At 44.3% G+C, this 63,423-nt stretch overlaps 1 protein-coding gene across 1 annotated transcript; it reads left to right on the top strand.

Moving 5' to 3' along the window:
- The first annotated feature begins 2,840 nt into the window (after positions 1-2,840).
- MSH2 (mutS homolog 2) lies at positions 2,841-53,756 on the top strand. Its single transcript, XM_083432852.1, has 16 exons — positions 2,841-3,264; positions 6,942-7,096; positions 8,218-8,496; positions 8,587-8,733; positions 13,789-13,938; positions 16,174-16,307; positions 30,616-30,812; positions 32,131-32,240; positions 40,161-40,284; positions 41,464-41,614; positions 41,759-41,856; positions 48,298-48,543; positions 49,720-49,924; positions 50,555-50,802; positions 51,807-51,979; positions 53,296-53,756. The coding sequence occupies exons 1-16, from the start codon at positions 2,994-2,996 to the stop codon at positions 53,464-53,466; spliced, it is 2,859 nt and encodes a 952-aa protein (XP_083288978.1). The 5' UTR covers positions 2,841-2,993; the 3' UTR covers positions 53,467-53,756.
- The last annotated feature ends 9,667 nt before the right edge of the window (positions 53,757-63,423 follow it).

The raw sequence follows: 63,423 nt of genomic DNA, 5'->3' as shown, positions 1-63,423 counted from the left end.
TGCTAAACTAGCTTGATGAAGGTACATGCATACAAAGGCCGTAAAAAAGACACATTCCATGCTAGGGATCATTAGGAAAGGAGCTGAAAATAAAAGTGCCAGTATCGCAATGCCATTATATAAATCTATGGTGCAATCACATTTGGAGTACTGTGTATGGTTCTGGTGACCTCGCCTCAAAAATAATATTGTAGAGTTGGAAAGGGGGCAGAAACTGAAAATGGAATTGCTGGACTGTGGAAAACATCAGGGAAAAATATTTCATACAGAACTAAGAAAGCAAAAGTTGAACAGACCAGTGGTTGTGAAAGTAAATGAAAATTATGTGAAGGATTAACATTGGAATGGCTTATTGATTAAGAAATGTAATGTGATATTAGATGATCAGCACTTTGCGAAATTCAGAACATGGGAAGTCACCCAAAGATTAAAAAATTGGCATTTATATTTGGCTTTTTTATTGTATTGCAATTTGGAATGTTTTAATGTGGTTCATTGGATTATTAAATTGGAAAACTTAATAAATATTATATGTTTAAAAAAAAAACAGAAAAAGGGCAGTGGTGGGCAGATTCAAGGAGAAAGAAGAAAATAATTCAGTGTGGTATAGTATAAAAACATTTGTGAAATACAGATGGGTATCTTCAAAATGAGAAGAGGAACATCAGGTGATACTGAGGACAATCCCAGTTGTGTTTTTCAGTGCATTTTTTTCCTGAAAGTACAGCCTGGAGAAAAAAAAGTTTGAGAACCATTGGTATAAACATGACATGGAAAAAGTGGATACTTTTATGCTTATTCTCCCTATCTCATTCCCCCTGGAAATCCAGTGCAGCTGAATGTTGGAAGATTCAATGTAAAAGAAAGTCAAGACTGTTATGGTAAAATCTGGGTGTGAGGCTGCTCTGTCACCCAGCTCGTCGGACTACGTCCGCAGGTCCCTGCGGAGGAAAATGAGCTCAGCCGGAGACAGGAGCAAACTGCAGAAGATCCAAGTTTATTACACAACAGGTTCAAGGCGAGATTGAACAGCGAGAAAGGGGTGACATGAACTTTTGAAACTTCCCTCCATGTCCCAGAATACAGTGCAAAATACATCCCAGTTACATCATGAATACATTAAGAAGAGGTTGGGTTACACAGGATTAACATAAGGAGGAGGGAGGGGGGAATATGCAGAGCTGGAGATATGCGCAGATAAGCACATCCTGAGTACAGGTGATGAGAAGACAATGGTCCATGTATGCATAGTCTGCCACCTGGCATTGCCAGGAGGAAAGGCTTGGCAGAGTGATTTGACAGGATTAGGGTCTTGACACCTTTCTTGAGGGATTATGGAGGACAGGGGAAGTGTCATGGAGTCCTAGAGAAATTGAGCAAATTGGCATGCTGATTTTCTATGAATTTTATAGATTTTAGTCCCTTTTGACATTGACAATTGGAAATAAATGGATATATTGTAGCGAAGAAGGTGAAGAAGACATGCCCCCCCCTTCCGTATCAAGACTATGGAACTTCCTCCCACAAGAACCATGAACTTGGATGGCTTTAAAATAGCATAATGCAAACTCAAGGAGGAGGGGGCTACCAAAAGCTACTAGCCATAACGCCTATATGCTCTGCCTCCACAAGCAGCAACACTTCTGAGCACCAGCTGCTAAATGCCACAGGAGGGGGGAGGGTGCTCTTGGGCTCATGCTCTGCTCCCTGGTTTTCCCCACAGGTATCTGGCTGCCCCTTTGAGAGCGGGATGCTGGACTATCTGGGTCATTGTTTTGATCCAGCAGGGCACTTCTTTTTATATTTTTAACTAAGCACATTTAGCAGCGCAGTCCTATGCCTGTCTGCTCAGAAGCCAGTCCCACGAAGTTCAGCGGGGATTGCTGGAGGTACGATAGACAAGGACCACTAAGCAGTGATGCCCACAGAGCTCAGCAGGGCTGGACTTCCGAGTAAACACAGCAGGTGGGGGCAGAGCATGGCTAAGACCAGGGGTAGGCAACCTAAGGGCCGGGGATCGGATGCAGCCCAATCGCCTTCTCATTCTGGCCTGTGGACGGTCCAGGAATCAACGTGTTTTTGTTGTTGTTTAGTCGTGTCCGACTCTTCGTGACCCCATGGACCAGAGCACGCCAGGCACTCCTGTCTTCCACTGCCTCCCGCAGTTTGGTCAAACTCATGCTGGTAGCTTCAAGAACACTATCCAACCATCTCGTCCTCTGTCGTCCCCTTCTCCTTGTGCCCTCCATCTTTCCCAACATCAGGGTCTTTTCCAGTGAGTCTTCTCTTCTCATGAGGTGGCCGAAGTATTGGAGCCTCAGCTTCAGGATCTGTCCTTCCAGTGAGCACTCAGGGCTGATTTCCTTCAGAATGGAGAGGTTTGATCTTCTTGCAGTCCATGGGACTCTCCAGAGTCTCCTCCAGCACCATAATTCAAAAGTATCAATTCTTTGGCGATCAGCCTTCTTTATGGTCCAGCTCTCACTTTTATACATCACTACTGGGAAAACCATAGCTTTTTACATGAGTAGATTGTGTGCTTTTATTTAAAATGCATCTCTGGGTTATTTGTGGGGCTCATAAATTCTTTCACCCCCACCCAAAAAAAAAATAGTCCAGCCCACCACATGGTCTGAGGGACGGTGGACCGGACCACGGCTGACAAAGGTTGCTGACTCCTGGCTAAGACCCTCATTCATTCATTCATTCATTCATTCATGAGAGAGAGAGAGAGAGAGAGAGAGAGAGAGGTAGGAAGGCGAGCCCAAAAGCCTGCCCACCATTTCCAGAGCATGCGCAAAACGGGCCCTGAAAATCTCACTGGCCGCGGCGCGCATCCGTTGCCATGACATCCGGCAAGAGCTCGGGCGGGCTCCGAGGAGCACGTGACTCGCTACGGCGGCCGAGAGGGCGGCGTGGCAGTCGGCGTCTGAGGAGGCGCGACCAGTAAGCGGGGCGGTTTTTTTTTTCGGTTGGCGGGAGATTCCGGCAGCATGGCGTCCGACTTCAACGCGGCCTTGGCGGTCTCGGTGGACATCGCCGTCGGCGGCTCCCCCTCGACTTCGGCGCGCGAGGCGTGCTGGCCCGACGGGGCGAATGCCGAGAGCAACTTCGTGCGCGCCATCCTGGCGCTGCCGGAGAAGCCGGACACCACCGTGCGCTTCTTCGAGCGCGGCGACTACTATACGGTGCATGGAAGGGACGCGCTGCTGGCCGCCGCCGACGTCTTCAAGACGCGGACGGTCATTCGGACGCTGGCGCAAGGTAAGGGCGCCGGGGGGGGGGGGCTGGGTCCGGAGGCTGCCGGCTCTCGGAAGGGAAATATAAATTACATTTATATTCTTTCCTTCGAGAAGCTCAAAGTAGCATTCGTGATTTTTCCACCTCCTTTTACCCTCCCAACAGCCCAGTGAAGTAGCTTAGGCTCAGAGACAGTGACTGGCCCAAAGTCACTGAGCTTCAAGGCTGAAGGTAAAGTTAAACCCAAGTACCGCCCCCACCCCCCGCTCAGCTTAGCCCAATGCTCTAACCATTATACCACATACTTGCTCTTTCAAAGAAAAGATGTGGTTAAAAAAAACAGCTTTAGGGACGGGTCCAGAGAATATAAAACACATCTATTTTTGATGCAATAGCCAGCAGCTAGGCTGTTAGTTACATGGGCAGACTAAACAGACCTTGTGAAAAAGGCAGATTCCTTTCTCTCTAGGAGCTTCTTAGTCCAAGGAAAACAATTCAAGAACTACCCAAGAGCCATAATTTTTATGTTAGATTTGTAAATTTTATAATGAAATGATTTTAGAATGTTGTATCATTTTACTGTTGTTAGCCGCTCTGAGCCCAGGTTTGGCTGAGGTGGGCGGGATATAAATAAAATTTTATTACTATTATTATATTATAAAGGGGGTCGCCCCCCCCCAGGTTTCCGTCAGACGCCGGCTCCGTCATCACCTGCTTTTTTTTGCCGTTCTTCCAATCATCATTATTAAGTAAATTCACACGCCACCCTCCAGCCGAAGGACCCAGGACGGTTCATAACATGCTTTCATAACAACAGCTTTCCTAGGAAGCTTTCTTGCTTGGTTTCTGGACCGCAGGAAGCTTTACAGTATAAAATGGGAACAAACAGTAACCCCTTCTCCAACAGGCGCATTTTGTTCTTTTTGTTTGGAAGCAGGAAAATCATTCTTTTTCTAACGCAAAGTTGCAGCAAGTCTTGAACAACAGGAGCTGAAATGAATTGGGGTGGGGGTGGGGGAAGGGCGGGGGAGAAGTGGGAGTCAGCCACCTGCAGCCGACGTGGGGGGGGGGAGGCTTCATGTGGTCAAGTTAAATACAGTATCAAGTTTTGGTTGTGCGCTCCCGGGTTTCAGAATTGGCAAGAGTCAGGGTTTGCTTTAGTTGAGATTCCGAAAAATAACACTCACCTATACAGTGGTCCGTTCTTAACCTGAAACTGTTCTTAACCTGAAGCACCACTTTAGCTAATGGGGCCTCCCACTGCCGCTGCACCGCAGGAACACAATTTTTGTTCTCATCCTGAAGCAAAGTTTTTAACCTGAGGTACTATTTCTGGCTTAGCAGAGTTTTAACTTGAAGCGTATGTAACCCAAGGTACCAGTGTACAACTAATAGAGATGCGGGTGGTGCTGTGGTCTAAACCACAGAGCCTAGGGCTTGCCGATCAGAAGATCGGGTGAGCTCCCGTTGTTCGGTCCCAGCTCCTGCCCACCTAGCAGTTTGAAAGCATGTCAAAGTGCAAGTAGATAAATAGGTACCGCTCCGGCGGGAAGGTAAACGGCGTTTCCGTGTGCTGCTCTGGTTCGCCAGAAGCGGCTGTCATGCTGGCCACATGACCTGGAAGCTGTACGCTGGCTCCCTCGGCCAATAAAGCGAGATGAGCACCGCAACCCCAGAGTCGTCTGCAACTGGACCTAACTGTCAGGGGTCCCTTTACCTTTACCTTTATACAACTAATGCTATTCAAACAGTACTGCCAGATAAACAGCTAATTAAGTTATAAAAAGCAAGCAGAGCCTGTAATTAGAACACAGAAGTAAAGACAGGAGATTATGTTAACTTCTGAGCTTAAAGCATTAAAAAAAAAATGTTATACGTGTATCATTTATTTATTTATTGTATGCATTTATATCTCAGCGTTTTCTCCAAGGAACTCAAGGTGGCATATATAGTCCTCCCTCTTCCTTATTTAATCCTCACAACAACCCTGTGAAGTAGGTTATGCCGGCAGTGAGCTTTGTGGCAAATTTGGAATTTGAACCCTGTTCTCCAGTGTCCTAGTCCGACACGCTAACCATCACATTGCAGTAAATATATACACAAAAGCAAAAAACAAAAATGGACTTTTGCTTCAAAAGTCTTGATCACCAGTGGCTCTCTGGTGCCTGAGAACCTGGGAAAGGGCAGTAGTTCAATGCTAGAGCACTCTGATTTGCATACAAAAAGGTCAGTTTCCAAATCCTGGCATTTCCAAGTACAGCTGGGAGAGAGCTCAGTCAAAAATCCTGGAGAGCTTGCTGCCAGTTCGCGTAAATGGTACTGAGCTGTCTGGATGGACCAAGTGGCGTGACTTGGTATAAAGCAGCTTCCTGTGCTTGTGTGGTGTCCCGTGCAGCACCTTAGTTTTCTCTTTTAGGTTTGGGAAGAGCTGTAAGTTCAGTGGTTGAGCATATGCCTTGCCTGGAGAAGGTGTTGGGTTCAACCCTTGGGCATCTCTAGGTAGTGCTGGGTTAGTCCCACTGAGCTGAGCAGGGTTTAATCCCAACTGTATGGTTTCAGTAATTTTGCAGGTGGATTAGGATGCGGCCACCATTAATGGGAACATTCTCCACATGGAAGATGTGTATACTATTTCACCGTGCGTATAAGTTGGTTGGCACCGTGTGTGTGTGTGTGTGTGTGTGTGTATGTGTGTGTGTGTGTGTGTGTGTATATATATATATATAAATAAATAAATACACACACCTGTGGTGCAGCTGCTGTTGTAAATGAGTCTGTCATGAGACTGTCAATATGTGAGACTGGGCATGACTTGCAGTGATTTTGATGGTATTTTGGCTGTCTCTAAGTGTAGATCCAGGTCACTGAGCTTGAGCCACTACCCAGTAGATGTGTTCCATGTTTATGATAATATTTTATTCTCTTGCTAACTATGCTGTTTTAAATGTGCATTTTATCCTTTACTTCCTTTAGTAATGTTTTCTTTTGATTTTTTGTTTTAACTTTGCTGTGCTAAATGTGCATTCTGTAGTTGACTTCCTTTGCAGTGTTTTATTTTGAAATCTTTAAGATAATATTTTAGTTTCCTGTTAATTATGTTGCCTTGAATGTATACAGTGGTACCTCGGTTTAAGAACAGTCGGATTTAAGAACGATTCGGTTTACAAACTCTGCAAAACCGGAAATAGTGTCTCCGTTTGAGAACTTTACCTCGGTCTAAGAACGGAATCCGAATGGTGGAAGGGCACTGGCGGCGGGAGGCCTCATGAGGAAAGTGTGCCTCGGTTTAAGAACGGTTTCGGTATAAGAACGGAGGTGACCCCCGGGGGAATCAAGCCCCCCTTCAATTTTACACCTGTGGTTTGGAGATTTATTTTACAGCTCTCATTTTACTGTCTTGATTCAGTATGTAAGCCCTTTGTCTATATGCAACAGGAAAGGTATACTTCATGTGATTTCTTGTTTGCCTTTTGCTTTGTCACGTTTACTTTCTAAGCTGTTTAATCTTTTTTAAAAAATTTATTTTCACAGTAAGTGTGGGAGCGATCATGAACGTAATCTACACCAATTTGAGCATGTTTGATTTCAACAGGAGCAAATTAACTTTCCCATCAAAATCAAATGTCTTGCACTTCAGTGGATCAAATTTTCTCTGTGTGGTATGTCAGCCACTTTACTTACGCTGCTTTCTCATCTCTTAGGAAACCGGAAAGTTGAAAGTGTTGCGCTTAGCAAGATGAACTTTGAATCTTTTTTGAGGAATCTGCTTTTGATTCGTCGCTACAGGGCTGAGGTGTATAAGAATAAGGCGGGAAATAAATCCACCAAGGAGGGAGAGTGGTATTTGGCATATAAGGTAAGTCTTCATCACAAACAGTTGCAGTAAATAAAATACTTACTGCTCTGATTGCAGATCTGTGTGTGCTTTTCATCTGATATCTAGTAAGATGCATTTTCTACTGCCTTTCTGCTATCCGTTAGGATTTTGGGTACTATTCTTTAGCAGTTGGAGGCACCTCGCAGCACTCAAAAAGCACCACAAAGCACCAGTTGTGTTGAGAGCTGAATAATTATTTGGGTGAATAAGAGACCAGTACCTAGATCCTGAGATAATAAATCTGTGTATGCAATTCTGTACCTCACATTTTTAAATTGGCATTGTTATTACATGCAGTTACTGATTCACACTTGCATGCACAAAAGGGTTAATCTGAGCCCAGAGCTCAAGTTGCCAGAGTGGGTGTTGCTTAGCAGGCTTGCCGCAATCTCTGCTCCCCCTCTTTCTCTCCTCGAGTACGAATCTCTTCCAAACCTCTCTCTCCAACATTGGTTTATGGGCTCAGACAGCACCTAAATTGTTGAGAAAAGTTTTTGCTTTTTGAATTTTGAGCCTTTCATTTTTTTTTTTTTGCTCTTTTGTTTTTGCTAATGGGGGTAGCAAACCCCCTGCCAATGTTCTCTTTTCTTTTCCCCACCCACCAGTTTTGTTTCTCTGCTTAGGCTAATCTAGTCTTGGCTAATCTAATCACTTTTTGAGTGATTTTTTGTTGTTGCAATTTTGGTAGTTTTGCTTTTGTGCATTTTGGGGAAACTTACTTTTTAACCTTGGCAGCCCAGGATCCAGTGAGTGGCCATAGCTTTACCTTTGCAAAGCTTACTGACTCCACATTTGCTCGGTGAAAATGATATTGGAGATCCTTTTAAGGGCATAAGGGGCATTAAATTGCATTAAGAATCTTAGACCCACAGACAACGATGGGGAAGCTGATCCATGTTAAGCCTTGTGAATCTGCAGTCTTTAGAGTTTGCATTTGGATCTGTCAGCAAGAGGCCTCAGGTGAGATGAAGAAACTATTCAGGCTAAGACTACCTAAATAGGTGTTTCAAAAGGTCTGTCTAATGCAGGGAGAGGGAGGCAGGTGGACCAGATACATAGGTGAAGAAACTCTCAAACTGTGATTTTTCTTTCTTAAATAGGGCTCTCCAGGGAACCTTGCCCATTTTGAAGACGTTCTGTTTTCTAACCACGATATGTCATCTTCGGTTGGTGTTGTGGGCATTCGGGTATCCTCAGCTGATGGGCAAAAACTTGTTGGAGTTGGGTTTGTGGATACATTAGTGAGGAAGCTGGAAGTATGTGAGTTTCCAGATAATGACCAGTTTTCAAACCTTGAAGCTCTGCTAGTTCAGATGGGCCCCAAGGAATGTATTCTACCTACTGGAGAGGCTTCTGGAGAGATGGAAAAGCTGAAAGAGGTAAGCCATGGAAATGTTATGGGCTGTTCTTTGCTCTAATGGAAGAGAACATTCTCAATTTTTATATCTAAATATATATATATTTTGCAGGTTGTTCAGAGAGGAGGGATTCTGATTACAGAGAGGAAAAAGACCGAGTTTGTAACAAAGGACATTGTTCAAGATCTCAACCGCTTGCTGAGATCGAAAGGGAAAGAGAAGATGTCTAGTGCAACATTACCCGAAATGGACCAACAGGTGGGTAACCAGGCTTGAGGGTGGGGGGATATATATCAGAAAAGTGTCCTAGCCTGGTAACTTGTGGATTCACTGGCATTTTGCACCAGCGCCTCCTCTTTGGCCACTTTCATGTAAATTCTTTTTGAAAGGGAGAAGAAATGGCTCAACCTGTTTGACAGCTTTCTTCTTTGTACAGGTTCAGAGTGGTGTTTTGAACCTGTATACCAGAATCCAATGCTTCCCAGAGCTTTGTGCCCTATAGAGCAATCCACTGGTATGAGTGGAATTTGGAATAGACTGATCTCCAGCTGAGCCTGGGCTCTGCCGGCTGAAGCCCCTCATCCCAGCACAGCCAAAGATACACTGGCAGAAGTCATCCATCGTGGCTATGCCAGGGCTTAGCTGGCTGATCTGAGTTCCTAAAAAGAGGCATTCCAGGGGGGTGCTGCATGACAGGGCGGGGAGAGGTTTATGCCCATCCAAACTGGCTTGTGCTATTCTTCCTGATGAATTGGAATGGTGTCTCAATGAGGGTCTGAACCAGGCCAAATTGCAGTGGCTGGTATTTTGATTTAGTTTGGTAATTTTGTTTATACATGTTTGTGTTCATACATGTTTGTATTTTATACTCAAATTGCAAAGGCCAGTGGTTGATGCAGATATCTATCTATCTATCATCTATATCTATCTATCTATCTATCTATCTATCTATCTATCTATCTATCCAGACCATAGTATGATGGTACACTGGTTTGTTTCTAGGGGCTGGTGCTTGATTAAAGGAATGCCAGTTGGCTTAGCATGTCCATTAAGTGTGCATGTGGGTAAAACAGTAGTTCCAAAACAAGAAGCATATTTTGTTTTCTCAGTTGGTTAAAGTGTGATGCTGATAATGCCAAGGTTGCAGATTCGAGTCACGTATGGGACAGCTGTATATTTTTGCATTGCAACTGTACAATTCTTTGATGCAAGCATGTCATGATGGGAATCATTTTAGAAGAGGTGTTCCCTGTTGTGTGAAGGAGAGGAGAGAAATGCCCTTTATGATGCCTGCAGATTCCATTTTTTTAATAATAAAAAATGAGCTTCTAAATATATCTATAACATGTGTAAATAAATTGCTATCTGATTAGTTGGGTGCCCATTTTTAGTCAACTAAAAAGTTTTTCATTGATCTTACTGCAGCTCATTTGCTGGCAGCCTAGATTGGACAGTTGTCTTTTGCTGGCTGCTATGATGTATGATTGCCGCCAGGGGTCAGCCTAGCATAAGGGCCTGCAAACAAAAGGTTAATTTGGATGATACTGAAGGAATCGGTATCATCCAGATTAGCCATTTTATTTGCAGGCCCTTGTGCTAGACTGTCCCGCCCCCGCCACAAATGCCGTTCCATGCTTACAGCAGCTTCTACAATCCTGATTCTGTTAGAGCAAAAAACTTAAACCACTCTTGAGCATTATTTTTTTTTAAAGTTTCCTGAGCATGTTAGGTTTTGCATTTTAAACTCAACTTGTAACACTGCCAATGCCACAGAAATAAAATGGGTGTTTGCTACTGTTATCCTGCTGTTGAACACCTTGACCTGGGAATAAGTACCATTTTGTTGCAGAAAACAATAATACATAAAATGAGCACCTGTAACCATGTACCTGCCTGGCTATCTGCTCCTGGACTATAATATTAAGGGGAAGAGCCTTAGCTCAGTGGTAGAGCATCTGCCTTGCATACAGGAGATCCCAGGTTCAATACCTGGCAGCTCCAAGTAGGGCTGTTCCTATGTCCCAAAAATATGTTTTAGGAGAAGAAAGGAAGGATGCTGCAATGACCCAGGCATTCTCATACCAATTCAGATGCTGATACTGGGCCTGTTTGCCACTTCACTGACATCTACTGCTCCCTGGGTGGTCATTTGGTGGCTCTAGACTTCAGTCCTGAGGTCTAGTCCTAAGCTGCAACATGGAATGGGATGCACGGTGAAAATGGACATGGTCAAAACAAATACTTTATTGCTACTTCTCATTGAAGTTAAATATCAAGCAATTTACACGAATGCTTTTGAAGTATTACTATTTTATTATTTGCTGGAGAGACTTCCAAATACATGTTGCCGTCTAACACATAGTGGTATATACATTTTTCTACACGGGTCATACCTCTGTTTAGACAAAAAGGCACATGTAAACTAGCCTTCGTTGGCTGCTCTTTTTTGTTTGTTATTTTGCATCATCTGTAAAATTGGAATGATGTAACTCACAGGGTTTTTTTTTGCAGATAGACGAGATAAAGCCCTCTTTAAATATTTACGTTGCTACAAAAAGCAATGCAACCGTTAGAGCATGGATGTGTGAAGAATATTTTAAAAGTGATATTCAGCATTGCTGCCTAGTCTAGTTAGTGTATAAAGCTACTGTACCCACCCCATCTTAATCCATATTTTCAAGAAAGTTGTTGTAACCTTTATTTATTTATTTATTTATTTACGTACGTAATTCATATTCTATACCCTCAATATATACTCGTGTTCCCAGGGTAACTAACAGTAAGAAAAGATGATTTAAGATGGCAGTGATAATTAATAATTGTAATAATAATAATAATAATAATAATAATACAAGGAATGAAAACTCATGCAGCAGCAGCCAATTTAAATATACAGTGGTACCTCCGTTTACGAACTTAATTCGTTCTGGAAGTCCGTTCTTACACCAAAAACGTTCTTAAACTGAGGCGTGCTTTCCCCAATGAGGCTTGCCGCTGCTGGTGGCCTTCCACTGGTCAGCTTCTGTTTGTTTTCCGGGGCAAAGTTTGCTAGCTGGAACACCTACTTCCAGTTTGGCGGAGTGCGTTGCCTGAACCGTTCCTTAACAGGACTGTTCTTAGACCGAGGTACGACTATATGGTAAAATCAAGCCGTTATATCAGAGCAATCCAAACTGCCATGGTAGAAAGCGTTTGTGGGGACTGGAGCCACCTTTCCATTCAACTACCACTCTCCGCCAGCTGGGGAACTACACTGGCGAGGATCATCCCCATACAATTCCTTAAATGGCGAATGGGCAGAAGCCGCTACTGCTGGTATTCATACCAGTGGTAGCCATCAGAAAAACCCAGAGCAGGGCTTTTGTGGGGAGGGCTGGACTGGCACAGGGTTCACTTGATTCTGGGCACCCCCTGCTGCCATCATGAAGACAGGCCCAATCTGGGCTTCTTCTCCAAGATGAGCTGTGAGCTGGTGCAGCAGAGATGATTTGTGGATGCTGTGCTTGCCTGCATTGCTCCAGCAAGCCCTGAAGCTGCTGTCTAGGGGTTAGAATTCCACCCTAAATTAAAGAATGCTGACATTCTTAAAGTACTGTAAACAGGTGACTGGGAGAGGGAAAACCCATCAGTAATTACTATTTTTCAGGGAAGCTCTTCTGGAATCTTTAGGATGGATGCTTAGAAAGTTGAGGAATTGTTGATCCGTTTTAGTATTTTAACTTTTGTATGTTTTTTAAGTAGGGCTGTAAACAATTCTTGATTTTACTGTTTTACCTTCTGTAATCCACTTTGAGGTATTTTTTACAATTAAACGGTGTATAAATTTTATGGAATAATAATAATAATAATAACTGTAGCAAAAAATCTGTGAGAGATCGGTTAGACCTCTTGCATTCGTTCTACACAAGATAAGTGACTGGCATCTTTTAAAATTACCATTTTTTTTAACGCTCTCCTCCCTCACCCACTTAAAATTACACACAGCCAACTCAGTGCGTGGGCAATTTTAAATTAACACACATAAGCTATGGCTAGCACTTCCTCCTCCTGCTGGGGAGACTGCCTGCAACTTTTAATAACATTCTGAAAACATGTATAAGGCTTGCTTTTAAACTAATGCTCTCCCAAAGGTTTTCTTTGAACCACACCTGTGGTTTTGTTCTTTATGACAACCTTTATTTGAGTAGTGGAAGGCTTGTACAGTTGCTAAGTGTGAGTTAAAAGTGCTTGGTTCAATTCTCATCTCTGCCACAAACTTGAATGTAGCCTTAGTCTCTCTTCCTCTCTGTCTGCACTTGAACTACACTTTGCAAATGTTTATTGGTGATGTTTAACATGCAGTTTCAAGTGAGAGAAGCAGCACTATGACCTGCTAAAAAGAAAAAGGAGGAGTTTTGCAGAAGAAAATGGGCATCAATGTCACTTTTAAACAGAAGATCTGTTTGTAGCTAGCTTTTCAAACAACTGCAGTTTACGTTTGCATTTCAACACTAAAGTACTTTTGTTATATTTGCATAGTCCTTTCAGTGTGGAATAAATGGCTGCTTCTGTTCTTTCTTTGCTCTCCTGCTGCAGATAGTGGCTATTGCAGTTCTCTGAACACTAATTTAAAGGTGTGTGAAGGATGAAGCCTTTGACTGGGACAGTCCAGGATAGGGCTCTTAATGCTTCCCGCCCTACTTGACTGTTCACCTTATCTCTTTCTAGCACAGAGATACAGACCTAGTTCACATATAACTTAGAGTCAGCCATGGCTTCGTGCAAACACATGGGTTCATTGAATGAAGATTGCAACTCCTCTTGTTGCTTTGCTACCTGGGGGGCTAAACCATGGTTGGGCTAAGTTTTGCATCTAACCTGGGCTGATAGTTTTCCAGACAAAACACAAGCTATAACCATGGTTTGTTCTGTGGCTTACCATGGTTTGTTTGGAGCCAGACAAGTCATTATCCCAGCTTTGGATATATTGCTATGCCAAACCATTGCTTAAGTCTGGGTAGCATGGCAGCAGTAGGACAGGGGGGCAGGGGGAGATACAGTGGCTTTGCAGTCTTTGCTCCCAGAAACCATGTGTTAACTCATTTTTGCTAAACCACGGTTTGGCTTATTGTTACATCTTTGGAACTAGATTGCTATCAAATTTCTAGCAATAATTTCACGTGGAATTATTTAACTGCCGATTCTACTGTTCATTTGGGAACTCTTCCTTAGTTGGATGGCATCCAGCTCTGTACCTAACAGTACACCAGTGACAAGCTGCCTGTCTTACTGCATGTAGAGTAATCCCCCCTTTTTTTCCACACACCCCCCCAGATCGCCATCACTTCCTTGGCTGCAGTGATTAAGTATTTAGAACTCTTAACTGACGAGTCTAATTTTGGGCAGTTCGAACTCTCCACCATGAACCTCCATCAATATGTCACACTGGATCATTCCGCTGTCAGGGCACTTAATCTTTTCCAGGTAAGCCGGGGCATTGCTATGTACATAAGACTCTGGGCACAGACCTGCAACACAAACCTGCCTAAAATAGGGACACATGCCCTTTTTATGCACATCTGTTTTAAGTTGGACACAGTTTTTGGGTGGGAAAGTGGCATCCAGATAAGCATGTAAATGAAATGTGAACACAAGCTCATTCCAGAAACAAATCTTAGTTGAATTAAGAGAACTGTATTCTCAGGAGTTAGCCCAGGTTAAGGATTTTCGAATCAGAACTTATTTTGATCAAGGCATACTCAAAGTAGACCCACTGATACCAGTAGATTGCATCCAACGTTGTGTGAGAGGACTTCTGCTTGCACAAATAATTCCTCTCCTCCCTCCTGCAGCTCCCTGCGCACTCCTCAGATCTGCTCCAGAGGGTCCCCGAAACCTCTGGAGCAGATTTTGATGGCCTAATGCAGTGGTTCCCAACCTTTTTTTGGCCATATCCAACCTAAGCATCTTTATAACTCTTATTATTCAAAAAGTGAACTATTCACATGGAAGAAGCCTAAAAGGCCATTAATTTTGTCTAACTCATTCTTGAATTGCCCCCCCCCCTTCAAAATCAAATTGGCTGGGTTGGTCATGTCCATCAATTCCAGTTGGTCTGTTCTGAGCATGACTTAAATGGATGTACCGTATTTTTTGCTCTATAAGACTCACTTTTTCCCTCCTAATAAGTAAGGGGAAATGTGTGTGCGTCTTATGGAGTGAATGCAGGCTGCGTAGCTATCACAGAAGCCAGAACAGCAAGAGGGATTGCTGCTTTCACTGCGCAGCGATTCCTCTTGCTGTTCTGGCTTCTGAGATTCAGATTTTTTTTCTCTTGTTTTCCTCCTCCAAAAACTAGGTGCTTCTTGTGGTCTGGTGCGTCTTATAGAGTGAAAAATACAGTAATCAACTTATTAAATAAATCATAATAAACTATGCATCTTAATTGATTAACATCTGCACACAAATAAAACAGTAAATTGGAAGAGAGAAGGCGCACATACATCTCAAAGGAGGCTCAGGGTCAAGGCTCAGGGACAATAGGCGTTATAGTCCAGTAAGTCCTGGAGGGCTACTACTTCCTCATCCCTGATCTAATAGATTAGATAGACTACATGTTGCAGCCCTTGTTTTGACAGGTGTGCGCATGCAAATATATGCAGATGCCCTGCAGCTAGTATTCCCCACTCCTGCATAGCGTATTAGGCTGGCAAAGCTTAGATAAATAAAATATGTGCCGAAAGCTTTAAGAGAATGTATTTTGTGTTGCATCGATGGATCAGGCAGCATTTGGGAAGGAAAACGTTGGAGAAGTAAACCTTTAATCCACACAATGTGGCAGAATCTGCCTTGACATAAGGAAAGACATAAGCCACGTTGTGAAGCTAGCCAGGGACGCTATAAAGTTGTATTGATCTTGGTATATAGCCCTGTAAAGCCCGTTATTTTATTTCGGCGCTCTCCATCGCTTTATTGTTTTTAAAAACGGGCTGTGCTCTGATACCGCTCCACAGCTAAGCTCCTGGTTCCTCATCTTCACTGATCTAGTACATTTGTGTACATCCACATAGAAGGGAAAGACCCTTGCCCCCATTTTTTTCTCTTCATCTCTCAATTCAGCTAGTTTGTCTTCCCTATGAGCCGCCTCCTTTGTTCCTGGAAGGATGGGCTTGAACTCTGTTGCAGAATGCCAAATAAACTCAAGCATAAAGGAAATAATTTTATTTATCTATTATTACATTTACACCCCGCATAAATCAAGTTGGTTTATGTCGCTAGAGCGCCCTGGAGAAGAAGGGGGTGCCTTTTCCAGAGCTATGCTCACCGGAGGATGCTTGGAAACCCAGGGGGGCTGCAGATAGCCCAGAGCGCTCTCCCTACACTGCCTCCAAAGAGCTCACACACTCATACATGGCTCTCTGCATCCCATGCTCAAAATAACCCTGCAAGGTTGAGAAACAGTGATTGGCCTAAAGTGACCTAGTGAGCTCCATGAACGGGTGGGGATTTGAACTCTGGCCTTCCAGGTCATAGTCCAACACTCTAGCCACTATGGAGCACCACCTCTTGATTCAGAAGAAAAGTACTAAAATGCAAAACGCATACATGTTCTCACTTGCCACTGTTCCGCTTTTAGAGAGGTTTCACTCACTTTTGCACAAATGTTTGTTGTTTGTTTGTTTAATTGACTTTCTACCACAATGTGTTGTATCCCCTCAGCGTTCTTCAGAAAATGCTCAAGGTACGCACTGTTTGGCTGGCCTGTTAAACAAGTGCAGAACTGCCCAAGGACAGAGGCTGGTGAACCAGTGGATCAAACAGCCCCTGGTGGATAGGAACAAAATAGAAGAAAGGTAAATATTCTCTCCTTCAGCGCGGATGCTTGGAACTGCCTAGATTAGAAAACGCACCACTACTTTCCTACAATTTTGGATCACAATTTTTGTGTATATTGAGTTGTTTGCTTTTCGGAGGATGGTTGTTTAGATTGCTCCAAAAAGGCAGGGTTTTTTTTCCCCAGTAGCTGGAAGGAAACTAGTCCAGGGAGTTCTGATAGGCTAGAAAACTTCCTGAGTATACGTAAGCAGTGGTAGTTCTAGTGTTTAGAACCACCCTTAATAGGTTTTCTCTGCTGCAAGTCATGAGTTTGTTTATGATAAGAGGAATTGGGCTTCAATTACTTGGACTTAGGAGCCATTGAAATCAGTGGGAACCAAGTGCAGCTAATTTAGTCTTGAGTCCAACTCTCTGAGTTTTCTGCTGCTTCTGTTAACAGTGAAACACCAGTACTGTGCTAGGCATGCCATTTCCTTGTTTTATCTTAAGGTTTGTATTAGCTGTTGCTCTCATACTTCCGATTCTGTTTGTCTTAAGCCAGTAAAATGATTATTTGCTTCATGGCACCAGACTTGGTATTACGTTGGTCATGAAATCTGGGGAAGCTGAGTGCAGCTAAAGCTGAGCATCTGACCTTTTAAAGAAGTAATGTTGATTTGCATCCTTGATCTTGCAAACAACAAAAGCTCCCAATTCAGCTCGGGGCTGTGTGATTCACTTGTGGGTCAACAGAGAAGGAAAAGAGGATTGCAAATGACAGTCGGTGCCCCTGCTGTGCTTGCATGGCAAAGGGGCTTCAGCTTGGTCTTACAGCTCCAAAAATACCTGTCACAGGTTGCCTGGTGAAGGTCTGGAAGGCTGATTTGTAGTGTATGTTAGTGGACTATCTGAATTTAACTAGGATAGGCTTAATGGATTTGTATGATTAAAGTGGAGTCTCAGGCTTAATGAATCCAATTCATTGAATAGTTTGGCACCAGTATCTTCTGGCTTTAATACTGGCTTTAATACTAAAGGACTAAAGTTTTAGTCCTTTAGTTCTGAAAGGGAAGAAGCTGGATAATGAATAGACATGGAAAAAATAGCCGGGGCAGCATCAACAAAGTAGTTTTTTCATCACAAGGGCTTCTGGCTGAACTAAACCTCCCTCTCCTCTCCCTGCACCCTGCCCAGATATGCTCTGCAGGATTGGAGGAACCCCCCAGAACAGATTTAGTGGGCACCTGAGGAGGGGTTCCCTTGCGTAGCCAGAAATCCTTGTGCTGTCACAGTACTTCTTAATCTTGGGATCCCAGCTGCTGTTGGACTATGACTCCCATCATCCTTGACCACTGGCCCTGCTGACTTGGGATGATGAGAGTTGTAGTCCATCAACAATCCAAGGTTGAGAGACACTGCTAACAGAACTGCTTCAAGCGATACCGCCCCAGGATACAGCATGGCCAAAGCAGAAAGTGCTTCCAAGTACGTGCCTGTCTGGGGTGGGTTTAGGTGTCACCCAGTTTTCACAATGACCGCGCACGTCAGTGCACTGCATGCAACCCCAGGAAGTTTGCCGGGCATTCAGGAGCAGCTTTTGGGAGGTGGGAAAGGGTTGCAGCAGAAAATTCCATAAAGACTCTTTGTGCATGTGGGTGACAGCACTGTTAGGATATAGTTCCGTTCCATCTTAAAAGGGAACAGGTATGACTCTTGTGTGTCACATGCCTGTTTACTTCCAGCACTTGCTGGGAACTTCCATTTGTATATAGCTTTTGTTTTACTGCTTTTTTGCTGGAGACGAAGGGAAGCAGACATGTTTTCCTCGGTTCCTGAACGATGCTGAATAAAATGCTGTGCGTTATGCTTACACATTTCTCTGTCCACCTCTTCTGCTGTGAGAAGATTTACACTCTCTGCTGACAGAGTGTGCACGGGTCTCTAAACGTATCTGAGGCTCGTGTCGCTGATTGATGCTGTTCCAAGGGAGACCGGCTGCCGTCCGGTGGCTGGAGCCAGCTGGGGGCCTGCCTGATGCCCCCGTCTCCCCGCCAGTATCCTAACAAGCACAGCCTTAACCAGGCAGCATTCACTGTCTATTCTGCACCCATCTCAAGTTTGCTACATAAGGAGCTGGCTGGCCGGACAATCCAGTCCAGCCTCCTGTTCAGTCGCCAACCAGATGCCTGCAGGAAACTCCTCAAAGCAGGATCTGAGGATGAGCAGCCTCCCATTCTGTGGTTTCCAACTTTGGAGGCAGAGCATAACCAGAGAATCATAGAACTGTAGAGTTGAAAGGGACCACGCAGGTCATCTGACTCACTGCAATGCAGGACTTTTTTGCCCAAGGTGGGGCTCAAATCCACAGCCCTGAGATCAAGAGTTTCACGCTCCACCAACGGAGCTATCACACATCGTGGCTACCAGGCATTGATAACGCTCCATGAGAATCTCCTCCATTGCAGATCTATAGAAGTTGGGATGGTAGTAGTGCCATCCTCCTAAAAAAGAAGCAGCTCTTACTCAGAAGAAATCTTTCTTTAGGCTTGTCAGCAGCGACCAATGACTTCAGCAGACAGCATGTGGGCTTATAAGAAGACTTTGTGTGGGAAGAACTATGAATGTCTTCTAAAGCCTGAGGGGAAAACACATCAAGTTCTGTTCAACAAAGCCTGACAGACTCCCTGTGGAGGATTGACTTAGACCAGAACCTTGTATGAAAACCTTTTCGTGGTGTTTGTTGGCACAGGTGCCTAGATCCTTGCTCAGCTACGGTGGGGCAAAAACTTAAGGAGCTTCTTTCTCGGGGCTCTTGCAAATGTTGTAAAGCAAGCAAAGTGCTTGCGGTGGTATATAAATTACTTAACGTAACACACCCCCCCCCGGATGGTTATTACAGTAGCAGTAGTAATATTTCTTTATTATAAAAAGTTGTATCATGCTTTCCCAAAGGAAATACCCAAGGCAGCTAAAAAATAAAACCACAAGTTTACATTAAAACAATATACCAAAAAAATACAAAAGAGAAGATGAAACCAGCTGCCAGCTAAACATTAACACTTTCAGTGGATCATATGATTTAGAATATGAGTTGTAGAGTTGGAAGGCAGCATGATGGTAATCTAGTCCAACCCTTGCAATGCAGGAATCTTTTGCCCAACGTGGGGCTCAAATCCACAGCCCTGAAATTAAGAGTCTCATGCTCTGCCGACTGAGCAACTCTTCCTTCCCCTCTCCTGTACCCCCCAAAAAACTCTCCAGAGAATTGGGGGCCCCTCTTGAACAGTTGAAACTGTGGGTCCCATGGGGCTTGGTGCAAGGGGGGAATTTCCCAAAATCAGGTGGGGGGAAATCTCCCCTTGCACTTCAGCCCTCTGTGATACAGACCCCACCGACAGGTGCCCATCACTGTCCACATCTTCTTAGTGAAACAGTTTTTATATTTGTATAAACCTATTTTGGCATTGAGTGGCATATAACTTTTAAGAAATATTAATTGCATTAATAAGTAGTATTAGTAATAATACCAGTAATATCATTATCTTCTTCCTTCCTAATGTGATGCGCTGACAGAATGTTGCTTGCCTAAGACTACAGAATTCATGGTAGACATGAGTCCTGGTCCATAGGCTTCTGTCTGTTCTTCTGAGGAGCAGCTGCCGAGGTGTTTGTGGCAATGTAGGTCGGAGCCTTCTCTGAGATAGCACTGACATTAAGGCATTCCTTCCCTTGGGAATCTCCATTCCTTGTAGGGAAGCTCCGTAACTCAGCGGTAGACCGTCCGTTTTGCATGCGGAAATTCCCAGATTTGGTTCCCAGCATCTCCAGGGAGGACTGGGAGAGACCCTCTCTTCGGAATCCCAGGCATGCTGCCAGCCAGTGAGTTAGGTTGGCCAATGTTCTGACTTGCCGCAAGGTAGCTTCCCACTTTCCTATGTTTGGTGGCTTTCAGACGTCAAGCAAAGGCAATCTTTTCCCACAAGGACCTATTTTTAAAAAATATAAAAGCTGTTGATTGTAATCTCAGGTATGGCTTTCTGTTGATTTACGTTCTGTTTATACAGTGCGCTAATTGCTTTTAGTTCTTTTTGCAAGCTGCTTTGGTTTTCTTTTTTAAATGAACCTGTGTTATAAACATTTTAATGAATGAAGAAACGTAAAAATGCTGTATCTGGCCAGTGCCGCTTCAGACTGCAGGTGTGTGTATTTGTGTATGCGTGTGTGTGATGTGATCAAATGTTTCTTCGTGCATCCCCCACCATACTTTTTTTTATAAAAAAACCCCAAACACCTTAGATGCTCCATTGGATATTTTGTGAGAACAAAGCTTTCTCTGCTTCTCATCCGTAAAATCACAGTTGTGGGCTAATGACCAATTTCTTCAGGCAATTCAGCTCTGTGGTGCCCAGATCCAAAGTCTGAGGAGCATACTGTAAATCCGTTGATGTTGGATTAAGGCTGCCAAGTGATACTTCAGCACTCCCAGAAGCAGCAACTTTTTAAGTACAGTACAGTGGATGCTCGGGTTGCGAATGTGACCTGTGCGGGATGCACATTCACAACCCGCAGTGTCCGCAGCCTGCAGTGGCGCATCTGTGCACATGCGGGTTGTGATTTGGCACTTATGTGCAATTTAGCGCTTCTGCGCTTGCGCAACTGCTGAAACCCGGAAGAAACCTATTCCGGTACTTCCGGGTTTCGGCGGTCCGTAACCCGAAAAAACACAACCTGAACTGTCTGTAACCCGAGGTATGACTGTGCACAGATGCAGTTTCTAGCTGGCTCTTAACTACCCGCTCCCAGTTGCTAAAACTCACCAACTTAAAATGAATGCGAAATGGCAGTCTTGCCCCCTGAAGTGTCTTGCAAGTTAATGAACACCAGGTCAGTTGTGTGATCTTCTCTTTCCCTTTTTCTTTCCTGTTTTGGCAGAATAGCAGCACAGTTGAAGCTTAATCAGAAGAAAGGCCCATAACACTAACTTGTCTCCTGCCAAATTAGAACAATGGAGTGGTATGCAACTGCTCTTTACTCAGAAGGAGACCCATTGAAATGAACGTATGTGACTAAGCCGGGTCAATTAATTTCAGTGGGTCTACTCTGAAGAAAACTTGGTTAAATATCACCCATAGACTTCCATAGAGAGGGGTGTATGTGCAGAAACCAGCCTACTGCACAAATGTACAGTTTTGCCTCTGGCTCCAGCAGCCTGTGGCATGTGGCTCCTGGAAGGCTGCTCAGCAGGGAATGCGGCCCTCGAGCTGATAAAGCCCCCCCCCCCCCCCGGTTTAGCAGATACCAGTGAGCCTATCTTCATCCTGGGTTTGCTCATTCCCCTCCTCCCCTTTCCTCCATCCAGGTGTCTGGGAGGCAGCTTTCGGAAGCTTCTGCTGTGAGTTAGCACCTGCCTCCTGTGCTGTCAGCACTGTGGTTAACACTTTACTATGGATGCTTTCAACAAGCGAGTGTCAAAAACCTTAATACGATGATGACAGGTTTGAAATGAACCATAATTCATGTCTGTTGTTTCCAGGCATCTGCATGTGTCTTCCAGGGAAACCTACCCAATACCCAGTTGAGTATAAAGGTCTTTAAGGGCTTGTTTAAATGCTAGGCATGTCTTTTAAAGGGGTGGCTTCCATTCAGCGACAAGCGTAAGCCACTTTTGCTGCTCGGAAACTTGATTTCTCCATTGTATTTCAAATGGCACCCGTTAAAGCCCTGATGGGAGTTGTTGTTCAAAACATCTGGAGGGCAGCAGGTTGTGAAAGGATGGTTCGTGCTGTTGAGTTACATTTTTATTTCTCTCTTAATGCTGTAAAGGTCTGGCCAAGCTCAAAGTGAGGAATTATTTGATTGAACAACATGAAATTGTTCTGGGACTGAGTGGAATTGTGCCAGAATAACAAAATAAGCGTTGAAAAGGCATTTAAACTGGTAGTGGTCATTCTGGCTGTGATCAGATAACAGGCATGATCGTTGATTGCGAGACCTCTTGTCTTGCTGCTATAGATAAAACACTATTAGAATTCTCCAGAGTTTAGAGATGGGCCACTAATTTTGGATGGCCTTGGTAGCCTGCCAGGATTTGGGAACATCAGTGATCTACCTCTCTCTCTCTCCCTCCCACCACCCCCTCAACCAAATAACAATCCTTTGGCAGGTGCTTTGGAAACATTCTGACTTTCAGGGCCCTTCCAGAGTGCAGCGCAGGTTCAGAGACATCTTATCTCGCCTGAATTCCAGTCCTGAGGAAGAGTTAGGATTGACAGCTGATTTTTTTACTCGCTCTTTGGAGGCATTCTGAGTGCATCTTAAATGCTGCATAAAGTCAGAGGCAAGGGAGAGAGGTGACATGAGAGGGCAGTGACTGTGACGATTTTAAAATAGTCGTCCAGAAGTAGCCTTCTTTCAAAAGCCCATCCATTCATTCATTGCATTCATATTCCACCTTTTCTTGCAAAGAGCTCAAGGTGGCGGTACTCTCCTCATCATCATTTAATCCCCACAACATTCCTGTGAGAATAGGCTAGACTGAGAGACAGGGACTGGCCCAAGGTCACTCAGTGTGCTTCATGACCGAGTGGGGATTTGAACCCTGGTCTCCCAGGTTCTAGTCTAACACTCTAACCACTACACCAGCCCTGCAGAAAGTGAACTAGAGACATTTTGCATGCAAAGTGTGTCCTTTACCACTGAGCTATAGCCTTTCCCGTTCCGGCAGAAATATCAAGTCACACACGATAGCGTGCAGAAGTACGACCAGTGCTGCTGTAGCCTCAGCTATAAATTTCAGTACTCCTTCATCCTCAAAATGCCAGATCTATTATCCGAGGTGATCAATCTCAACCCTGGCTTGTGATTTCTTCTTCAGTCATAGCCGAGTTATGGAAGATTGTCTTCCATAAACACGGTTTTAACAATGAGTCCGTAAGTGACCTTGGAGGCCAATTTTGGATCCTCATGTCCTTCCACAGTGGGGACATTGGTTCCCGGGCGGGAGTTGATCACTGTGTGGATTTGCCAAGTGTGCCTTCCTCTTAGCACGTTTCTCCCTTGCATCCTGAGTTTGAGTGTCTTCAAAGTCCATGACACCTTTGGTAAAGGCTGTTCTCCAATCGAAGCGCTCGCAGGCCAGTGTTTCCCAGTTGTCAGTGTTTATACTACATTTTTTTGGATTTGCCTTGAGACAGTCTTTAAACCTCTTTTGTTGACCACTGGCATTGCACTTTCCATTTTTAAGTTTGGAATAGAGTAGTTGCTTTGGAAGACGATAATCAGGCATCTGCACAACATGACCAGTCCAACGAAGTTGATGTTGAATAATCATTGCTTCAACACTGGTGATCTTTACTTCATCCAGTACACGGATATTAGTTCGCCTGTCTTTCCAAGTGATATGTAAGATTTTTCGGAGACACCTTTGATGGAATTTTTCGAGAAGTTGGAGATGGCGTTTCTAAGTGGGCCATATTTCACAAGCATACAGTAAGGTTGTTAGTACAACAGCTTTGTAAACAAGCATCTTGGTTTCCCTGCTGTCAGTGCTGGCTCCTGGTCCCAGCTCACAAAGGACCAACGCTAGCCGGTAGTAAAGTATCAAAGTCTTTATTGAAGAATAGTTTCCATTTCCAAGCCTCAGCGCCCCAGCTCTACGTCTAGAGTCTAGACCGGCGAAGCTCCGTCTGAATCTCCGCCCCCTGTACACCAGTTTAAGACTCTAATCTTACTCCACCTCTCCCTTCTCTCCTTTCTCCTCTGGGTCCTGCTGCCCCCCGGGGTCTCCTCCCTCCTGGACTCCTCTGACGCAGACGTTGACCCTCCTGACTCCTCCCGCTCTCTTCGGCGGGCTTTAGGACTTGGCTCCCTACCCGGGCTGCCAACTGTGCCGCCTTCCTGTACATTTGAACTTGGCGCGCGCGCGCGTTTAACCTTCCTCTTAACCGTTTCCTCGCTCCCTGACGGAGGCGTGGTCAATCCTGCCTCATGTTCTCCCGCTGGTAGCGCGCTGCCTGATCCCGATGCCTGGGACTCCTCCCCCCTACTTCCCTCTGGTGTGGACGCTGGTCCAGATTTCCAGCTGCTGCTCTCTGAGTCCCCTCTGGCCCCTTCTCCCTGAAGTGCCCCCCTGGGTACTCCCCTTGCCCTGACCATGGGAGCCCCTTTTTGTGAATCCTCTGATTCACTGGACAGACTCAGAGACCTCGGATTGCTGTCATCGCTGACATTTCCTTCGGACTCCTCCCCTTCGCTCTCCATTTCCTCCCTCTCCTGTGCCTCTGCTCCTGAACCCCTGACACCTGCGAATGTCCAGGTCCTCAAACACTCTGCACTTCAATCGGGAGAAAGCCGCACTTGTAGAGCTCAGGCGATGCTGGATTTTGGTATCAGTGCTGACCCTTGTGAAAAGATAACTGCCTAGGTAGGAGAAATGACCCTGACCCAGGCACATCAAAACCTTGGCGGGGCAAGATAAAGGTCAGGGAACAGTCATGCCAACATGCTTATTATAGCACATCATCCCTGGAATTGTTGGAAACCAGGGGTCTCTCAACATGAAGTCGCTTCTAATGGCTTGTGAAAAGGCTGTCAAGTGGGCTGCAGTGTAATCTATTGCTGAATTTTATTAGGCAGCAGGGACAACTGAACCTGATCCGATGCTCCCAAGTGCCATGGACTCCCCTGTGCATCTGATATACCTGTTGTTTGCAGGAACGCCAACCCCATCTGTCAAGTTTCCTTGTTAATTTCTCCAGAGCCCTGCATTATTATGCATACCAACCACCTGCCTTTAGCAGGTGCAAAGGTGCAAAATTACAGCAAGGGGAATCGTGTGCATTCAATTCCCAAACATCTTGGTGGGACGTGGGTGGCGCTGTGGGTTAAACCACAGAGCCTAGGACTTGCCGATCAGAAGGTCGGCGCTTCGAATCCCCGCGACGGGGTGAGCTCCCGTTGCTCAGTCTCTGCTCCTGCCAACATAGCAGTTCGAAAGCACATCAAAGTGCAAGTAGATAAATAGGTACCACTCTGGCGGGAAGGTAAACGGCGTTTCCGTGCGCTGCTCTGGTTCGCCAGAAGCGGCTTAGTCCTGCTGGCCACATGACCCGGAAGCTGTACGCCGACTCCCTCGGCCATTAAAGCGAGATGAGCGCCGCAACCCCAGAGTCGGCCACGACTGGACCTAATGGTCAGTTCCCAAACATCTCCGGTACATCTGCGCTGGCATGAACCACAGTTGGGTCTCCATTTGTAGTTGATCTAGATTCCTTTCCCCTCCCTTGCCCTGCTCTTCCACCTGCGGCTATCTTCAGAGGCTTACATTGTTTTCTGGTGGTACTGAGGACCACATTGGCTGCTGAGCAGGAGCTAAAAGCGTTGTAGCCAGCTACTCAAGAGTTGACATATTAAAAAGAATAGTTGTGCCTGTGAACATCAGTGGGTCTACTCTGAGTAGGACTAGCACTGGATACAGTCCAATGTCTGTACCTCTTTATAAATAAGCTACATTTGCGTTGCTGTACTTTGAGTCTTACACATCCCCAATAAATTTTGAGGACTTGTAACTTGAAAATTTATTCTGTTCAAAAGTCTTTGCGCACCATGAGAGGAAAGCATTCTCTGAGTGGAGACATGCTGTTTATACTTATAACAGAAAGAACCAACACTTCACATAGGTTTTTTAATGTTCCTAGTGGCACATTTTAAGTGGTCTCGATTTTGGATTATCACCAAAGATAAAATTTATGCACCTCTGCAATTTCAGAGCCTTAAGTCTGTTAAGGGAAAACCGCAACATTCCTTAGTTGTTCTGGATACAGCTTCAGGGCAGCATCATTCTGACTAGATAAGCCAGACATATATACAGTATTTATAAATATTCAGCTCTCCAAAACAAAATTGTTAGGTAGAAAGCAGACCTGCCCTGCCCCTGGGACAGAAAAGTAATACATATGAACGTTTGGATAATCTGAAGCACCACGTAGAAATAAATACAGATCCATCAGATTTGCTCTGCTCTAGCAGAAAGGATTCACGTGAAATAATAGCCATGGGAAAATATTTATTACCAGTTTAATAACTTGTAAGTATTTAAGAATAGGACTTGGGGCTCAAATCTGACATAAAAATTAGTAGGCACCTTGGAAGCTGTACAGAGGTACCTCGGGTTACAGACGCTTCAGGTTACGTGTTTTCGGGTTGCGCACCGCGCTGAACCCAGAAGTACCGGAAAAGGTTACTTCCGGATTTCGGCGCTTGCGCATCTGCAGAAACACTAAATCTCAGGTTGTGACTGCTGTGAGTTGCGAAAGTGCCTCCAGCATGGATCACATTCACAACCCGAGGTTCCACTGTAATGCATTACAGAGCATTCTGCAGCTGACTTCAAAGTCACTATACTTTCAACAAGAAGACCTCACAGGAAGCTCTAGCATAAAACTACAAATTCTGTTGCGCTCAGTTTGGACTAAATCAGGACTCTGTTTTGCTCTTTCTCTGTAGGTGTTAACAGAATCTTAATGTGACGCTTCCCCACCCCCCAACTATAATTGCTCTTTTGAATGGGCTCCTCTGTTCTGCTCCTGCATATATTTGTGACTTGCCGAGAAATGCCACAGACCCACTGCCACCCTTTTAATCTGTGACCCTCTGTTTGCAATTTCTCCCTCTTGTGAATGAGTATCTTATCTGCCCCGTCATCTGGGGATGACACTTGCAATGAAGGAAGTGGACTTTCCCACTTGGGGGCCTTGTTTTGTAAGATGCTACAGGACTACCTGTTGTGTTTGCTGCAACACGCTGCTACCTCTCTGGCAAGCCTCAAAATTGCAGTAGTGGATTCTGCTGAGCACTAGAAAAAGATATGTAGTCCGCACTTTCGCTTGATAACTTCAGCATCTAATTTCAAAGCCTCCCTTCATGCAGTTCTTACAGTTTTGTTATTTAGTAATAACAAGCGGGGAGCACTCTGCCCCAAAGAACTGCAGAACGAGAGGCATATAAGAGATCTATGACTCTGAAGTGTGAGCAAGAGAGAGGTGTGTGAATTATATGAAACCCTGGCTTTGGTGCACATTAAGGAGTACTATATATCTTAGTGCTATATCGTGTTTCTGTTTTATATCTTATCCATGAGTGTTTGGGGTTGTTTAACTCTTTTTTAAAACTAGTCTTTAATGTGTGCCTTGCTTGGTGTCATGCTGAATGCTGAAAGTAACTATTGGAGGAAATGTGTGTTGTTCATTTATTATATGAAATACTCTTGGTGGTTAATTGTTTTACAAAATAAAAAGCTTCCTATTCATCACAGTTGCATAAAACAATATGGAAATGGCTACCAGTTCCTTTAGCCTGCCTCTACATTTCTTTCTAATGCCAAATCATGGAAGCAGAATAAATTTAGTGCCAAGCAGTTCTCTGCAAACAGACCAGGTTTGCCTAATCTTCATTGTAAAATTTGATAATATTTGCATGGGTGCGTTTTCGTTGAACATACAGTACTTCATGTATTGCTTGTTTGTTAATTTCTTCCAGGAGTCACGTTCAGCATTAACACGTTTCAGAGAAGCATTGTTTGGTACTAAGACATATAACAGTCATTCACACACCAAAACCAGTACCGCTTGCTGGTGGCATCTGTATGCAAACAAACAAACAAACAAACAAACAAATATGACACATTATTTGCTGCACATTTTTAGATTTTATTTGCTTCTAAAAGACCCTCATTCCACTCTAAGGCAAATTCTCCCATTCCTTCCTTTTATTTTAGAGTCTTGCTTATTTCCCTTTGTGCCTTTGTGCTACAGTTTGAATTCTCCAAAAGAGCATGGTACCTATAGTTTCTTCAGCCAAAGCCTGACGGTTGCTCAACAACTGCTGGATACGTCATGCAATAAGATGCTTCAGCTCATGAATCTGAAATGTCATTTTCCTTTTTTAGCACCATCATGATGTTTGTGCCACATTTAGTTGTGATTCACAATCGCCTCCTGGATCTTCTTCCTCGTTCTCAGCAGTGCTGCTGTCTAGCCAGTGTCCCTTGATTTGAGTTCATACGTTTTAGTCCCCCTTCTTTATTCTGGACTTATTTTTTCAGCAAGAAACTGCTTTGCAAATAAAGTGACCCATCAGCTACTTTCTAGTGATAGGGAAGGAAGGCAGAGCCTTCATTTCTGACATTCCTTTCTCCCTCCTCCCTTTCATTTCCAAACTTCCAGGAAGCGTAGGGCATAAGGGGTGGTGATGAGCTACTTGGAAACTGGCAGATACATTTGTCAGGACCAGATCTGCCTGTGGCTCCACCAGCTTCTGATATCTAACCTAATTTCCCCCAAAGCCACAGTTGTGTGTACGAAGAAGAAAAGCGTAACGCTGGTTATTCTAGCGAGGCTCTTAGCAAGATGTCACTGAAGAGTTTCTACTTAATTCCAGAAGCATTTAACGGAGAGTTAGCCGGCCTGCTTATATGTGAGCATAAATTAACAAGTCAGCTGTGCACTGAACTGACGGCAGATCTCAGCCCTCTGTGCTTTGATGGCTATCAAAGCTTGCATTAATTTGTTCTTCCTAGTACAATAATGCTGGAGTGTGGGAAGGTAAGGGATCGTCCCCTTTATGGAGAAAGAAGCAATAAAAATATCCCGAGCGCTCTGCTTTGCTGCAGAAACAGAAAGAGATAGAATTCTAATGCCATGGAATTATTGCAGGAGTAGAAGAAAAATCATCCTTCAGAGGGTGCATTGTGCTTGGAGAAAATAAAGCGCACTACTTGCAGGTCTCATTTGTCATACGACTGTGGGAAAGTCTCCTTGCTTTATGACCCTTTTTAAAAGTGGGTTTCCCCCCCCCCCCATATAACCTCAACAATAAAAAAAATGGGAAGAAAAGAGAATTAAGCGGGTAATGTTCTCTAGAATTCATTCTTTCCTATCCCTGCTTTGGATTTAACGGAGGAGGATGGGTCATATACTTTGACTCAAGGCGTTTCTCTGGAGGTGGCATTTTGGCACCTGAACTGAAAAACCAGAAGCGTTCTCCCAATCTCTCCTCCTGCACATGTACCCGTCTCCCCCTTGCTGACTGTACTGCCTCTTGAGAAGCCTTCTGCAAAATTAAAAAAGGAGAGAAAGTTGATTGTCTTAGTGGTACTTGTTTGTGGTGGATGGAAGTACTAATTAAAAGACAAAGCTGGTAAGCTTATTTAGCTTACAATATTTGGAACCTCAGACTGCATTTCTGCTAGTGAGCCTGCGTCCTCTCCTGTCCCCCCATCGGGTTTTGCTTTGTGATGAGGATGGGAAGCAATTTTGTCCTTTGAACCGACTAGGTGGGGCCAGAGAGTGCAATATCTTGTAGATCCCCAATGTGCTTCTGTAGAGAAGCACGTTGGGGCATACACGTCAATGTTTGGCCCCCAAAGAATGAAACTTAGTCAGGGAAGCGGGTAGGTGCTGTTATGACTTCTCCTTGCATACGTTCTTCCTTGGAGAAGGAGAGAGTGCTGTATAGGCTGCATGCAAAAGTCCTGTGGGCCAGTTTGAACCACCAGTGGTCCACCCCATTCCATCTGGGTGGTCCATGGCTTGTCTATAAAAATGGAACGCAAAGTCATGGCTGCAGGACACTTGCTTTCCATCTCTGTTTTAAAGATTTGTCTTTTAAGCATTACTCTGTGTGTGTTTGTGTTTGTGGGTATGCTTTGAACATCCTAGGCCTAGCCTACCTTACAGGGTTGTTGAGAGGATAAAATGCAGGTGGGAGAACCATCTACACCACCTTGAGCTCCTTGGAAAAAAGGAGGGATAGAAATGTCATGATGTTGATGATGAAGTTTTTAATGTTTGAAGTTTTATTCTGTTTTTAGTCCTCTGTTGGGAGCCTCCCAAAGTGGCTGGGGAAACCCAGCCAGATGGGCGGGGTATAATTATTATTATTATTATTATTATTATTATTATTATTATTATTATTATTAAATTTAGTGTTCTGTTTCAAGGGAGGGTGTTGCTGAACTTTTTAAAGATAACAGTTTCCCGTTTAATTCTCGTTGAAACCTTTGACCAGACATTTATCATGAACATTATTGATGGCAGCAAAGCAAACTGCCAAGGGACTGGCTCCAAGCTGTCAAGATTTTCAGTTGTTTGGCTCTTCTCACTATGATTTTCAGCCACCGTTGGGGAGTGGGCTGTTGGTGCAAGCTGAATCTTCTGTGCTTCCATTAATAAATAAAAGAAGAAGCGTGGGGGCAGAGAGCGATTGTTGTTGCCTCCGGAGGCTACGAAAGCCCTGTGTGCATGAACTGATTTTTTGGTCTCTTTTTGTTTCATCTTGTCCCACCCTCAGGCTAAACTTGGTGGAGGCCTTTGTGGAAGATGCAGAGCTGAGGCAGTCTCTTCAAGAAGACGTGCTCCGTCGCTTTCCGGACTTCAACCGGATAGCGAAAAAATTCCCCAAGAAAGCCACACTCCAGGACTGTTACAAAATATACCAGGCTGTTAATCAGATACCGAATGTGATAGAAGCACTGGAGAAAGTTGACGGTGATGCATTTTCACTGTTGTGCTATATCTATATCTTAAGCCGGCGAGAGGCAGCGAGGACCTGAACACAGTTGCTTGCTTCGTAATATGGATTCCATTGGGACAAGGGGGGTGGGGTGGCTTTAGCCCTCCAGATATTGCTGACCTGCAACTCCCACTGTTCCTGGCTGTGCTTGCTGGGATAATGGGAGTTGTAGCTCCACCAATACCTAGAGGGCCAAAGCCTCTCCTTGCTTTCAGAGCATGGGCTGCAGGGTTTGTGTGTGGGCTGCCCATCTAGGCTAGGAGCGCTAGAGGAGGAAATTGCCCCCAGCATCATTCTGCTTGAGTGGGCCTGCGATCAGGTTCCTGCCGCCCAGGGCTGCAGCCCACAACTCTCAGGCGCTGTCATAAAAGAGGAGGCATAAAGCCATCAAGCACAAAGCAAGAAAAACAGTAGAGGCAATAAAAGCTCCATATAAAACTAGCTGTAAAAGCTATAAAAACAGTGCAAGGGCTGGAAAAAACACTGGCAATTAAAAGCAGCTAGTTTACATGCTGAGAAGCCTTGGCAAATGAAAACGTCTTTATGTCTGTGTTTTTTTTTAAAAAGGACAACACATTCTTTCCTTCCTTTTTCACATAGAAAGTGTTGCTTTTGCAGGACTAATTTGTGAAGTGCATGGCTAATTATTCCTCCAGTTTTTTAAAATGTTAGAGCAGCGTTTGCCAAGCCAGTGCCCTCCAGAGCTGGTTGGGGGTTGTTGGGAATTGTAGTCCAAAATCCTCTGGAGGGCAGGGGCTTAGCAGAACAACCAGGCTGTTTCCACCTCTCTCCCCACCCCACTACTCCTGGTTTCAATATTAATAAGTGTATCTTCTCAGGGCAATTTAAAGTAGAAAGTTGGATTTTTTTTAAAAAAAAAAGCAAAATGGTGAACTTAAGAGAACTGCCTTGCTCATTAAGAGAAGAAAAAGGATGGACTATTTTGACCTCTGCAGTTGTACTTTTCTGATTTGAATGTGCCAGTAGCTAAGAAAATGAAATGGGAATGTCTGAAATATATATTAAAAGCACTCTTTAATTTGGCAGCCTGAGGAATACATTGTGTCTGTTGTCTTTTAAAAAATTAAAATTGTCTCTGCAGTGTTTGCCACCTTTCCCTGAAATTGGCTTCTGTATTGTTCTTTAGAGAGCAATTCTTGCTTTAAACATATTTGCCGTTTTGAACTGTTTTTAATTATCTTATACGTAGATTGCCTTGAGATGGCAGTTTACAAGGCAAGGAATAAATTGATGGTGATTATGATACATGTTTGTGTTTTTCCTTTTTTTCAGAAAACAGCAAGACATTAGTACAAGCAGTGTTCACAGGACCTCTGAGGGAGCTGCTGTCTGACTTCGCCAATTTCCAAAATATGATTGATGAAACTTTGGACATGAACACGGTAATCTAAAGGAAGCAGAACAATATGGCTTGGTTCTGTCAAAGATGTGCTGGGTAGATGATGACCCGGTAGTATTAGCAGCATGCACAACTTTTCTACATTTAAACTTTTCAGCCTGCCTTTCTAAAAACTTATTCAAGGCTGTTCCACCAAAATGACTAAAAACAGCCATAGGGCAAGAAAAGAAACCAAGTGTCAGCACAATTTAAAAAATCACCAAGGACTGGCATTAATCAGATTATAACATAAATCTGTCCCGTCAGTACTGTATGGCACGTGTTGAAGCTAACTGTATGATGTGCTTCAGAAACGTAGGGAGTAACGGACACAGAGTTTCTTAGGGAGGGAGGTCCAGAGACTTTATGCCACCACAGAGAAGGCCCTGCTACAGACAGCCATAGGGCTCTTCCCTTATATATTAGATGTGGTGGGTCCTCTTCTGAAGATCTGAATGGCCAGGATGGGGGCGACTTCCAGTGGGCAGAGACATTCCTTCAGTGAATGTGCTGTGATCATTTCATCTTATTGACACGGCAGATACCTATTTACATCTCTTGAACACCGGTTTGAAGGCCGGCAAGCCTATGCAGCTGCTTAAACTTTCTAGATTAGCCCATCATTTAAACGATTATTTTATACTGGTTTTATGGTGTGCTCGGTTTTATTATACGCGTATATATTGTTGTACGTTGACTTGATATATTTTGAGTTGTCGGTATATAAATAGCTTAATAAATAAATAAAATCATAGGGCTGGGACGAAAGGCCAACCAGTCAGAAGGCTGTCAACACGAAACTTGCCTCTCCAAGGTGAGAGCATCAACATCCAGGAATCGCATCCCATAACCCACGCAGCTGAGCGCCTCTAACACAGAATGACGTGCACAGCACCATGATGCTGGCATATCCAAGTAGCTACACATGGGTCTTAACTAATTCTTGAAATGCAGTTACATGCTACAGGAACTCTGTGTGTGTGTGTGTGTGTGTGTGTGTGTGTGTGTGTGTGTAAAATAGCAGTGCTAGTGGGGAATCCTTTTGAATAGGAGTTGTCCCTACCACAAAGAGTTGCTTTGATTTTTCATGTGTGTTAATTAAAGTTTGTTGGGCTGCCTGGGTCAAGTTGCGACTGGAGGGTTGTAGGTCAGTGTTAGAGCATGTTCCCACTTCAAAAGGCACCCCTTAGTGCCTCCAGGTAAGGCTAGGAAAGACTCCCTTCCTGAAATCCCAGAGGGCTGCTGCCAGTCAGTGTCTGCATTACTGAGATAAATGGACCGTTGGTCTGGCTTGGTTATAAAGCTTCGGATATTCCTAGATATTCAGCCGACTTGAAATCTGGATGAGGAGAAAATAGGAAGTTAACTTAAGTGCTGTACATATAGAGTCTGGCTCTACCCCCCATCAGAAGTTCACACAAAGAAAAATGGATTCTGCAACCTGTAGGACACAGAAATTAAAAAAAAATGTGCATTTGCTTGTTTTGCCAGCCTGACGTTCCTGCAGGTACATCCGTGCAGCCTGATCTTGCCGCTCTCTTCGCAGCAAGTAAGACAGTTCTGCCGCCGCTAGGGACCTGTTGCCGTGAGCCACTCCTCTTGAGTGTCTCTCTGCTGTCGAGGATTCCCTTAGGTTTTACCCACCTGCTTTCAAAAACAAAAGGACGAGAAATTCTCCATATATTAAAGTAGATAAGTTTAAATGAAGCCAAGTAAGACACATGACTCCAAGTTGTGTTTGCATTTCCAAAATCCATGGAAGTTAATTAAGGCCGATGTTGGAGGGGCAGCTGCGGTTGCTGGAACAGCAAACTGTCCGCAGTGGGCGAGAAAGCGGGATCTCGCAGGTTCTGATTTTACGGCCTTGTGTTTCGCATTAAGACCTGTAAGAATCTATCATTCTCTTTAATAGGGTACGGTAAAGCTGCAGGTTGGCATAGCAACCAAATTATATTGCTCGGCCTGCGCTGAGTAAACTTCCAGCTTCACGGACTTAGGTTTATAGAGCCACAGATACATTGCGTGAGGTAGCGTGTATATATTATGGCAGTTTATATAGTGGCACTCGTGTACATTGCACTTCACAGAACAGTGTCACAAGCCTCCTGTGACAAGGAGCTTATAGTCTCTTCCAAGCCTTGGTGGGTCTCCAGGGGGAGATATTTTCAAGGTTGAGATTTTATTTATTATTTGAGAAATTTTTACAAACTGCTCAACTAATAAGCTCTCCAAGTGGTGTGCAAAATAAAATTACAGCTGGGGCAAAGGAAGCTGCATTATACTGAGCCAGGCTGTTGGTCTATTTAGCTCACATTGTCTGCCAGAGACCTTCTGCATGCATAGTAGCTGGTCTGCCACTGTGCCGCAGCCCCTGAACAGAACTAAAACCCACAAACCAGTTAAAAGCAAATGGCTTGCCCAAACAGGAAAGCTTTCAGCTAGTGTCAAGGACCAGTGAAGGAACATTTCCTTGCGAATGCAGATTGGGCATTATGGGGCACTTGGAAAAGTAGGAATTGGGAGTCCAGACACATCTGGAGGGCCATAGGTTGCCTACCCCAGTTTACTAGATAAAATCCTGGAATTGGTCGCACCATCTATGTGTTTTGGATGTTACACTTGGAAGTCAGAGGTGAAGTTGTCTCTTGGTTGATGTCAGCGGTAGAATGGTGGGATCCCATCCCATACAATTTTGCATGTGGACCAGGTCATAGGCAGCTGAATTTGGTTGGCCCAGAGTGGCCCCATCCTTGATCTGCTCCATATGTGCTTTGGAGTAATTCTGACTGGCTTATAATACCAGTATTATCTCTCGGCTGGGCTCCAGTTTATTTTATGTATTTTATTTACATGCCTACCTTAACTGCTTAACTTTTAAAACTCTTAAGCAGTGTACACTGTGTACAGGGTAAAAACAATATCCCTTTATTGTTTTGTATGTGTGTATAATAAAACAGATTCAGGGAAAATCGTATAAAGCAGGATTCAGTCTTATGACTCATGGAAAGTGTATATTTTTACAAGACGTGTGAAACAACTGATGGCAGAAGGAAGGGTATTATTCCGCAGGGTATTCTGTAGGGTACAGTGCCGCAAGTAGAATTTACCCATCTGATCCAAGCGAACTTACTAGTCCATAGAGGGGCAGGTGGTCTTTCAGGTTTGGCCCTCATCCGCTCCATTAACCGAACCCAAGCACTGATTCAGCACTTCTACCCCTTGCCAGAATCTAATGGAAAGGAGAAATATTGCGTGGTGCTGCCAGCATACTGATGGTCACCTTGCTCTTGATCTCGAGCTGAGGGATCGCAAGTTACTCAGGCCCTAGGCTTTGGGTTAAGTTTGTAAAGGCCAAGTGAATGCAGTGGTTCAGACCTGCAAAAAAAGGGGGGGGAGTTCAGCTGGGGATGCGTAGCACTGGAGTGGTAGAAAGATGCCGTTTACAGTTGAGCTAACACGTTCTCTGGCAGGGCATTGCAAGGTAGCATCCTCTGGCATGTCAGCAGCATGAGCTGGGAGATACTCCCTGGCTGAAACCCTGGAGAGCTACTGCCAGACAGTACTAAGCTAGATGGACCCCGAGGGTCTGGCTTGGTTCAAAGCTAGCTTCCTGCGTCCCTAACATTTTAGCTGGCAGCGGTAGAGACTGAGCCAGGAGTGCCTGTATGCAGTGAAAGTGCTTTGCCATTGAGCTGTAGCGCAGAAGAGGGACGGAGAGAAATAATTGGTGTGCCCCTGAATGTAGTCCAGGTAGCTGCCGGGAGATGTAGGGAAAGATAATTTCACTTCCCCTGTTTTCTCTTTGGGGAGGTCTGCTATTCACTTTTCTGGGAATATTTTGACTTCCTCGGTGGTGGCATTCAGCTGTTCCTGGTCCGCAAGCAAGCAAAGGGCTTCTTTGTAGTTGCTGATAGTACAGTGTGATCGCAAAGCTCTGTCCCTCCTCCCATTCCCTGCAGGCTCTAGATAGCTTTTCTTTGCTGCAATGCAGGTTACAATGTGATGTGCAGAAAGCACACAAGTCCTTTCCAGCATTTTTGTAATGAATTTTTCATCATCCTTACAAGTTTGGGAGTGAAGGGGATAGAAGGCTTTCACCTCTTTTGTTATTTCCCCCAAAGCTTCTGGTAAAAGTGAAGTTCCCTCGTCCCATTTTGAGTAGTGTGACCTATGAGAAACCCGTTTTTCCCCTGATGAAATGACTGTTTTGAAAATAGCTTTTTAACAGAAAACGTGTGAGCAGCGTAAGGTCGTGGCAGCTTGAAGTTAAAAGGATTTTTTTCTCCTAAAAATGCTAGGGATAGATTTAATAGAAGATGGCTTTTGAATTTTGCTTTCAGAAACCCATTATATGGATTTCTCAAATGGGCAGAAAAGTGCAGAGTTGATAATTTGAAGTTAACATGCGAGGGCAAATGAATGGGAGGGACCAGTCTCTGGATATTGAAAACCATCTTGTTTGTTAACTGATGAATCAAAGTGCGAAAAAGCTTTAGTAACATATTATGAGGAAAAAACAAAAAACAAAGCAACTTGCATTTCTGAGGATGCTCTGGTACAAAGTGAAAAGTAGTTTTGAGAGAGGCAGTGACTCACCTTGAGGATTAGAATGTGGTTTTGGGGGAAAAAAGCATAGATCTTGAGGAATTTTATCTTAAAGCTAACATGAGATGAGTTTTCAAAAATCAATTCCTGGTAAGTTAGGAAGTGTTTTTTGATATAGCTGAACCTTCAGTGCACAAAATCCTTCCCCCATCCCTTAACAACCAGAAGTTAAAAGCAGCAACAGTAGAGCTTCTGTCCTCAAAGTTAAAATATTAGCATAGCAATCATGAGATCTAGTAGCACAACATATTGGTGGATCATTTTGCTTGCCTTTTGGGTTTTCATCCCGCTGTGTGTGGCTGCTAGAAGTTTGTAGACCTTGAACCCAGAGTTTCATAGCCCTGTTTCAGATATTTCTGCATGCTGCTATATATCTAATACTTAGTCAGACCTTGTGGTCTTACTGTCCTTTTTGCCATTGATGACTTGCTGCTATTTGAGATTTGTTCAGCAATTTGGAGAAGAAACCCACTTCTCCAAGGAATTTCATCAGCTGGCTGCCTGCCTGCCTGCCTGTATCTAGCTACCTTTTGACCCTTGCTCTAGGTCTAGGTACGGTCAGGCAGCCGGCTGATGAACTTTTCAATTGATTGATTTGACTTCCGTACTTATCTGGAAGGCTGGGCTGATGTTTCAGGAATGCAGTAGACCACCTCATCCTCTGTTTTGCTAATGTGTCCCTGCTGGGTTAAATGTTAGAGCATCTCTCTGACAAAACGATCACAGTAGCAGCTGCATCTTTTCACAAAAACCCTTCCAAGCAGAAGTGAGCCCCCCAGGAGGACACCCGTTTTGTTTTGAATATGCTCCAGCAATCTGCTATTAGAAGTGGCAGCGCAGTTGTTTCCACATGGAAAGTTTACCAAGAAGAGGTCTGCTTTGTCAGATCAGTGGTCCATCTAGTTTTCCACAGTGGCCCATGGGAAAGTCCTCAAGCAGGGTAATTAGGGCAATAGCTGTCCCATTCTGCTGCCACTTAGCTTTCTCTATCGTTGGAGGGCCATTCATAAAGGTATTATGTGCCACTTTTGGACCCAAAGGCCCACAAAGCAGTGAACAGATTAATACAAAAGAAGAATAAAAGCACAATAAATACAAGAGTAAATCAGTAAAAATGTGAAGCCGCACAATTACCTCCTTAATATACATGTGTGAGCTGTGCTCATGGTCTCAGCAGACATGCAGTGCCCCAGAATTCTACCTATCACTTAGAACAGGGGTCAGCAAACTTTTTCAGCAGGGGGCTGGTCCACTGTCCCTCAGACCTTGGGGGGGGGGGGCTGGACTATATTTTGAAAAGAAAAAAGAACGAATTCCTATGCCCCACAAATAACCCAGAGATGCATTTTAAATAAAAGGACACATTCTACTCATGTAAAAACACGCTGATTCCCGGACCGTCTGCAGGCTGGATTTAGAAGGTGATTGGGCCGAATGCGGCCCCCGGGCCTTAGTTTGCCTACCCATGACTTAGAAGCAAGGCTGGCTCACCTCCCCTTCCTCCCAACCCAGCTGTCCCAGTTTCCCAAACCCAAAAGGGAGTGTCTTAACGCTCATCACCTGCAAAGAAACAGCCCAGAGACGTCGCCGTGAAGTCATCTAGTCTAGTGGCCCTCAAAACACCTGGTGGCCACAGATTCCATACATAAATGGTGCATTGTATGAACTGGTGGCATCTCTTGAGTCTGTTCTTCCTACCGCATCTGCATTATTTAGCATTAACACCGTTCTTGACACACTGTGCACTAATTGTTCCTTTGGACATGGCCCTACGTGAGCCAAGGCTGCAGTAATTCAAACCTGATTACAAGAAAATATGTGAGAAGTAGTTTGACATCGCAATATATTATTGCCGAAGATCTGTTCACTGGATTTCTGCAGTGTTCATAGAAGTATTATTCTGGCGTTCTGTTTTGGGGATCTCGAAAGCAGGCTGACTAAACTCTCATTCTTTCTTTAAAATTCATACTGTGCTTTGTAGCCCCAAAAGATCATTGCTCCTGAGGAGCTCGTGGAGAAGATTTAGATTTAAGTGTGACCGGAGTGTGAAGTTCATCTGCATTCCAGATGATCTGCCATTTTGGGCGGGTGGAAAAGACAGCGTTATGCCTCTGAATACCAGTTGCTGGGAATCTCAGGTTGGCAGAGTACTGTTGTGCTCATGTCCAGCTTGCAGGCTTCACCTGGTCCTTTAGGCTCTCATCTTACATTTTTATGTTCTTTTTCAATCTGAGCTTATCTGTTCAACAGGATCTCAGTGTAGAGTATTCCGGCGCCCTTCAGGTGTTTTGTATGGAAGCTCCCAGCAGCTTCAGCTGACATTTGCTGGCCAGGAGATTCAGTCTAAAACACCTGGAGGCACCGGATTGGCAAAGGTTTGTGTCTTTCCTGAGCTAGGCAGTTTCAGGCTGCAGGTGAGGAATTGTCACACTGGTGGAGAGTTTCTAGCCTAGCCTGCTGATGTGCTACTCTTTTTTTAAAAAAGTTTTGTATTTTCAAAACTCAGTAATAAAAGATGAGCAATAAAAACAGCTAACATGTTTCTCAAGAAAGATCAGAGAGTGACTGCACCGCCTGATCTTTCTGGAGAAATGCTTGTTAGCTGCTTTTGAATTTCATTGCAGACATATAGAATATATAAGAAGGTACATGAAAACCAACCAAAATCTCTCCTCAGATTGCCATGTGTCTTGGGTGGTATTCTTGTATGGTCCTCACATCGCATATATGAAGTAAATGGTTGCTAAGTTACGTGAAAAGACAATGGGATCGTTTTACCCCTGGCCACTCGGATTTGGCATGTCAGTTGCCTGAGCAACTGCCCAAAATCAAGTACACCAAATCAAGGGACAAATCTGTTACAGAATGCAGACATCTAGCTATCTCTAAATGAGGAGCTACTCTTGAAAAGTTTAGTATCTCTCTGTGACATAAATGTTTATTAGAATCATCCCAAATCCATATCATTTTTGATATGCATTGTGTTCACATGACTGAACTTTTTTTTTAATAAAGGTAAAAGTCCTCACCATGTGATTCATTTATTTTTATTTTATGTAAGGTGTTGATCAGCCCTTAGGCCGCAAACCCCAGAATGTTCTGTGAACTTAACATATCTTTTGATAAATACTTGTTTTGACACTTAGACTGATCTAATAGAGAGTTTTAATCTCCCACATTTGTTACTTAGTTTATGTGGTCTCAGAAGTTGCTTTAGAATTGTTGAACTGGTGGGTTTTAAATGCTTCGTAATACGACTGAAGGGTCTTAGCGGCTGCTTTTAACTCTTCTGTGGACAATTTCTCTCTCCATATCCCAGGTGGAGAGCCACGAATACCTCTTGAAACCCTCCATTGAGCCGAGCCTCATTGAGCTGAGAGAGAATATGGATAAGCTAGAGGAAAAAATGCAGGGTGTGCTGAAGGCGGCAGCAAGGGAACTAAGTATGTTGGCATGACCTTCACTTTATCCACACAGTCCGTGTTCTGATGCTGAAAAATGCTTCACATTCTCATTGTTTAAAATACAGTTGTGCACTTGCTTTTTTAAAAAACCGAACCTGTTGTTGGAAACTTCCCCCACAGTACATGGTCAAAGGAGGAGAACTGGATATCTTCTAAGGTCAACTCTTAGTCAGTTCATGCCTGCATGAAGCACAGCAAACTTGACCAGCGCCTTGTCTCTGTTCAGTGAACACCTCTTCTCCTGCACCCAGAATCCCCCGCAGTCCACAGGTTTTCTTTGGCACACAGAGATCCGCCGGCAAACGAGGCAATGTGGAATGAGTGCTTTAAAGCTGCCAGCAAATGCTGTCATTGCAACTATGCACTGTGTGAAGAAGGGCTCTTTCTTTGTATGTCCTGAATCTCTCACCATTCAGCTTTTGTTGGATAACGTTGGAGTCAAGTACTATATTGCAAGGGATCACGAGGGTCATCTAGTCCAACCCCTTGCAATGCAGGAATCTTTTGCTCAGCATGGGACTCAAACCCATGACCCTGAGTCTCGTGAGAAAGAGAGAAACTTCTACCTATATACCTTCTCCACACCATGCACAACAGTGGAAATCTCAGTCATTCTCCCCACTTGCCCTTTTTCTAAACTAAATAGTCCCAACCCATGTAAGTTTTCCTAGTAGGGGAAGTATTTCAGACCCTTGATAACTTCTGGTTGCTCTTTTCTGCACCTTTTTGAGCTCTACAATATCCTTTTGGAGGTGTAGCAGCCAGAACGGTTGAAGTACAGGCATGCGTTTATCCTTTGTAATGATCTTGTCAATCCAGTGTCAATAAATAAAGCATTCCTATAAGAGCTTCTCCCTCTCCTTTGGGTAATCTTAGGTTTCCGTGGCATTACAGTAGAGGGATTTCTAAAGTGGTGAGTGGAACCGCAGTTTGAAAGTCCTCTAACTCTTAGCGAGCTAGGTGTTAGGACTTGTTCCAAGCCCTGTGACTATGAGTTAATTTCTCGGCAGGTGGCCTGGTACAATATCAAGCAGCAAAACCCAGCCAAGAGAGAAATTTGACTCACCGAGTGGGGATAACGAAAATGTGATTTGTGTGTTTATAATGCCACAATCAGTCATGGATTTTATTCTCCCCCAATCCCTTCCCATGAAACAGGTCTGGAAGCCGGCAAGAGCATCAAATTAGAATGCAACTCCCAGTTTGGGCATTTTTTCCGAATCACCTACAAGGAAGAGAAGGTTCTGCGAAACAACCTGAAGTATAAGGTCTTGGAAACCCAGAAGAACGGGGTGAAGTTCTCGAACATGTGCGTGAAACACATATCCCTGCCTTTGCCTCGGAACGCCAATGGAAGTGTCCTCTAAACTTCCTGTGGGGTGGGTGCGAGTCAGTGAAGTGTTCTGCCAGGTTGCGGAAGTTTGCTAACATTTTCCTTTTCGTTCCTGAGCAGTCAACTGAAAAGCATCAATGAAGAGTACATAAGTATCAGAGGAGAGTATGAAAAAAGCCAGGCCATCGTTGTTAAGGAAATCATCGGCGTTGCCTCAGGTAAGGAACACTGTGTGCTTATACATGGAATCACCAGATATGTTCTGAGGATATGTTTTAACCAGGAGTAAAACACCCACACACCATTTGTAGAGTGGGTACAAAAGTAATTGGTCTGCTCTCAGCCTGCGGCCTCTCTGAAATAGAAATGTGACCCATCTTGTGGTGAGGACAAACTACGTTAACTGCGGAAAACAATTTGCCAACCTGGCCTGCAGCCGTACGGCTGCTTAGAGGTGCCAAGCAGAACTTGGTTGGGTTTTCCTCTGGATATTATATAGCACTCAGCTACGGATGTCAGCACAACTGCTGCTAATGAAACAGAAGGCACTTCAGAACCCTAGCCTTCCTTCCACCTTGGTTTCCTGTCCCTGTTCTGCTTTTCCAGGAACGTTCCCTGACATCACGGCCATTCAGCCAGTGGCAGGTTGGGTGGTCTCGCTTCTAGAAACAAAAGCGAGCACGCTAGCAACTCTGAGCATCAGTTGTCTGAGGTCACAGCATCTCAACCAATGTCTAGAGAGGGCTTTAGAACTGGCAGCAATTGCCAGACTTCTGTTTTTATATCCAAATACTATTCTTTGCTTTAAAACATGCTGGTGCCATTTTTCCTCACTCATCTATTATTTTTGGCATGTGTACATGTCCTGTGATTTTTAATGTAACAGTTTGCAACTCTGCACCCCTAAGTGTCCTAAAGTGGCGCCATTGCAGAGATCTCTGTGTTCATGAATCGGACGTAGATTAAAGCAACTGGAACCCTCAAATCCTGTTCCGACAGGGCACTGATGTGCAGGCAGCATAAGCATGAGTAAGATGGTGATACAGATGAGAAAGGCTTGTGGTTTTCTCTTGCGTAAGCTGTTCCAGATTGCGCAAATGCTCGGGAGCAGCGGGCGCCCAAGCACTTGGGCATGGCAGCTAAAGGAGCGTGCTGTTCAAACAGTTAGCCTCGTTTAGTGTGCCAGATTGGGCCTCGTAGCGTTTTACCTTTGTGCGCTGCGTTTGCATTTTGCTGCCAGCTGTTTTGAGTGAAACGGAAGTGTTGATTATAACACCGCCTGCTTTAGGTGTTAAAACGTGCTGAGAGGTATTGATACTGCACCGCTTAGGTAAAATGGCTGGAAATAAATACAGTAAATGAATAAGAAAAGAATTATATTGTCAGCTAGGATTGTCATTTTTTAAAGGTTTTAGAGTGGTACCTCAGGTTAAGTACTTAATTCGTTCCGGAGGTCCATTCTTAACCCGAAACTGTTCTTAACCTGAAGCACCACTTTAGCTAATGGGGCCTCCTGCTGCTGCCGTGCTGCCGGAGCCCGATTTCTGTTCTTATCCTGAAGCAAAGTTCTTAACCTGAAGTACTATTTCTGGGTTAGCGGAGTGTGTAACCTGAAGCATATGTAACCTGAAGAGTATGTAACCCGAGGTACCACTGTATAAATTTGTTTAATGGTGCATTCATACAACCAATTGCCTCCCCATCCTTTGTGCTGGCTGCTGTATTTGTCATGTGATTGGATTAAAGCTGAATTAGATCTGAAGGGTCCAATTTACTAAGACATCTGCAGCCAAAGCTTGATTTATATCACAGGGCACATTCAAACCATACATTTAAAGTGCTGTGATACCACAGTCATGGCTTCCTCCCAAAGGATTCTGGGAGCTATAGTTGTTGAGTGCGCTGAGAGTTGCTAAGAGACCCCTATTCCCCCTCACCGAGCTACACTTCCCAGAATGGCTTAACAACCAGTCCTTCTTCACAGGGAACTCTGGGAATTGTAGCTCTGTGACAAACTACAGCTCCCAGAATTCTTTGAGAGAAGCCATGACTGTCTAAAGAGGCATCACAGTGCTTTAAATATGTAAACATGGCCATAGTCTGTCCATTTTAGCCCAGTTTTCAGCTTGCAAAAGTAAGGATACTTGACATGGCCTCTGTGGTGACTGTTTTGTATTGAGCTGGCAAAAAGACACAGGTAATTTAGTCGGTGCTGAATCAATTTCGCCGAGGACAGCTCTAATAAAAAGCCTGCATAAAATTCATATTTTTAATCGGCTTAATGAACAGACAAATAGATTGCACCATTTAATCTTTTCATTCTTCATTTGTGGGTGCTCTGGTGTTTAGTTTAGCTGTGGAATTGTCTGGTTTCTTTGTCTGACTACATCATGTCTTTTTCGCTTGATGTGAAATGTAGAAAGCACTTTACAGAATTACATAAGCAAAATACAGTTCCCAACCCCAAAGGATTTTACAATCAAAATTTCTGTAGTAGAGGTAACACTAAGGGAAGTTGTGGGAAGAGAGATAAGAAGGGGCTGGGAGGACACCCCCGCAAGCAGGTTTTTTGAGGGTGCATGGGGAGTTGCACAGGAGCGGGGAGGTAGGGGAGAAATTAACTGAGCAATCGAAAGTCCATTGCGCAAGCAGAATGGCAGCATTCTGTACAATCTCCAGAGAGCCTCCGCCTGTCAGTTTGTAGGCTGTACATAGTAAGATTGACCAGTGGTTTGACTTTATATGGCAGCTTCCTGTGCCCCTTTCCTGCCTGTTATGGGAAAATTAAAAGTACCCTACCACCATGTGTAAAAAACCGAACAAAAACTAAAATCAGGAAATCTGTGGCTGAATCTCCATCTCATCTGGTTTGACCCAAAGCTGCTCTACTGGAGCAGGCTAGCATGTTCAGCAGCAGTTTCAGGGAAAGCTGCTCGGGTGAATGCCTCCTAGCTTGGTGGGTGCATGGGAGCAGAATTGCAAATGTCTCAGTGAATACATTAGTGGTGGTTTTCTTAACTGCATTAGCTAATACCACCCACCTTCCCTAACTTCTCCTTCCAGGGCAATTAGCCTTTTGTGGGTAGATACTGGTCTCTGAACATCTGGCCAGACATCTTTGCATGGTAGTTATAAGATCTTTTGGGGCAATAAAACACGCAGTTGGGAGGCGTTGTGAAAGTGAATTGGGGTGTTCGTTTGGGCGGGGCGGGTGGGGGAGAGAATGATGCTGTCAAGAAGATCAAATTCTGTCCCTGTGGAAGGTTTTATGTATAATAGAGAGACAGCAGGTCTGTCTTGTCAACCAATTTATGCATTCAGTGTTAACAGCTAGTGATATGCTTTTTCAAAGTCAGGGTTGCTCACAGCAGTTTAATTAGCCCTTGCTCTTTACCAGTTCAATGAGACGGCGAAGGTTTGCGCTGGAAAACTTTCCAGAGGGAATACTAAAATGTGCAAGAGTGATTTCCCTGGTGTGCACTTGCAGAATGAGCTTTCTGAGTGCTAAAATGTTGTCACCTGACATCGCTTACATACTTTAGGACTTGGCGGAAGGATCCTTCCTTAGTAGTGTCAACAGGCTCTGAGTGTAGTTGGTTTCAAATGCTTAATTGGAGCTTAATGATACTTTGGCGCAGCCCACAACTAGTGCTTTATAGTACTCCGTGACTCCGTTCAGGCGTAGTACCATATCTTGGTTTGATGCTACAAACCTCAGGAGCTGAATGCAGCCCCCCCAACCTCAAAATTTGGCTCATGGGACTTTCCCAGGCAGCACCCCAACTTCCCCTGCTTTACACTGTATATGAGTGCTTTATACTGGCTGAAATAAGCTCTGATAGTGTCTCTTCACTTCCTAGGATGGAGATGGAGAGTTAGACAGGCAGAAGACTTCCTTAGTAAACAATCTATAGTGATTGATGTAGTGAGACTCAGAGAACGTACAGAGTGCACTTAACATTCCGGGGTGATAAGGAGAGGATGTATACAGATAGATAAGGAGAGGTCAGGACACAACATTCCAGGATGGTGCCAGGGTGGTGAGAAAGGAATGTACAGAAAGACAAACTACGCATCAGAGAATAGAAAGGGTGGGTGGGTGGGTGTTTGTGGGTGTAGAAACTGCCTACCGCACAAAAGCCAAATTTACATTCATTGCTCTTTAGCCTCAGTCCCACTGCCCCACAGCTCTCCATCTAGACAAGCGACAGGTATTATCAGTTCATGAACCCAGTTAAAGGACAGTTTGGGTGTGGAACATGGCTGCTTAGGGGTGAGAGGACATGGCCTGGGGTGAAGAGGGCTGCATCAAGGCCCTGGCCTGAGGTTCCCCAGCTCTGATGCAGACTTTAAAAGATCAGCAGCAGCAATTTGAACTAGGCCTGGAAGCAACCGGGCCAGGCAGCCACTGCAGATGAGCTAGATCTGGAATATTTCACTGAGGCTTCTTCCGTGATCAGATAAGCTTGCAGCATTCTGCGCTAGCTGCTTCTTCAAACATAGAATACATGTAGGTCGTGTTTAAGTCACTTGTGTGGGAGGTTACTAAAGCATGAGGGACTGAGTTCAACTCTTTATCTGAAAAGAGCATCACCTTGGCTCACTAGCTTAAGCCAGCAAAATGCACTCCTAGGCTCTGCAGCCGCCTGAGAATCCAGCACAAGTTCAGCGTTTAGGAGCAACCCCTGGTTGCAAATCTCATCTTTAGTGGGGAATCTAACCCTGCTAGGATAGTTTTGGGCTGTCCCATCATCATCACTTCTTTACTGCCTAGATTAAGCTTCCATTTGTTATCCCTTATGCAGTCAATAACTGCCTTCAGGCATATTTTTAGGGAATGCAGTGCTGTACCTGAAGTTGAGGGGGGGGGATTGGAGTTGGGTGCCGTTACTAGGGGCAGAACACTTTTTATGGCCCAGACATCCTCAGTGACTTAAGTGGTGGTTTGGGGTAGTTTGCTTCACTTTGAGTACTGGTGGTTGAGGATCTCAAGAGGCTTCATGGCTGAGCGGTTGGGGGAAGATATTGTTTCTGATGAGCACTGCAGTTGTGGTGGTGTGTGTTTAAGACTTGACTATCCCCTGCTTGTGAAATCAGGCTCCTGTGGATTGAGCGGACTAGGCCAGTAGCGGGTCCAACAGTCAAGAAGACTGTTTCTGCACGTGCTGTAGAGGGAAGTGAGGGGCACATGGGGATCGTCAGCCTGGGAAGGGAGCCCATCTAGGAGAAGGAAAACCCTGATCCTAAACCTCTGCTGCCTGGCGGCTAGACTCGTTCCTGAGAAAGGCTTTGGGAGCAAACCCTGAGGAACAACCCGTACCTGCTAGCTTGTGGGACATCTTTGGGAGAATAAAAGGTTAAAGATTAAGCCCTGCACAAAATAATAGTAGTAGTAGTAGTAGTAGTAATAACAACAACAACAACAACAACAACAACAACAATAATAACAATATTTTAAAAAAATTATTATTTATACCCCGCCCATCTGGCTGAGTTTCCCCAGCCACTCTGGGCGGCTCCCAATCAAGTGTTAAAAACAATACAGCATTAAATATTTAAAACCTCCCTAAACAGGGCTGCCTTCAGATGTCTTTTAAAGATAAGATAGCTGCTTATTTCCTTCACATCTGAAGGGAGGGCGTTTCACAGGGCAGGTGCCACTACCGAGAAGGCCCTCTGTTTGGTTCCCTGTAACCTCACTTATCGAAATGAGGGAACCGCCAGAAGGCCCTTGGCACTGGATCTCAGTGTCTGGGCTGAATGACGGGGGTGGAGACACTCCTTCAGGTATACTGGACCGAGGCTGTTTAGGGCTTTAAAGGTCAGCACCAACACTTTGAATTGTGCTTGGAAACGTACTGGGAAGTGGAGTCTCTACGATGGTTGGATGGCACCTTATGTGCCTCCTTCCGGCAACTCCTGCAGCCAAGCTGGTCCAAACGTATTGCTCTGCTTTCATTTGGACCACCCCAGCGAGGCCGAGGGGGGCGGGTCTTATCGTCTGGGCAGCCCAGGACTTCCATACACACTACCTAGACTTGTGCCACGGTGGTTTATGTGTCCTTTTTTAATGTAGTGAAATAGGTGTGGCTATTTAGACTAGCTGTTTTTTTAAAGTGAAATGAAAGTGGTAAGAGAGAGGCATCTGCTTTGCATACAGAAAGTCTCAGATTCAGAACCTAGCATCTCCAGATAGGACAGGGAACGTCCCCTGTCTGAAACCCTGGAAAGCAGTTGCCAGCCAGTATGAACAGTACTCAGCTAGATGGACCGTTGATAGGACTTTGTATAATACAGATTCCTGTGTGGACACTGAACCTGCAGGGAGAGGGACCACTCAGCCAGAGGGGACAGCAACGCAGTTCACTGAGGTGCAAGGATATTCCATAACTGAAATGTCTGCACCTGCAACCATGAAGCCAGGACCCCAATTGACCTCCCCCCCACCCCCACCTTGGGATAATCAAATGTAAAAAAAAAGAAAAGTGTTCTATGTTCTCATCTGCAGGTTGGCTTATCATGTCACCAGCTAGAATTCTCATTGTATGCTAGGGTGGTAGAAGTTGATAGAAGCGGGTGGCGGTGCCAGATTAACGTCTGGATTCCTTTTAGATTTTTGCAAAGCAGGAAGCTGCATTGAGCCTGTGCTTTTCCAACAGGGTATAAGGAGCCCATACAGATCCTGAGTGATGTCATAGCCCAGCTGGATGCTATTGTCAGTTTTGCTCATGCGTCAAATGCAGCGCCGACCCCGTACGTACGCCCAACAATTCTGGAAAAGGGGACAGGGAGGATTGTGCTGAAAGCCTCAAGACACCCCTGCATTGAAGTTCAAGATGACGTTTCCTTCATCCCGAACGATGTGACCTTTGAGAAGGGCAAGCAGATGTTCCATATCATTACCGGTAAAAACTTCGTTTATATGCCATGCCTGTTTCCCCTCTTGCCTCCATCTTCTGTGTTGTATGTGTGCATTTTATTTATGAGGATGCTTTTAAAATAAGCCTGTATCCCAGCCTCAAAACAGAGAAGAAGTGAGCCTATAATAATTTCTGCAGACGAGCGTTCTGCATTTAGGTGGGTGTTTTGATTTGAAATGGGGAAGCAATCTTCAGGCAAGCCTTAACGTTCCAGCTTTCAAGTTTGAAGCCTGACTGACAACCAGTGCAAAACTGACCCAACATGCAAATCAGTGGAAGTGATTTTCATAAAATGCAGATGGAACAGCCATGGTTGCATTGGTGGTGGTGTCGCTCACTGACAAGGTAGAACAGCTTATGAATATGATAATTAATCAAAAGTTAATAAAGAAGGACATTGAAGAATAGCTGTATTTAATCAGAATTATTTTATTTTTTTGAAATAATTTTTATTAACAGGCCAATCACATCACATTGTTCAAATCACATTAATTCCAGATTATACAGCCAAATTTTAACTTTTTTTTGGGGGGGGTGCCCATACATCAAGCTCCGCACGAGTCCAAAATTCCAGATGACTCCAGACATCACTTATTTGCTGCTTTTATTAGACAGTTCCATCCAGTTCGATTCGGATAGACCTTTATTACTTTCTTTCTCTTCTTGTTGTTATCATTTATTCCTTTCTTTGCGATCTCTGATGATTTCCACAAACAGATTGAATATTTGGCGTCTCTGTGTGGGTTTTATGCTCTTCCAAACTCATATTATTCAGGAACGACCTCTGTTAAATACTTCCATACACAAAGTTAATCTTCGGTGTGTCCATTATTTTTCCTCAGGCTAGCCCAATAAATCAAATAAATTAGGGGGCTCTGTCAGGTCAAACTTGCATTCCAACATTCCTTCTCTTTCGCACCATCAGAATTAATCAGAATTAATGTTGTTTTGTTGGTTTTAGGTAGCATTTTCCTTCAATAGATACTGTTTTTATATCATGTACTGTGTAAGCCACATACAGATTTTTGAAATACTAAGTGATTTAAAATAAAAAAAACAGCACAGTATGTTAAACTGAAGTTGCATATTAGGTTGTCAAGAAGACCTTTACTCCTCCTGTTTGAAATGCTGCTTATTTTCCTGCTGCTATTTGCTTTGCAGGACCAAACATGGGAGGGAAATCCACCTACATCCGCCAGACAGGGATGATTGTTCTCATGGCCCAGATTGGCTGTTTTGTGCCATGTGACTCCGCAGAGATAAGCATTGTCGATTGCATCCTGGCTCGGGTAGGAGCTGGAGACAGCCAGCTGAAAGGCGTGTCTACCTTCATGGCGGAAATGTTGGAGACGTCTGCCATCCTTAGGTAAGACCTCCGTTTGCAAACCTTGCTCGCCAGAAGCCCCAAGTGTTTCTACAAGCTTAGTGACCCCACTCCCCAAAGTGCTTGTGATCTGTTTTGTGCACAGGACAGATACTCTCTGAGTTTGGCCACAGCCACTGGAATAGTATATTTTTGAGAATCTGAGAAGTCTCCAAACACAGGAAGAAAACAAAGGGCTCATTTTGCTTCCAAGTTGATTGCTGTTTTAGTTCGGTATTATCGGGAACAAATGGGACCTACAGCAAAATGTTTCAGTGTCCTGTGTTCCTGTTCAGTCTCATAGTCAGATATCAGTATCCTTCTCCAGGACACTCCATTCCACACGTAGGTTCTTCACCTTCCTTCCCATGAAATTCAGACATTTACATTCTTTGGCTACTGAGCATGCTCAGTCCCTGAAGTACTTTTGGAGTTTGGGCTACACAGGAGTCCACACTGGCCTCTAAACTTTGGAAATAGAGGGAATGTTATCTGGAGGAGGCTCTTAAAAGAGAGGAGTGTTGAGGAAGTAGCATTTGTGTCTCCTTGATTGTTCAGGGGCCAGTGGTGTAGTTTGCCTGTTTAGTTTTGAAGCTGTACCACTTTTGACAACTTTATTGCCTCTGATTTTAGGATTGCAACAGAAAACTCATTGGTAATCATTGACGAGCTTGGGAGAGGAACATCTACTTATGATGGGTTTGGATTGGCCTGGGCAATCTCGGAATATATTGCCAGCAAAATTGGAGCGTTTTGTATGTTTGCCACTCATTTTCACGAACTGACCGCACTTGCTGACGAGATCCCCACCGTGAATAACTTGCACGTCACAGCGCTAACCACAGAGGACACGCTGACAATGTTGTATCGTGTGAAAAATGGTGAGGCTCGCTTCAGATCCCTGGAAGAAATCCACCCTGTTTACTGTAGAGCAGCCTTCACCAGCCTGATGTCCTCCAGATGTTTGGGACTACAACTCCCATCATCCCTGCCCGTTGGCCATGCTGGCTGGAGCTGATGGAAGTTGGAAGGCACCACACGGGGGAAGGTTGGTGGTGTGAGAAACCTATGGCCTTCCAGACATTGTTGGACTCCAACTCACTTAGCCAGTGGTCAGGGATTATGGGAATTGGAGTTCAACAACACCCGGTGAGCCATAGATTCCCTGGCCCTAGTTTAGTGCATTGTGAACAACTATAGCCGCCTCCTGGACTCATGTGCTCCCCCACCCCTCCACCTGGCCAGGAAGAGGAGTTTGGAAGCTTTCACTTTTAGTTAGCAGCCTGTCATGTCACCTGGAGGGCAAACTGTGGTTAACCCACACTAGCTGATTGGTTTCAAACAAGCCTGCTTTAAACTACTTTGAGAAACTGGCTTGTTGAAGCAGCCATGGTTAATGTTAGCCACCGTTCTTGTTTTGAATGACACAGGGAGCCACTGTTAACTTAAATGGAATTTTCCAAGCTACTCCTCTTTTGGGGGCGTCCCAACATTGCTTGGCTCTGGGCTGGATATGTATATATTTCGGTACCCTTTTCCATTCCTTTCCTCTGAATCCTTTCCAGTTTGTGGCCCCCGCAAACTACTTTTAATGGTTGACACATGATGCTTTTGCAACCCCAAATGGACATTTTCCTTTTGTACTCTTATTTTGATAACTTGCTGCTTCTTAGCAATGTTCAAACCCCCTGACCCAGGCTGAGTTTCAGATTTCCCCAGCTCAAGCAGGATTATGTTTAACTGCTAGAAATTGGGGCTGAGTTTGACCCGGACATCACTTTTCAGGCAGTCAGTCCCCTCGCTTTCTGAAATACGCAGCATGGAATCAGATGCACAGGTTGTGCTTTCACCTTTTGAGGACTGACCCCAGTGATGCTTCTTCCAGGGCCTTGCGACCAGAGCTTTGGCATCCACGTGGCAGAGCTAGCTGCTTTTCCCAAGCATGTGATAGAGAATGCCAAGACAAAGGCCTTGGAGTTGGGGGAGTTCCAGGCCGTTGGAAATCCACAGGCCGAGGAGGAAGAGCCACCAGCCAGGAACTTCTACAAAGAGAAGCAGGTTTGCTAACTCTCATACGCTTGTTGAAATCATTTCTTTCCCACTTTTCTATAATGTATCTACAAGATTTAGATACAAATTTGTCAACAAGAACCTCTTAAGTGATACCACTGCCCCTGGAATGTTGCCCACAAAAGAACATGACTTTATAGGGTGCATAGTATACTCTGCCTGCCTTTCTGTCTCTTGAATCCATATGATGGGGTGAGCTCCTGTTGCTCTGTCTCAGCTACTGCCAACCTAGCAGCTGGAAAGAACACCAGTGCAAGTAGATAAATAGGTACCACTGCAGCGGGAAGGTAAACGGTGTTTCTGTGCACTCTAGCTTCCGTCACAGTGTTCCATTGCACCAGAAGCAGTTTAGTCATGCTGGCCACATGACCCAGAAAGCTGTCTGTGGACAAACGCCAGCTCCCTTGGCCTGAAAAATGAGATGAGTGCCACACCCCATAGTTGCCTTTGACTGGACTTAACCATCCAGGGGTCCCTGTCTCTCTATGTCATTTATCAGAAGACTGATACCACTTTGAGCTCCCTGAGCCATCTCCACCAAAACCAGGAAGTTTAGCTTACTGCATCACTGAGAGTTTTGCATTCTGTGGCCTCTTTGCTTTATGACGATGATTTGTGGGTGAGCAACAGCTGCTGCATTAACAACTGCTCAGATGATACTTTCTGTGTTTTTGAAGCACTGGCTTGCAAAAGCTCACTCGCCAATGTGTGTTTAATGCTTAATCCTTTTGAATTTCTTCCCTGATTTCTTCAGTTAGACTGATGCCGTCCAGACATGTTTGCTGAATGGTATAAACAGAACTGTAAAGAACGCTTTGTGAACTGATTTCGAGGAGTAGCCACGTCAGTTTGCTGCAGCAAGGAAACTCCAGTTGCACCTTAAGATGATGAACCGGATTATTGCAGCCTGGGGTTTTGCAGACTAAAGCCCATCTCATCAGTTACACACAGTATTAGGAATTAAAGGCTATCAGGACTTGTATAAATCACTTGGGTGCAGCAGCTAAAGCAGATAGATTCTGTGATAACCATCAGTATTCTCTCTCTCTCTCCCACACACACTCTTTAACCAGGAGTCTGAATCTAGGTCTTCTGTGTATCACATCTGCTTAATTTGCCATTTTCTGCCATTTTAAGTCATTGATCCACAAATCCTGGGTTGTTGAAATTGCTGTTGTTTTCAGTGCCAGACGAATGCATTCGTAGGGGCTTAGAAATGGTGCAGCAGAAGCCTCTGAGGCTCCCCACCCATGCCGCAGAGGAATCCAGGAGGAGGCTGAACATCATTTTCTTTTCCTTTCTAGGAAGGTGAAAAAATAATCAAGGATTTCCTATCTAATGTGAAAGCATTGCCACTGGCGGACATGTCTGAGGAGGACATCAGAACCAAACTGAAGCAGCTGAAAGATGAAGTCGGGGCAAAAAACAACAGCTATGTGAACGAAATCCTTTCCCAAACAAAGCTAGTTGCGTGACATGAGAAAATCTAAACAAGGAGCCGTTTGAACTCAAGTAGGAAGTGCGCAGTGGCACTCAGTCAAAGGCCATTGCCAAAGGAGCTGATGCCGCATCCTGTTTCTCACAATGGCAGGTGCCATGTTCAATACTGGAGACCAGAACAAATTGTTATTTCCCAGCTAGGACTGCATGTTACTTATTGAGTAGTTTTCTCCTATGACGGGTTGTGGATATGTTGAAAATTTTCTATGGTGTTCTAATTTTGAAATGGTTGCCCTTAAATAAATGCAATGCATCATGGTTTGAATTGTTACCCCTTATTTTATTTCCGCCGCATATAGAAATATTTAAATAAGCAACAGCAGGAAAACAGAATTGGACATGGTGCTCACTATTGCTAGAAATGTTCTCCCATGCCTTATTACATCTGTGTTGAGACTCCGTTAGTTCAGCAGCTTACAACGGGGGTGGGGAAGCCTTTTTAGCTTGAGGGCCGCATTTCCTCCTGGGAAACTTTCCAGGGGCCAGAGGAAAAAATAGGTAGAGCCACAGCTGAGGTCCCTGCAGTAGGCAAGAGGCATAACTACAGTTCAAGAATGCTCTCCAGCCACAAGCAGAAGCACTCAAGGGAGCAGTGAGGGGCATGGCCTGGGGTGGAACATGACCAGAGAAGGTTCTGAGGGCCAGATACAGTGGCCTGGAGGACTGCTTTTGGCCCCCTGGCCTGAGATTTCCCCACTCACCCCTGATTTACAATATGGACTGAGTGAGAACTACAGGTGGGTAAAGGAATGGGGAAATTACAGTGCAGTCAATACTGCAAATCAAGTAAAAGTAGCTTTCTAAGATGGAAGAACAGGGCCTGGATGGTGGAGGTGTTTTGAGCACCAGAATGGAATGGAGCTCACAGTCCTTTTGAATAAATATACACTCCTGGGTGTCACCGGGAATTTTTGTTGTCATTCCAGCTGAATAATTTCGGGAAAGGGCAACACTTCACTGGTAGAGCATGCAGGAGCTCCCAGGTTTGATCCCCGGCATCTCCCAAGGATGGAGAGACCTCCATCTGAATCCTGGAGAACCACTGCCAGCCAGGGTAGATGGACCAATTGGTCAGACTCAGTATAAGAAGGCTTTCTATGACCCCAACTAACCACAGTTACCCCAACTGTACCCCAAGTACGTTAGTACTGTCCTCAACCTACGATATCATTATGAGACTGAAAGTTCTGGTGGCATCAAAATGTGCGCACACAATACAGTGGTGCCTCGCAAGACGAAATTAATTCGTTCTGCGAGTTTTTTCGTTCTACGAGTTTTTTCGTCTTGCGAAGCACCACTGTGTATTGACAGTTTCCCATAGGAATGCATTGGCGGTTTTTAAAAAAAGGCGCAAGACGTTTCGTCTTGCGAAGCAAGCCCATAGGGAAATCTGTCTTGCGAAGCAACTTAGAAAACGAAAAACTCTTTCGTCTTGCGAGTTTTTCGTCTTCCGAGGCATTCATCTTGCGAGGTACCACTGTATACTAGACATCTTACTTTGTGTGGGGAAATATAACATCAAAGGTGGCTCTTGCAGCCTGATCCTGTGCATGTCAACATCAGAATAAATCTCACTAATTTCCATGAAACTTACTCATGAGTTGGATCACAGCCTTAGTTTGGATTGATTCCAGGGGTAAAATCCCTTCTTCTGCAAAGGGAGAGCCCAACTCTTCCACAGCTCCGAGGTAAGAAATCACCCAACATACAGGCTGTACCTTGTTGTTTTCTTCAAGCAGAGAGAAGGAAAAGCTACTTGTTCTAATTTCTGCCGCCCCCCCCCCCGACTTTCTCGAGTACATTTGCACTGAATGCAGAGCCATCAAAGCCTCGCAGCTGAAATTGTGCTGCTGTTGAGAGTGTCTAAGTGTCACTTGACTGTCAGCCCTGTGTGCCGATGAGATTTTCTTCCTTTGGTGTTATTTACACTGGTAATTCATCCAAAGAAGGTACTGAGGACTGAAGGCACCGGCAATATTAGCAGTGCATTCAGTGGCTTTTCAGTTATGGAGGAAAATAGCATTTGGTTGCAGTGAAAGACCTTTTATTCCTCTTTTTACAAAACATGGCCCACGGTGGTATATTTCAGAGGTGCTGTCATCTTTGAAAAGGATGGTTTCTGCTTCTATTCAGCGGAGGAAATTGGGATATTATATGGTAGAGTTGTGAGCATTAGGCAGGCAAATGCACTTGCAGCATTTCATTTTCTGGGGGGAAAATTGTAGAATGTCCATTTTTTGAAAGCACCACCCTGGGTCCGCATTTCTCTGTTTTTTCATTGGTGAGACTGGGCCGCTGCCTGAAATAAGAAAGTTTGCATTTAATAATAATAAATGTGCTGGAAGTCAGCCACTCGGCACATATAAGAGCGGTAGACTCGTAATCTGGTGAACCGGGTTTGCTTCCCCGCTCCTCCACATGCAGCTGCTGGGTGACCTTGGGCTAGTCACACTTCTCTGAAGTCTCTCAGCCCCACTCACCTCACAGAGTTTGTTGTGGGGGAGGAAGGGAAAGGAGAATGTTAGCCGCTTTGAGACTCCTTAGGGTAGTGATAAAGCGGGATATCAAATCCAAACTCCTCCTCCTCCTCTTCTTTATTGCACCACCAGGGTGGCATCCTGGTGATGCAGCAATGAAACTGCTAGTGCCTTTGCAAAGCTAAGCGTGAGCCAGCACGGTTTCAAATTGGGGGACCACGTGTTGAGATTCCTACTTTGCAGGGGGTTGATGACCCTCAGTGTCCCTTCCAACTCTACAATTCTGTGATTCTATCTGCCTCACATATGACTTAGGTGTGGGACAGATGGGCATGGTTTTGGGAGAAGTTGCCTCGGGCTCATGGGGACACATGTTAGGCCAACTCTGGCTTGCAAACTGGATGTTCCCCATCCCTAGCCAGCAACATGATTAGCCACTTGGTGCTTCAAAGCATAATGGCATTGGGAATGGTCTAAAAGTTAATGATACCATTACGCTGCAATAAGTATCAACTGAACACTGCCTGGTTGTCCTGTATAGCCAGCCGCCTTGAGCATGTGATAGATGAATACGTAATTCTGCCTCACATGTGCTAATCTAGATAATTGCCATCATAACAAGATTTCGTTTCTGAAGATCTACAGTAAATAACTTGCTCTTACATTTCTCTTAGCCTCCCCCACAACAACCAGCCTTTAAAAAAAAGCAAAAAGCTGTATTGCTAAACGTCCGATTTCTAAATATATTCTCTCATCTGTTTATTTCAGCTTGGCATTTATCTTCATTGGAGGGGGGGGGATGGTGAGATGCGCTTAGAGTGCATTCTGACAAGTCATCACTGTGATGAAAATAAATGACATTTAAAGCAAGAAATAAAAATAAAATAAATCTTTGGTTTTTGCCCATGTACATCCAAAAGTTGCTTATTAAAGAGAATATTCCTTCCAGCAAGGTGGCACAAATGTTTCTAACATTAGGATTTAACATTTTCTGTGTTGATTAAGAGAATAGTTGTTCTCCCACATTGTTTCCTGATTCTTCTTTCTAGCAACGGGGAGGGGTTGTCACGCACCGTAATAAGCCGGATATTGTTTTCTACATGATATCAGATATATTCATGGCACGTGCCCATATAATGAGTGCTATTCAACTCAGGTGTACTGAGTGGAATAGTCCCGTTGAAATTAATGGACCTAACTTAATCACGTTTTCTAATTTCAGTGGTTCTGCTTTGAGTAAAACTTAGCTAATAATACTATTTTTACTGTACTAGTTCCCATTTAGAAATGCACTAGACATCTATGTGCAGATAGATATATTTTCTATTATGAAAGGAGAATCTGTGACCTGCAGATGTTGTTGGACTCTTAATTTGCATCACCCCCCACCAGCATGAGCAATGGAGTTGTAGTCCAGAAATATCTGGAGGGAAATGTGTGGGTGTACACAGAGAGAGGGGGGGGGCCTCCAAATGCAGTGTAAGGCGGAATATCCAAAAAGGATCCTATGGTAAAATTTTATTCAAATAAATGATTGCTCACAATCACATTATTGGCCCTTGCATAGTTCCTTAAATCTTTGGCAATCACTCGTGGCTGAGTAAGATTGTCTTCCATAAACACGGTCTTAACAGTGAGTCCGTAAGTGACTGTGGAGGCCAATTCTGGATCCACACATCCTTCCACTGTGGGGACATGGGTTTCCAGGTGGGAGTTGATCACAGTGTGGATTTGCCAAGAATGCCTTCCTCTTAGCACGTTTCTCCCTTGCGTCCTGTGTTTGAGCGTCTTCAAAGCCCACAACACCTTAGGTAAAGGCTGTTCTCCAGCTGGAGCGCTTGCAGGCCAGTGTTTCCCAGTTGTCAGTGTTTATACTACATTTTTTTAGATTTGCCTTGAGAGGGTCTTTAAACCTCTTTTGTTTACCACTGGCATTATGCTTTCCATTTTTAAGTTCGGAATACAGTACAGTGGTACCTCGGGTTAAGAACTTAATTCATTCTGGAGGTCCATTCTTAACCTGAAACTGTTCTTAACCTGAGGTACCACTTTAGCTAATGAGGGCCTCCCACTGCTGCTGCTGTGCCGCCACTGTGCAATTTCTGTTCTCATCCTGAAGCAAAGTTCTTAACCCAAGGTATTATTTCTGGGTTAGCAGAGTTTGTAACCTGAAGCGTCTGTAACCCGAGGTACCACTGTAGTTGGTTTGGAAGACGATAATCAGGCGTCAGTACAACATGACCAGTCCAACTAAGTTGATGTTGAAGAATCATTGCTTTGACACTGGTGATCTTTGCTTCTTCCAGTACACTGGCATTAGTTCCTATGGTAATCCTATGGTAAGATTTTACTCAAAGAAACAATTGCTCATAATCACATTATTGGCCCTTGCATAGTTTCTTCTTCACTATAATAAGAACTGTGTTTGTGTGTAATCTGGATTAGTGCCACGTTCATGGGTAAAGTGAACCATGGTCTCACACCAAAGCACTTTGCCCATGACAAGTGTTTGATAAAGAAAAAGCAAACATTCAAGGGACCACCATGTGGTTTATCATCATGTTCTCTTTTGGTCCTGAATGGGTAGATTCACCCAAGTTAGCTCTGGCTACTGAGTGGGGTATATGGTCCTTCCCCATTCACTTCAATGGAAGGCGTAAGTTCATATGACCATCCCTACTCCCTCCACTGAGATCAAGGGGAAGACGTTGCATGTGGGGACACTGTCTGAGCATGGGTGGCCCCCTTGTCACTGGACCTGAAAGAAGAATCTATGGGATCAGGCCAATGGCCCATCTAGTCCAGATTCCTGTTCTCACAGAGGCCAACTAGTGCCATTGTTATCAGAGCGGGAGAAAATAATGCATTCCCTCCATGCCAAGTATGATTTTATAAACTTATGTCACCTCTTACTTTTTCTCTAAACCAAATAGCCCTATATTAGTGTCCAAGTAAATACTCCTTTGCTTTAAAGGATCTACATTGGCTCCCAGTACGTTTCCGAGCACAATTCAAAGTGTTTGTGCTATCCTTTAAAGCCCTAAAAAGCCTTGGTCCTGTATACCTGAAGGACCATCTCCACCCCCATTGTCCAGCCCAGACACTGAGGTCCAGCTCCTGCTGGTGGTTCCCTCACTGCAAGAAGTCGTGTCTGCCCTGTGGAACACCCTCCCATCAGATGTCAAGGAAATCAACAACTATCTGAGGTTGAGAAGACATCTGAAGGCAACTCTGTTCAGGGAAGTTTTTAATGCTTGATGTTTTATTGTGTTTTTAATATTCTGTTGGGAGCTGCCCAGAGTGCCTGGGACAAGCCAGTCAGATGGGCGGCATATAATTAATGACGTTGTTGTTGTTGTTGTTGTACTCTGAGTACTTGGAAGGGAAGCATTTCATGGCCCACTTTTGTTCTGTCGTTATAAAAAAGCTGCTATTCTTCTGAAGCTAGTAGCGTTCAGCTGGCTGACTGAATAATCCACTGTGGATCTTTGCTTATAATTGGCCATCACAGGATTATAACATATTGGTCACCAGGTACTTCCAGCGCTGGGTGCCAAGGTGGTTTTAATTCTGGCAAATAGTTCACAGCAGTTAAAAAGGGAGTGTAATGCCTCAGATGCTACCGGTTTTCGGTTTTGATGCTTCACGTGTGAAAAGGCTGATAAAAGAATTAGCATTCTGTGCAGCTTTTTCCAGTTTCAAGAGTGAAGTGCTGGCTTTGCTTTGACTGCTCTCAATCAAGGATATCAACACAGAGGGAGAAAAATGGAAAAAGAACCTCCCTAATGTTCTGAAAACAAAAGAATGAATTTCTTCTGAGGTTTAAGGGCATCCCCCCCCCCCATCTTATCTGGTTATTTATAGCCTGTTCTGGCTATAACAGGCAACCTTGAATTAACATCTCCAAGTTTATGCCTTCCTGTTCTATTGCTCTGATCACTGCTACGCCAGGTACCAATCTTGGCTTTTATTTGCTTAATTTTAAAAATGGCAATGGCAGCAATTACAATAACAAATTGAGTGGGGAAGCGATCAAGCACAAACACCTCTTGGCGGCCAGCTCTGCAAAGAGGAGAGAAACACAAATAATTTTGTCGCTAATAAGGCAGCGTGCCCGAAAGTAGCAAGTGTGGCTTCTCCCACACACAAAAACACGGCCAGCTTTGGCATAAAGCAGCTAATGAGAAAGGAAAATTAAAATGTCGCCATCAGACCTCTCGCCATGTCTCCCCTGGAGAAGAAGAATGCCCATCAAGTAATGCCATGTTGCTCTTTAAAGGGATTAAGAAGAGTTTGGATTTGATATCCCGCTTTATCACTACCCAAAGGAGTCTCAAAGTGGCTAACATTCTCCTTTCCCTTCCTCCCCCACAACAAACACTCTGTGAGGTGAGTGAGGCTGAGAGACTTCAGAGAAGTGTGACTGGCCCAAGGTCACCCGGCAGCTGCATGTGGAGGAGCGGGGAATCGAACCCGGTTCACCAGATTACGAGTCCACTGCTCTTAACCACTACACCACACTGGCTCTCAATCATTTCCTCCTGGAGGCAATGAGCCCTGCCTTAAACTTAGCCTTGGAGCTCCAAAGCAGGTGTCTTTTTCCAAAGAGCAGGACTGAAGGTTTCTTTTATCCAGTTGGGTAAATGGGACATTTGCCCTTGGGTGCTGCTCTGGAAGGATGTTCTGAACAACAGAGATTCTCCTCTCATGCTGTGTTGCAAAGAACCACTGTTTGCTGCCACTCTTCCTTGTGCAGCCTTGGCCTCCGGCAATGAAAGCTGTGATTATTCTGGGATTCCATTGTTAAGTATAATTGTTTAATTGACACTGAAATGGGGGACTACCTAAATGTGTATTACTGAAGGCTTTAATGTGGGGAAATTCCACTGATGTATATTGTGGTCTCTGAGCTCCTAGATGGGTTGATAAGTATGGTAACTATTGCTGCTTTCTGCTAGCTAACATGTGAGTGTTTAACCTAGATCAAGTGGCAAATGGAGATCAGGTTTCAAAATGGAGATTTGCAGCTAAATACCTTTGTCACCTGATCTACAATTAAACACTATGTCAGAGCTAGCAGAGAACAATAACAATTAAGTATCAACCCATCTAGGAACCCAGAGAGCTTAATAAAGCCCCATGGAAAAGCCCCATGATGAAGCCTTTAGTAATACACATTTAGGCATCCTCCATTTCAGTGAGAATTAAACAATTATACTTAACACCCTCCTTTCTCCTGCATCTCCCTGTGTGCCCTTGACATCAGCTCCAGAGGATTAGAAGACCATCTGGACAAGATTTGGTGGGCAGGCAGCAGAGGAGGAAACAGATGTTCTGCTGTGCATTGCTTTGGAAACAACCCCAAATAGCCAATGTGTTGCTCTCCAGATGCTGCTGGACTAGAGCTGCCATCATCCTTGATCATTAGGCCATGATGGCTGGGGTGGATGGGAGCTGGAGTTTAAGAACATCTGGAGAGCAGAAGATTGGCTACCCCTGAGCTAGTAAGTCTATCTGCGGTTGTCCTTCATGAATTCATTTAATCCCCTTTCAATGCCATCGAAACCACTGCCCATTGCTGCGTTCTGTGGCAGCAACTTCCACAAAGTTGTTACCCACCACATGAAGTCCCTCACTTTTGTCTAGCTCTCCTGCCACTCAGTTAAATCGACTGACTCCAGGTCCTAGCAGTATGAGTGAAAAAAGAAGTAGGTTTCTGCCACAAACCTGAAAATGTGGAAACATTTATTTATGTTTAATGGAAGAAGCTCCGCGTTCAGCAAAGTTGTTTACTTGGGCCTTTTGCTGAGGGCGTCGAGTGAAAAACGATTGTCCCTCAAGTAACAACATAAATATTTATCTTATTATGGATTGAAATAAAACATGGTGTGCCTGGAGAGTCTAAGGTAAAGTTGTATTTTTAACCTTGTAAGGAAAGAGTCTAGAGGTTTGAGCTTAATTAAATTATAAATTGATCCCTCTAACCTTTTCATCTCAAATATATATATAATGCATGGCAAGCTTCATCCTGGGATGCTGGTAGCCAACGATATGATTTTCTGCATCCTGGCAGAGGTAAAGGAGAGGCTGCTGACGCCCTCTGAGGTGATTTTCAGCGCACACTGAATTGCATAGAGCGCTATTCTTCACACATTGTTGTGTTAATGATCCAGTTAGCAATGAAAAATTGTGGTTGGCTTGTAAACACAACTGCCCTGTGGGGCCTCAATTAATGCAGGATGCTTTGTGATGATATTAGCCTGGGGTGAGAAGCTGACTCAGTTTTATTTCACTTACTTGCTTAATTTGAACATTTATAATCCGCTTTTCGATTCATGGGAGCTCTGGAAAATGGTGAAAAACCTTTAAAAAAAAAAAATCACTGAGGGGATAACCCCAATTTAAACTGTAAACAGTAAGGAAAACCTGAAAGATAACTGAGTCGAGAGCTTTTATTTTCTTGTTTTACCACCAGCAGGGAAACACCAATCAAGCAAACTCTCACTGAAGATGAAAGGCTTGAGATAATAATAATAATAATAATAATAATAATAATAATAATAATAATGGTTCAACAGCATGCCTGAAAGGGCACCAGGGTTTGGGACTATGTGAATCTTTGGTGGCAACAGATTGCACAGATGTGGAGTCACCACTAAAAATGCCCTGTAACCTCAGTAAGTGTGCAGTCATTGGGGAAAGTTATTGTGCGGGTCAGATTATTTCTCCAAGTAGGTGTTAAATAGCATGGAGGACCAAACCAGAACCCTTTTGGAGAGTTGCTTCTGCATAAGCTTCTAGTTTAAATAAGAACAGAACCATGTTAACATGAGCCACAGATCGGGGCCACAGCGTGGATTGGGAGGTCCGCACACAGCTTTGTTTTTAATATAAAAATGAATTCCAGCTCCAGCTTTAAAGCCTAAATGACAAATATGTGGGTGGTGAGAACACCCTTAATTCTTGTAGTTGGGGGTGTCCCTCATTGTCTGCTTAGATGTCTAGCCGCTAAGTATGTTGGGATGTAGAGGGTTGGTGAGATCACCCATTAATCTTTTAGCTGGCAAAGGTTTTCTTTTGACTCTCCCAGTTTGTGATTTGGCTGCCTTGTGTTGCTTTGCTTGCTTGTTGATTTATGGATTTTATTGCATTCTACGGTACTACAGTGGTACCTCAGGTTAAGAACTTAATTCGTTCTGGAGGTCCGTTCTTAACCTGAAACTGTTCTTAACCTGAGGTACCACTTTAGCCACTGCTGCTGCACCGCCGCACGTTTTCTGTTCTCATCCTGAAGCAAAGTTCTTAACCCGAGGTACTATTTCTGGGTTAGCGGAGTCTGTAACCTGAAGTGTCTGTAACCTGAAGCATCTGTAACCCAAGGTACCACTGTACAAACTCTGCTAGAGTTTGGAGGCCTTTGGGACAGAAAAGAAGCAGTGCATGAACGAATCATTT

Source organism: Podarcis tiliguerta (assembly GCF_965153285.1).
Source record: "Podarcis tiliguerta genome assembly, chromosome: 3".
NCBI classification, from domain to species: Eukaryota; Metazoa; Chordata; class Lepidosauria; order Squamata; family Lacertidae; genus Podarcis; species Podarcis tiliguerta.
The sequence above is the reverse complement of the archived record's forward strand: the minus strand, read 5'-3'. Positions and strand labels throughout refer to the sequence as shown.

Bases quoted from the DNA above. Each gene is read 5' to 3' on its own strand.
- MSH2 (XM_083432852.1), top strand. From the start codon at position 2,994: ATGGCGTCCGACTTCAACGCGGCCTTGGCGGTCTCGGTGGACATCGCC. The intron at 3,265-6,941 runs GTAAGGGCGCCG...CTCATCTCTTAG, and splicing joins CATTCGGACGCTGGCGCAAG to GAAACCGGAAAGTTGAAAGT. The intron at 41,857-48,297 runs GTAAGGAACACT...CTTTTCCAACAG, and splicing joins AATCATCGGCGTTGCCTCAG to GGTATAAGGAGCCCATACAG.